Genomic DNA, 57,218 nt, shown 5'->3' with positions numbered 1-57,218 from the left:
AGCCTGGTTTTAGAGGGGTTTTGGCCATTTCCAGGCTGGTTTCTAGCCATTTCAAGCCTGGTCTTAGCTGGTCAGGCTGGAAAATGACCAGCTAAATCCAGCTAAAACCAGCCTGGTTTAAGTTGGACATAGCTGGTTTTGGCTGGGCTCCCAGTCTGGCTAGGCTGGTCAAGCTGGTTTTAGGTGGTCATCACCCGGCCTGACCAGCTAAGGCCAGGCTGGAAATGGCTGGAAACCAGCCTGTAAATAGCCAAAACCCCTCTAAAACCAGGCTGGTCGACCATCTAAAACCAGCCAACCAGCCTAGGCTGGTTTAAGCTGTTTGTTCAGTAGGGAACTTACAATTTAAATCTAAAATTATACTACAATTAATCGGTTCAGTATTGTTAATACAGTATGCTGCATTATTTACAAAAGGTTATGCACATATAATATAATTTACTGAAAAAACATGATCATAAATGGCTAAACATTATTTTATTAGCTTGTTTATCCAAATGTCTACATTACCAGATGCTTCTAAAACCAGATGCTTCAGGAATAGAAAACTTAATCTGTCCCATATGTTTCTTTGCGACCCTATACCGATTTACGACAAAACAAGAAATCAATTAACGTCCTATTCTGACGGTATGGCTGTCTGTTTAGTTTTATCTGTGACCCGTTTGAAGAGTTGTCGATTTTAAGTGAAAGTACACATATTGAAGGCATTTCGCGTTAAGCCATTGTCAACATGCTGCCGCGCCTGAGCGTGGATCCTCCTCCTCCTGCGTGAAATATCTCAATAGTTTCGTTTCTATAGGTGCTTTTGACTGGGTAAAGTCATATTTATTCGTGATTTAGGTGCGGTTTTCTGGAAGAGCGACTGAAAGGACACTCGATAGATTTGACTGTAGTGGCGAGCGGGGCATTTATTTATTTATCCTTTCAGGGTTTGTCGACGCTGCGGGGCTTGAACACTTACAACATGCTTCAGTGTTTCTTGGGACTTTTCTCAGCAGTATCACTGCTTGTGACCGTCAAAGGTTTGTATTGACTATTATTCCCTTTTAATCTACATATGTCTACGTGTAGTAAAAGCAATGTTAGCCTTAATATGCTTTAAGTAATATATTAAAATGTTGTCATTTGAGTTCGAAAGCCAATTCATTACTGTACCCTATATTTAGGCTACTGTCCACGCTTGTAATATGATATATGACTCGTGATATTATTAATAAGTATTCTGCAGTGAATTTGTTCTTTGGATCTGTATGTTAATGCAGTTACATCTATGACAACACTGTGTTTATTGTAAAGATTTTAATGTTGATAGCCTATCTCTACAAATGTGTTTCAATGTGTTTATGATCTTTAACAGTTATAGGCACATAGAAAGTCATTATATGTGTAACTATATAGTTTATTATTAATATTATTACATCTAATGATGAGATTGGACATTTAAATGACATCATAAGCCTGTTGCACAAAGCTGGTTTGGGTTTATCCAGGCAAGTTTGTGCTTAGTTTGGCAAACTTTTAACTTTTAAGTTTAAGTTTTGCCACTTTAAATTTTTTTTACTTTTTGCATTATTCGTTCATCATTTAAGATAATGTTAAATGTAGTTACAGTAACATGGCCTGTGCTTGAGCATCACTTGGGGTCTGTCTGTAGCTGTGACTGCCATTCAGATTTTTGTCAAAATGTGGTGGTACAAAATTTGATGGAGGTGGCCACCTTGTAGTTCTCTATACAGGAAAGCCCTGGTAATATCTTATTAAAATAGAAGTTATCTTTTAAATAATTACATGTGAGTTTGCTTTATCTGGATTGATTTTCACAGATATAAAAATATTTTCTTTTATGCGCCTTCTTAAACTTTACTGCATCTGCAGCGTTTATTTCAATATTAAAGAAGCATATTTCTGATAGTGATACCTGTTACTTTTCAACAGAGAATTTAATCACTGAATGACTTGTGAGAAATGAATCAAATAGACCCTCTCCTGTGTCTTGTGATTGGCTGTTTGCTGCATGTATCACACTTTCAGCAGTCCAGAGAAAGTTCATATAAAGCTTTGTGAAACTTCTTAACCTGATGTTAACTAGGTCAGGTTTGTATTTGTCCTTAAACAAAGGACAAATACAACAGACTTAAAACTCTCATGTTATTAAAAGCCAAAAAATAAAAAGGGTGTTTAAGACTAGATTTAAAAACAGACCAGGTTGTGGCTGCCTAACATGGAGAGGCAAATTATTCCAGAGTTTAGTGGCAACCACTGCAAAGGCATGGTCCCCCCTGGTTTTTAACCTTGTGTGTGGAACAGCTAAAAGTAGCTGATCGGCACATCAAATTGCCCTTGATGGAGTGTACAATAAATTAAAGCTGACAGGTATCTTGGTGCTAGTCCATTTAGGCATTTAAACATTCATTCATTTTCTTTTCAGCTTAGTCCCTTTATTAATCAGGGGTCACCACAGCGGAATGAACCGCCAACTTATCCAGCATACATTTTACGCAGCGGATGCCATTCCAGCTGCAACCCATCTCTGGGAAACATCCATACACACTCATTCACACTCATACACTATGGACCCAATTCACCTAAACCACGTCTTTGGACTGTAGGGGAAACTGGAGCACCTGGAGGAAACCCACGCAAATGCGGGGAGAACATGCAAACGCCACACAGAAACACTAACTGACTCAGCCGAGGCTTGAACCAGCGACCTTCTTGCTGTGAGGCGACAGCACTATCTACTGCACCACCACGTCGCCCCATGGCATTTCAACACCAAAACTAAGTTCTTAAAATGTATCCTAAACTGAACAGGAGGCTAGTGAAGAGAAACCAGTATGGGTGTAATGTGTTCTCGTTTGCGTGTCCCTGTCCGCAAACGAGCAGCAGCATTCTGCTCTATCTGCTGATGAGTAAGGGAGGTGAGGCTAATACCCACATAGAAGAACTTATTCTATAACTCAGAGTTTAGTTTGTTCAACCTGTTTTGTGCAACAGGTGTCATGTTTTCAAAAATATATATGTTTATATTCAGTAACAACATACCTTAAACAGAAATAAATTGGAATCATGGGCTGGGACTGTAGTAAAGTACAAAAGTGCAAATTAATTATGTGAGGATAATAACTGGATAAGGTATAAAACAAAAATATGTGTACTGTATTGTTTTTCTATAAGGCTTTCAAATGTGTTAATTAGGAAAACGCTTTAAAAGGGTAGTCCAGAGTGTATTTTTAAGGCTTGGTTGTGTTTATAAGATGCAAAGCAATGTGTGCTCATGCTTCATTTGTAGAAAATCAAGTTGTTTTTCCAAATATCTTACTTGATTTTAAACAGCTACTCGGCTAACATGAAACCTACTTCCTTCGAAAGCCCACCCTCAAGAGGCTCTGATTGGTCAGTTAACATCATGTGCTGTAATTCGCGGATCGGCTCCACGTCACCAGGAAATGCGTTATGCCCCTACAAGCACGTGCTTTTTCACTGTGTAAACACTGTCTGTCAGTCAGAGTAGTTGTTAGCCGTATCAGTTTAAGACTGAATCAGACAGAAAATGACACAGAGGACACAGCTGAACCTCATGCCTGCTCTCTAAATAAAATAAATAAAATCTGACAAGTGTCTTTCACATATATTCGGAATAAGCATGTGTAAGTAATATGAAACGCTTTCATTTCTTTTGCGAGTTTGGTATTTGAGATGTAGAACTCACGGAAATCGGCCGCATAAAGAGACACTGCAGTGCTGGTGAAGATTGTGGGTTCTTACAGTGATTTGACGGATGAATATGAATTAGCTAAATTGTTAGCAGTGCCAAACAGCATTTCCTGTTGTACCATTAATTCTAGACGCTATGCATGTAATAGATCAATTTTAGCAAATAAAAATGCTTACAGGTTGTGTGTCACAATCCACAGCTTCTTCTATCATGGTTGGTGCTGCTTTTTCTTTGAGGAGTTTTTAGCTGAATCCAGCACTGAACTGAAAGAGATTCTGGAAGCTGTCCTTCGTCAAATGCTAAAACTATTTATTTTTATAATTCTCTGGAAAGGCGACGCAGTGGGGCAGTAGGTAGTGCTGTCACGTCACAGCAAGAAGGTCGCTGGTTTGAGCATTGGCTGGGTCAAGTGGCGTTTCTGTGTGGAGTTTGCATGTTCTACCTGCGTTCGCGTGGGTTTCCTCCGGGTGCTCCGGTTTCCCCCACAAGTCCAAAGACATGCGGTACAGGTGAATTAGGTAGGCTAACTTGTCTGTTGTGTATGAGTGTGGATGAGTGTGTATGGATGTTTTCCAGAGATGGGTTGCAGCTGGAAGGCCATAAGCTGCGTAAAATATGTGCTGGATAAGTTGGCGGTTCATTCCGCTGTGGCGACCCCGGATTAATAAAAATTAAACTGTAAGCACTTCTCTCTTTGTGTCGTGTCCTTTGGAAGCCCAAATGCAGAAACAGAAGAAGCTCTGTGGAAATAGCAGCGTTGGACACCATTTTAGCTTTCTCTGCTATATTACAGCACCTCTGGCCACGGCCCTTTGCTGTGCAGGGTGTGTGCACGTGGTGAATGCACGTAACCTGACACATTTATGATCTCACTAACCCAGATTTTTTTTTTTGTAGTTTCCGAACTTCGTTCGCTGTAGGTTTGCTAAGCTAACTCTGTAAAAGCCAATGTCTACCTTTGCATTGAACTTATTACATTCAGAGATCAACTAAAGTTTCAAATATTATAGTGTTGTGGACCACCCATTTAATGATGAATGTGAATTGATAAGATTTTTGTTATTAAACACACAAAAACTACTATAGACTCAGTCTTCTACAAAATCCAAAAATGTTTTATCTTGTATGCAGTTGGTCAGTAAACTCAGTTTCTGATCAAGAATACAGATCAAACATTTTTTCAACAATCCAGACAAGTCCTAACATGAAACTGCATTATCTTTTTTTCAGAATGTCAGGTAAAGGATCCAGTATGACATTAATCTGTGTTCTGAAATGTGTTTAACAGGTACAAATGCTGTATGTCCTCTTAAGATCAACCCATTAAAACTTGTTGTGAGGTTTAATAGTTCAGCTTCAGCTGACTGCAGCACTTCTGTCACACATCAGGGGATGGGATGGGAATCCACGATGGGAGCAGTGCCCCTGTCCACAGCCAGTCTGATTACATGGAGAGTGTCACAGCTGATAGACTGGGAGATACAGCCACCATTCTGCTACATAAACTATGACGAAAATCAGTGTACAGTAGATCTCCCAGTCACTATTTACAGTGAGTTACTCTGTTATGATTATCTGTACTTTTTCATACTGATAAATCTCTAATAAATGTAGGTTGATGACTGCAGGTATCAGAGTGTGTGAATCTTCCTCCGCAGAGACTCCAGACAGTGTTTCCATCAGCACTGTGAATCAAGTAATGATGGAGGGAAACCAGTATGAGCTCCAGTGTGACATTCACAATGTGGCTCCTGCTCAGAATCTCACTGTCAACTGGTACAAAGGAGAAACTCTGGTGAATCAAACCAACTTTACAGACACCATCAAAAGGCCAGTCAGTAAAACATCTAAACTCCTGATCCATCCAGACAGAACTGATGATGGAGCTCAGTACAGATGTGAAACAGAGCTGAAACTGGGAGAAGCAGGACCTCAACCTCCTCCTAAAAACACATCAAAACCTCTCATCATTGAAGTTCACTGTAAGCTTGTTTACTGCTAAACTTGCAAGTTTGATTCAGGTCCGATATGAGTTCAACATATTAACAATCAACAATTTGATTATATAGTACACTATGATTTAAAAATGATCAGTTACACAGTAATTTCACTGATGTATTATTAGCGGCTGCTCATCATGTCTTTGCTGTAGTGCTGAGAAATGTTCCTCTGTTCTCCTCAGATAAACCAAAACACTCCATATCAACAGAGAAGATCAGTCAGAGCGATGCTGTCTATCTAAACTGTACAGTGAAGGCAAACCCGGCTGCTGTGTACACATGGCACTCAGAGCATCTGACAGAGAAGATCAGCTCCTCAGTGATCCAGTCCTCCACACTCAGTCCAGGAAACTACACCTGCACCGCCACAAACAATCTGGGAGCAGAAAGCAAAGTGTTCATCGTCAGTTCTGCAGGTCAGTTTTGATTGAATTAACACTAATCTGATTCTTCACCCTCAGGCAATGTTTACCTCAGCTTGAAGCACATTTACTGATTTTTACAGTCAATAGATCAATAAAGCACTGCAACTATGACAGGTTTGTTGACCAGTTCAAAAGTCAAACATATATTTAAAAAAATCCATTGGCTTTTTAAGAAAACAAGCTTAGTAACCAAATCTTCAAAATCTAAAAAAGGATTACAAATTTTTTGAATGTGAAGATGTATTTGTCCAATTTTTTCACCCAAAAGGAAAATTTATTTTTATCAAAGGTGCAGGTGAAAATGCTAAAATGCTAACCGATTAGCATAATATCCTTGAAAACACAATCTCTCCACTGCTGTCCAAAGCCACGCCTCCTGAAATTACGAACGCGCACCTTAAAGATGACAGTAGACAACACACTAGATCATGTCATTCACCAGTTAGAAAACTTTATAGTACTTTATAATACTACAATTTCAAATAAAAAACTGTATTATATCTAGCACGTTTTCAGTTGGGTAGCAATATTTCATGCATGCAAGAATCGCTGGTCTCATTCTCTCACACGCTGTCCTAAAGCAACTACTGTATGCTTAGTGGTTGGCTGGCGGCGTGCAGGAATTACACTTATTACTAAGCCATACTTACATGCTATTTCTGACTGAATATTCAGAGTAGCATGGTAAACAGAATATGGAGTTCAGGCTGTCATTGTTAAAATATGAACCGATGTGAATATAAAACCAACTTCATCTCAGTAAAGCAGGCTAGGCAGAATTGACTGATTTACGGATGTTTTGTTAAACTAAATAAAAATCTACATTATCGATGCTGTAAAATGTTGCTTATGAAACTGCAAATAGTCACATCAATCTTTCGCCGGAAGATTTCAGTGGCTGAACAACACTTCTGTGCATATAACCCATTCGCAACAACACAATCTACATCAGCTCTGTGTGACTAAAATAGTTTTAAAGCAGAAAATTACCTGTCTAAGAGAAATACTTCAGCCATGGTGTCGTCCTTTCTCCAGTGTGCAAAACTAGCTCCAATATTAATTCAGGATTTTAAAAAGTTTTGATTCGGCATTTGTTTTTACCCCTGTGACTCTACTTTTCATGTACTTTAATCATTACCATTGGAATGTGAAGAGACTTTCAATCAGCACAACAAAAAATATTTCTGAAGACAAATCACCTACTGCACCTTTAGTTAACCTCATGTTGTTCCAAACCCCTAAGACCTTTGTTAATTTAAGAGCTCTGTTCCTTCATATACAGCAAAGGTCATAGTGTCCAGAAAAGGAACCAAAAACTTTGTCAAATCTCTAGTATTGCCTGTAGTAAACATGCAACTTGACGATGTGAAAGATAAAACAGTCGCATTTACTTTTTTTGTTGTACAAATGTGTTCTTGGAGCTTTATATGATTAGAGTTGAATCACTGAAGTCACATGACTGACAATGTTTTTAGTTTCTTTTCTGGACTTTAAACGTCTCTGAACTGTCGCTGTTGTCTATTGAAGGTCTGAGAGATCTCTAATTCAACTCAAATACATGTGTTTCAAACTTGAACAAGGGTCTCAGAGGTTTGAAATGGCATGAGGGTGAGTAATTAATAACAGAATGTTTATTTTTAGGTCAACTAATCCTTTTAAACTATGGCCATAGGTTAAATGTAGGCCATAATTGAACTACACCACAGTCACATCACTTGAAGATCACCATCATCAAGCTTATGATATTATTTCTGTCTTCATTTTCATGAATCATCCCTTAAATTTTGATCTAGACTAGATTGCAAAAGCACAATCATAAATACACTGAGACGGTGGACGAGTGAGTAGATGCAAGCATTGTGTTATGGTTTTTACATTAACGCTTCCAGTGTGTGCCAGTTATAAAATACTCTGCTGGGCCTTTTGAGCCATCAAGCAGACAGCCCTCTCTGTTGGTCATTCAATAGGTATGGCTGCCAAGGAGTAGATAAATCTGTCTTAAATAAAAGAGCCTTTGGCTTCCTTCAGCTGTCCAATTGACTCTCTCTAGTGAAGGGGGGCGGAGAATTGGTGTTACTGTCCAAATCCTCCTACGCTATTAATCATCTGTGAAGCCCTGTTTTCAGTTCATGGTCCTCTGCACAAAGAAAAAGTTTCCCTTCCTTAAGAGAGCCTGTTATTTAGTAGTTATTTTATAGTTGGCAAGAAGGATGCAGGTTATGTCCATTCTTGGATTTACCCTAACCATACTGAATATTATACGTTCAAACACATTGTCCCAGTCAAGAGGTGGTTCTGCCACAATAGGCCTAAATTATTGTATTCACATATTTAGTTTCCTCTGGGTTTGCTTTTGAAGGTGAAGCACACTAGCATTGTACTCTTTCTGTTGGCCTAGCCTTGTCCCCTTGCACCTTTTCAAAGTTTGTGCATGCCATCCTGGCCCCATGTGACAACAGGACATCTGTCTTTTAAACTATCCACTGACAACGGGGTGATATGAGGTCAGTCTAATTAGCAGTTCAACATTGAGATTCACAAAGTATGCCTTCCTCAGAGGCAGGGGCATGACCTTAGACAGCCGTCCATACCTGGGAAAGCCCCTACTGTATCTCACATGGTACATCAGTTGTCTGAAGTTAAAAGCTGTACCTCAACCACTAAAAAACTTTTATATGAGGGGCTGCTACAGTATCTGTTGGTCTGTTGGGACAACAGTAGCTGTCCCAACAGCAGTTGTAGTCACTCGGGATGCATTCATGACCCCATTTGGGGTGGTGTGGCAGAGTTCGCTATAGACAGAACGCAAGCTTTTAAATTTAGGAGCAGAAATCCCAGGAGTCAGGGGCTGAGGCCTGGAAAAAGATAGTTTTGAAAAGGCTAAAGATCCTATTTTAGTTTTGGAAACACTGATCTATTTCAGTGTAGATGGACTGAAGTGCATACTCTTGAAAATGAAAGCATAACTGAACACAAATGTACTAGTGTAGACGGCACCAGTCTGTTTTATTAACTCTTACACCTCCAGAACTGTTAGAGGTGAATTCTTTGGTACATACTGTATGCTGCCAAGGCTGCCTCTGTATGCTTTCAAGGAGTTTTGTCATAGTTTCTAAAAATATTGGTGAAAGTTCCTTCGTTTTTGGCATGTATGTACCTCAGGAACTAATGTTTTTAGTTAAAGGAGCTCTTTTGAGTCTCCTACTTTAGTGTGAGGTCTAATTACAATAAATATAAAAACAAATTTTAGCAACAATTACCAGTCAAATTTCCTTGTAAGTGTTTATGATATGTTACAAAAGTGTTTATGATATGTTACATAGTAAGTTGGGGTAAGCAATTGAGTCTCTTGGTCTCTTAAAAAGTCTTAACTCATACATCCTCTATTATCATCACAAAACCCAGAACAAAAGCACAGCATGGATTACGGTGTCCTCAATCCACAAGTTGTTAATTTTGGTGAGTTTTGTGAGTGTTACGAGTGTCATCCAATCAGGAAAATGGCCAGAGAGGAAAATAGTTCTCAGGGGACCAGATTGGTGGAGAGTTCCTATAACCACCCCCTTAGAAAGCACATCTACAGATAGCACTCCATAGGAGGTTCCCATCTGGAAAGATCTTAGATCTCAAGCTTGATTCACCACCACAACTTGAGATTTGGAAACTGTGGTTTGGCTCCTGAGAGGTACATACACCTACGCTATTGTGAGCGCATTCAGGATGCTAAAACTCCCACCATGTGGAAAGTGTTTGCCCTGAAATGACAGCTTTGTGCATTGTGGTGTGTACAGCGACATCTGGAGACAGTCCACTGACTATTTTTGTGTCAGTCCTAAAGCTTCTGCAAACAGGATTGGCTCCTGTTATGCAAAGCTTATATGGCAGCTATTTTAAGTAGCTTTGCACCTAGTATTGAGCCTCTGTATGGGAGCTTTGCATATACAGTGCCAAACAGTTGAGGACATTTTTCAAACCAAACGTTCCTTCCCAGAGCCTTGCTACTGAGAGGATTTTCAGCAAATCTGCACCACAGTCTTGAGGTGCTATAATTTGTCACCTGATTTCTCTGTTAGTCACTAGATTTGCAGTGATTTCACACATGCTTCAGACGCTGGCACAAGCTGAAAGTTTCCTATTGCATCAACACAACGACACCAAATCTCATAATCTTCTCAGGGTTACGGGATGATATTATTTGTAACTTGTAGGCCCTTGGCATCATTATGTCTAATGTAACAGAATGACATCTTCGATCCCATTTAGACAATTTGTAGCAGCTGACTTTCTCAAAGTAAATTCAGGCTTTTTACTAAGGGTGCTTTCACACCTGTGGATCGATTGTTTTGTTCCAAAACAGGGATCAAAATTGTTACAATGTTGCTTTTCATTCTTGGTGTGGTTCGTTTTCACACAGCAAAGTTAAAAAGGACCAAGATAGTTAAAACAAGACACGTGCGAATAAACTCTCCTCACACTGGTCAGAGTTCCACGATTTATTTTCAACATAGTCTCATTCTGAAAACGTAGCTCTATATACATTTCTGGAGATCGCGAAATATGTAGCCAGAAGTACGTATGACTGTAATTCATTTTTAAAATAAACGATATGGGGCGGTACAACGCCATTGCTTTTTGCACTTACCAGCTGACCCCTTACCTTCGTGTGGATGGCTTTCTCGCTGTTACCAGTTTGTTAAGTAGCTCGCCATGTACTTAAGATGCGGACTTAAGATGCAGAGAGCCGTTGACCACGACGATAGAGTTTTGGTCAGGTGAAGAACGATTTCAGAAAGACAAAAAACATTAACAACAAGCCAAAAAAGTATAATAAACCAGTAAATAACAGGGTGAGAATGTGATAAAATCTGAAAACGTGGTAAAAATCAGACGTGGATTGTTTTTGAAAATTGTTGGTTTGGTTTAGGGCAGTGGGTGGGCAGCTCAATCAATACAGTTGGTTGTGTGTATAGAAGGAGGATTGTGGGTCAGTAGATCGGTCAGTCAGTCAGTGACAGCGGCCTCTGGTGGGTTTACGCAAGAACAGCAGGCACGAATGGCACTCACAAGAGATATCTGAGATCTCAAAAACGCATACACAGCAGTCTCTGCTGGATCTGCGAAAACAAAAACTGCAAAAAAAAAAAACATAGCTCCTGGGACCTATTTGAAGCTCTCCAGAAATGTATATAGAGGTACGTTTTCAGAATGAGCCTGGGTTGTTTATTTTCCAGGATTCTGCTCAGCTGTCATACTTCATTATTTTAATTGATGAGCAATTCACGAGTTCACACTTGCAATAGTTTCAGAATAAAGCGTATTTGGCGTGCTGTCCGGGGAGAGGGCTCTGAGCTCGGGGAAGACACCCAAACTCGAGTTATTCCTCTTATCAGGAAACAAAGAGGAATAGGGATTGGAGCGAAGTATCTAGCCCGGCCCCAGAACGCTCCCCCCGGGATTGTAATGCTTAAGAGGTGAGGTGACGGGGTGGTGGAGGGTTGCTAAAGTCGTAAGATGCTGCAGGTAAGACAGCTTTGGTATATATAGGGGTTTGGTCAAGAACTGATTGGATAATAGAATAATTGTCAATGACGTATTTGATACTGAAACTTCTGCGCGTGCTCCTCCAGAAATTTGTTATAAAACATCACTAAGTCATTATAATGGAAAAGGTGCACTTTAATTTTGAATGTGACACCCACAGACATCGTCATCAAATATAAATCAGAGATAAGACTTTCTCATACATAGCCTCATTTCAGTTTTTTACGTTTGTAAAATGTATCCAATAATCTATCAATCTATTGCAGTTTGTTTGTAACATAATATTTGTTATTTTAAAATAATAATAAGACATTTAATTACTTTTGTTTTCATTAATAATGATGAGCTTAAAAACGTTGGCTAGATTTATGCAATACAGGTTTTACATTTTAGAGAAATAACAGATGAACCGAGACTGAGTCACATCATGAAGCAGATCTGTGTTGATCTTTTTTTCGAGGTGTCAGTGCAGAAATGAACAAAACAATCCCAGCAGGCACACAACATCATAAGACATTAATATTAGGTTAGATTTTGGTCATGACGTCAATGACTAGCCAGCATCTAAGGACATTATTTTGACGTCCAATAACGACATCAATTAACGTTGATATTTGGTTGTTTTTTTTTGTGTTGGAAAGTGACTAAAATCCAATGTCTGATAGATGTCATAGTGGTAACGTCCACACAACGTCAATGTGTAACATGATTAGACGTTGATATTTGGTTGGACGTTGGAAATTTACTTCAGCCTGACATTGAGTTCTGATGTCAACCCGATTTTCATTTCCAAACACAATCCAGCGTCCCCACGACGTTGGGGTACAACGTCAATATGACATAAGTTGACTCCCTGTGCCTGCAGGAATAGGCATAATACTAAATATTATAAGATTAAAATATGCAAAGAATAGCTGATGGTAAATTTGGTCAATTTTCCTAATGGATAAACAGCAATCGGTAATATTTCACTTTCGTAATTGACACGAAATGCACATTTACCGGTACGAATGACATCCCGCCCTACTCATAATTCTCTCTGCATATAACCATATAGACCTAGTACATAACCATAATACACTGTGAAGTAGACTGGTTGGTTAGTTTGTTGGATTGCAATGCTTTCTCACTATAGTCGATACGCTACAGAGTTCGATTCATCAGATCCTAGACTAAACAATTGCTTTGGTGAAGATCCAAGCGCAGTTGCAGTGTTCACATATGTCCAAACAGACCAAGCTAAGGGGCAAATTCACCAGGTTTCGAAACTAAAGTCTAGGTGTGAGAGCACCCTTAAAACCCATTTTATAGGTTGGCCTGTAAAATGTTATCCCTAAAACTCTACATTTAAATTTGAACTCTTCTTACAAATGTGGACCAAGGCTTGTATTCATTTTGGAACAAAACATTTGAACAAAAACACTGAAAATGAGGATGCAAACAAGCATGTGTTATGATGTATGATTTAGCTTGTTTATACAAGTTGATTATCTTTAAATCTTAGTTTTGCTTTATCATAAAGTTCATTCTTTATCTACAGGTTGTTTTTGCTGTTTTGAAAAAGCTTCACATTCACATTCGATCATTTATCAAGCACTTTAGTCAAATGCAAATAAGGACCAGTTCAACAATAGTCTCTTGTAATTACCCGTCCAGTGGTGTTGTGTTCCTGCCAGGCTGTTCCAGGATAACCGCTGCTGTTTGTTTGCAATAAATCAAGCCGAGTCATACTTTTGTTGAGGAAGCTGTCGATGCATTCATCTGATGGTAAAACCATTAATGTCATTTCTCCCACAGGAAGGACCACATTCTGGGCCATTGTTATAGCTGGCGTCGTGTTGGCAGTCCTGTTAATCGTCTCTTATGTAATAATCAAGATTAAAAGTCCTCCAAACACTGTCATTTAACAAACTTGCAAGAGATGACCTCAAATCAGGAACGTCTCCTCAGGGAGATCATGAAAAACTTGACTATTCTTGGTTTGTTTTTAAATAACAGATGTGATTGTGCATGGCTTGAGGTGCTGCGAGTAGAAAGCAGCTCTCTTTTTTGCTTTAAATTAGGCTATTTTATGTGTTCAATGAATGTTATTGTGCTGACAGCACAAAATATGACTTCAAACTATTATTGAGCATGTGCACTGAACGAAAAAGTTAGCTTAAAATTGTAAGGCAACTCGCTGCAGAGCTTTTTTAGTTGACTCAACTTAAATCGATTGAAGTGCAGTACTTGTGTTAAAAGTTTAGTCAACTCAAAAAAGCTGTGCAGCAAGTTGCTTAACATGTTTAAGTTGAGTCCACTTTTTTTACAGTGTGGAAATAGCATTACTGCATGACACTACGTTAATTAATTGTGCCTCTACATAAATCAGGGTCTATACAACAGTGGTTTAAATGGGTGAATTTAACTTCAAATTTGTAGAACTAGAAAATCCTCAAAAACAACCATAGTTAGAAAAAAGTACATTCCCACTAACAAGTGATCACATAATGAGGCTTGGTCAGGAACCCGCGGTGTCACTTTTAAACACACAGGACACCTTAAGCATTGTTTTTTCCGCATGCAGGTTTCCTGTAATTGCTTTAATTGAGAAACCTCTGGCATCAACATGCAGACATGGGAATTTCATTACGTCAGCTAATGCTGAGATTGCACTAGCTGGCATGTCTTTCGTCTCCAGTTGTGAAATGCAGGTCTACTTTATGAATGAAAAAAGGAGTGAGATCATTGACAGCACTTCGCTTCACTCTATTCTTTACATAACCATATCATGTGGCTTCAGGAGACTTGGAATACAAAGCAAGTTGTCTATTTATACTGTCATAGTTTTGGTGTTGACACAAAGGTTTCTTTTTGGGTCACCAATGGAGTACTCTGTAGATCATTTTAATAATGCTTAAGGGGCATTAAAAAATGGCACTACGCCTAGTGGTCCTGTCCAAGTGTTAATATGTGAGGAGTGAGAATGTGTTGATTCTGACAGATTTATAATGTGTTTCTACCCAAGTAGGTACTGTAGCAGACAATCCGGAGACCTCCAATTGGGGGAAATTTTACTGCAAGTAGGCTGGGTGACCTCCAAGTGGACTTATGCTGTAAGTGAGCTGGGTTTAGGGTTGGTGTAGGTGTAGTAGACATTAATAAAACACAACAGGTTACTATGAGGTTGGGTTTAACGTTGGGGTAGATGTAGACGTTAATAAAACACAATATTGGCTCTCTCAGCAAGGATTTTGTGTTTTTAAAAGATGTCTAATAGACGTCTAAACCAGGGATTCTCAACCAGTGTGCCTCCGTGATCCTGCAGGTGGGCCGCGAGATAGCTTAAAATCAACTTAATTATTGTACTATAATTATTTGATTTCAATATTAAATATATTGTATATAAAATGATTGGTGTAATAGCAGTTCCCGTTTTCTATTATTGATTACTTCGGACTGCAAAAAAGAGTCTCACTGTAAAATACAGACTTAAACATGGCTGCACTTTCAACCACTGCACGTCTACTAGGACTACATGCTAATATGTATAAAGCAAACCATCACACAAATGTAAAGATAACGATGATTAGTGGTAACTGTCACGGATTGGTCAGGCTCTCACGATCCCCACTCACGAAGATCACCATCACCTGACTTCTAATGAGCACACAGCTGCATCACATTCACGAGCACCAGATAAAAGCACAGCACTCCAGTCGCTCATTGTCCGGGCTCGTCTCGACGAAAGCGGACAACTGAGCGACCACTCAGCGTAGTCATCCTCAGCTAAAACAAACGCTTTACTTACCTGTTCTCTTTGTATTCCTCCTAGTCTTCCTGGTCCACCCGAATCGTCCTGTCTTCCAGTCCTTCCAAGTCTGTGTCATCCTCTGTCAGCTGTATCTGGTGTGTGCTGTCCATCCTCGTGTATTCCTGTTACCCAGCCACGGAGGAAAAGACCCCAACATCATTCCTGATCCTCCTGGCTATCCTTCATGTGCTCCTTGTTGTCATTTAATAAACACCCTAACGTTTCCTTACCTCTGTCTCCTGTCCGCTTCATAACAGAAGCCCGGACCAATAACGACGACAACATGAGCACCCCCGATCACTTTCAAGAGCTGGTGGACCAGTTGAAGCGGATTCTACAGCCACCAGCTCCACTTTCCAATCGCCTGAGTCAACAGCCTCTCCAGAACCAGAACCCATGATAATAGAGTCTGGAAGACTGACATCAGCGGAACGACAGAGGAGGCTGACCCGGGGTCTGTGTCTATACTGCGGTGTCAGTGGACACACCCGTATGGAGTGTCCCCTTCGTCCCATTCGGACTTCAGTGAGTGTATTCAGTACGAATATTGAACAATGTAAACCACTTACTACCACCGTACAAATAACTACTGCCTCTATTTCTCTCCTTGTCACAGCCCTCATCGACTCCGGGTCAGCAGGGAACTTCATCTCCCAATCCCTCTGTCGTCAACTCCACCTACGTACTGAGGCGTCCTCGCATATATACCAGATACAACCGATAACCCAGTGCACTCGATCTTCGACCCGTATCCATCGACAATGCGAAGACATCCTTCTTCAAGTGGGGTTGTTACATCAAGAGAGGATTCAATTTCTGGTTCTGGAGGGTGCAAATATGGACATCATTCTAGGGCGCCCGTGGCTGGTGAAGCACGATCCCATCATCTCTTGGGGCACAGGAGAGATAAAGAAATGGGGATCTGGATGTACACCTACCTGTTTTCCAAATCTCCCTCTTCAAGGTCGGAACCCCATTTCTTTGTTTACAACATCGGTCGAGAGTCCTCCTGAGAAACAGTCTATCCACATTCCTAAGGAGTACAGCTCCTTTCATGATGTCTTCTGCCCCAAGAGAGCTTCCCAGCTACCGCCGCATCGGCCATGGGACTGCGCGATCGACCTAGTTCCAGATGCCCAGTTGCCAAGAGGTAGGATCTACCCGCTCTCGCTTCCAGAGAATCAGGCAATGGAAGATTACATAAGGGAGGCTCTGAGTCAGGGGTACATACGTCACTCAAAATCACCAGCCGCCTCAAGCTTCTTCTTTGTGGCCAAGAAGGACGGAGGGCTGCGTCCATGCATCGACTACAGGGTCCTAAATAACGGTACAGTAAAATACCGATATCCCCTTCCTCTGGTACCAGCCGCTTTGGAACAGCTCCGAGAAGCTAAAGTCTTCACTAAATTGGACCTCCGCAGCGCGTATAATCTGATAAGAATACGTGAGGGGGACCAATGGAAGACAGCATTCGTGACCCCTACTGGCCACTATGAATATGAGGTCATGCCTTACGGTCTGGTCAACGCCCCCTCCGTATTCCAAAACTTCATTCATGAAGTCCTCCGGGAGTTTCTTCACCACTTTGTAATAGTGTACATAGATGACATCCTCATTTACTCCCGGAGTGAGGCCGAACATCGCCAACACGTTGCGGAGGTCCTACACACATTGAGAGAACATCACCTCTACCTCAAAGCGGAGAAATGCTCATTCCACCAGAAGTCGATTCATTTCTTGGGATACATCATTGACCAAACCGGTATACGTATGGATGGGAAGAAAATTGAGGCTGTTCTATCCTGGTCAGAACCCACTTCCATTAAGGAGCTCCAGAGGTTTCTTGGGTTTGCTAACTTCTATAGACGGTTTATCAAGGACTACAGCAGGATTACATCACCTCTCACTAATCTCCTCAAGGGTAAACCCAAAGGACTGGAGTGGACCAAAGAAGCAGCCGCAGCCTTCCGCCTTCTTAAGAAGGAGTTCACAAGGGCCCCACTCCTGACTCATCCTGACCCAAATCTTCCTTTCGTGGTGGAAGTGGACGCATCCACCACCGGCGTCGGGGCAGTATTATCCCAACATCATGATACACCGCCCCGACTGCATCCCTGTGCCTATTTCTCTCGGAAGTTGAGCCCGGCGGAGCAGAATTACAGCATAGGAGACAGGGAGCTTCTAGCAATCAAGCTAGCCTTGGAGGAGTGGCGTCACTGGTTGGAGGGAGCCAAACATCCGTTCCAGGTGATCACAGATCACAAAAACCTCCAATATATCAAAGAGGCCAAGAGACTATGTCCACGTCAAGCCAGATGGTCACTTTTCTTCTCACGTTTTGATTTCTCCATTTCCTATCGTCCAGGACCCAAGAATCTAAGAGCAGACGCTCTCTCTCGTTTACACGAGCATCACGATCATGAAGAACTCCCAACGAAGATTCTTCCCGAACACATCTCCATTTGTCCGATCACCTGGAACGCTCCTCCAGTCGTTGCCACTCCGGAAGCCCCTGCTCCGCCGGGATGCCCTCCTCATCGGCAGTTCATACCACCTGAACACCGGGTAGATCTGATCCACTCCTTACATACCTCGCTAGGCACTGGACATCCAGGGATCAACAATACTCTCTCGCTAGTATCCCAACGATTCTGGTGGCCAAACATGGCAAGGGATGTGAGGCAATATGTTCAGGGCTGTAAGGACTGTGCCCAATCCAAGAGCCCACGTCATCTACCCGCTGGAAAGCTCCATCCCTTGCCGATTCCGAACCGTCCCTGGTCACACCTAGGAGTGGACTTTATCACTGACCTCCCCTCGTCAGAAGGTAATACCTGTATTCTAGTCATCGTAGATAGATTCTCAAAGTTTGTCAAACTAATCCCTCTGAAAGGTCTTCCCACAGCCTTTGAAACAGCCGACAATATCTTTAATCAAGTCTTCAGGTCATTTGGTATTCCAGAAGATATTGTGTCGGACAGAGGTCCACAGTTCATCTCACGTCTATGGAAAGCCTTCTTCAAGCTCCTAGGTGTGGCCGTCAGCCTCTCTTCTGGATATCATCCCCAAACCAACGGGCAGACAGAGAGGAAGATTCAGGAGGTGGGACGGTTCCTGAGGACCTTCTGCAGTGGTCACCAGAGCTCCTGGAGCCAGTATTTGGGCTGGGCAGAATATGCCCAAAATTCACTGCGGCAACCCTCCACCGGACTCACGCCATTCCAGTGCGTCCTGGGCTTCCAACCACCGCTCTTTCCCTGGGATGGCGAACCATCTGATGTCCCCGCAGTGGATCACTGGTTCCGGGAGAGCGAGAGAGTCTGGGACGAGGCTCATCAACATCTGCAGAGGGCAGTCCGTCGAAGCAAGGTAACCGCCGATAGAAGAAGGTCTGAAGAACCCAGATACACACCCGGACAAAAGGTGTGGCTATCCACCCGGGACATACGCATGCGACTGCCCTCTCGCAAGTTAAGTCCCCGATTTGTTGGTCCCTTCACCATCGTGGAACAGGTTAACCCCGTCACCTACAAACTACAATTACCCTCTCACTACCGTATTCACCCTACATTCCACGTATCACTCCTGAAACCCTATCACGATCCTGTTCTTCCCTCCACAGAGCCTGACCACGAAGAGGAACCCCCTCCTCCACTGCTCCTAGAAGAAGGAGCCGTCTACGCAGTGAAGGAGATCTTGCGTTCCCGACGTCGTGGTGGCCAGTTGGAGTACCTGGTGGACTGGGAAGGGTACGGCCCCGAAGAAAGGACATGGGTTCCCAGAGCTGATATTCTCGATCCTAGTCTCATGGTGGAGTTTCATGAGAGCCACCCTGAGTTCCCAGCGCCTAGAGGCAGAGGGAGACCACCACGGCGTCGGAGGTGTCGGCCCTCAGGAGCGGGCCCTGGGGAGGGGGGTACTGTCACGGATTGGTCAGGCTCTCACGATCCCCACTCACGAAGATCACCATCACCTGACTTCTAATGAGCACACAGCTGCATCACATTCACGAGCACCAGATAAAAGCACAGCACTCCAGTCGCTCATTGTCCGGGCTCGTCTCGACGAAAGCGGACAACTGAGCGACCACTCAGCGTAGTCATCCTCAGCTAAAACAAACGCTTTACTTACCTGTTCTCTTTGTATTCCTCCTAGTCTTCCTGGTCCACCCGAATCGTCCTGTCTTCCAGTCCTTCCAAGTCTGTGTCATCCTCTGTCAGCTGTATCTGGTGTGTGCTGTCCATCCTCGTGTATTCCTGTTACCCAGCCACGGAGGAAAAGACCCCAACATCATTCCTGATCCTCCTGGCTATCCTTCATGTGCTCCTTGTTGTCATTTAATAAACACCCTAACGTTTCCTTACCTCTGTCTCCTGTCCGCTTCATAACAGTAACCAGTTCATGCGTGTCTCATGTCTGTGACTCATGTCAGAGTCACACATCTCTATTGATTTACAAACTATGCGTGCTCTATTTGTTTGAACTCTTACAGAAAGATCTAGCGGTGGTGTTTTAGTAAACAGTTGATCGCTACTGTCAGCGAACTCCAATAATATCCTAAAAACCCTAATATCCTTTTCTTTAATGGATAAGATCAATAGATGAATAGTAGTTAGTCCAATTAAAAAAAAGTTGTCATCTATTGTCCTGTACAGGTTCATTTATTAAGGAAAAGGCATTTTTTAAATATAAAATGCTGTAGAAAATTAAGGTATTATAAATTAATCTATTAATAGTATAAGCAAAAGAAATGTTTTTGTAAATAAAGGTTTAAAATAAGCTTTTTTTCTAGACGATCAGTTTAAGAAAAAATGTCAGACATAGGCCTTCAAAAAATTTTCGGAAAAGGAGGTGGGTCCCGAAGTGAACAAGTTTGAGAACCCCTGGTCTAAACATAGCCGTCTTGGCTAAAACAAGGCTAAACTGTCAGTGAGAATCTTATAGATGTCTAAGAATAGGCCAAAACTAGACTAGTCATCAAATAAATAGAAATGAATGACTGCACATATAAAGTCTGTCTAATCTGTTTGATGAATAGTCTAGTTTTGGCCTATTCTTAGACATCTATTAGATTTTCACTCCATATTTACCCTTGTTTTAGCCAAGCTGTCTATGTTTAGATGTCTATTAGACGTCTATTAAACACAAAATTGTTTGCTGGCCTGTGCCATGTACAAGACATTAAACAAAAATAAAAACTCCAGGTGTGAACAGCCCACTTGAAACTCAAGTCCCACCTGCTTGGAGATGGCTCCGACCTCTGTTTATAGACTTCTCGATCTACCAAACAATCTGAAAGAGAATCACAAAGCATGAGCATAACTTTTTGAAGTTATCACATTGTCGCTGCAGTATAAAAAATATGAGCAAAAAGGACTGAGGTCTAACCCTTGTAGTATCACACCATCCAATGAATCTCACAAAATCACTGCAAATGAAATTTGAAATAATTGCAAGTTTTTTTGTGATAAAACACAATTCTTTTCTCTCAGAATTAACGCTATAGGTCATCCACTTTATAGTGAATAATAACCTTTTAAATGTATTTTAATTATAATTTATTTTAGTCCTTAAAATTAACAAAAAGTGCTTAAAACTTCGTTAAAAGTCCTGGAATTTAACTGCGATGCATGTATAAATCCTGATATATTGTGATATTTTAATTTTTAAAAGCAATTAAATAGTCACATTTTTCTATTATTGTCTGTGTTAATTAGGTACTTTTTAGGTCATTTACATTAATGGATGACCTACACTGTAAAAAAAATCTGTTAATTAACAATATCCAAGTATTTTTCTGTTTATTTACAGTTGTGAATTGCATTATGAGACCTTGATCTCTGCTCTGATGACTTTTGATGTTGAAAAACCAACTCTACAGTTTAACAAAGTGACGTTTATTGATATTTTTTAGTTTGAAATAATAATATAATGTATTAGAAATAATAAATAGTCTGTAAAAAAACAGAAAATGTGCAGGCACAGCTTATTACAAGGTTTTTGTACCGTATATACAACACCAACCCAGACAATATATCACTTTAAACTATTGAAAATGTCGATAAAAGTCACTTTTTCAAACTTTTCAAGGTTAAAAGTTGTTGAAAGAAAGGTCAACGTCCCATAGTGCAATTTAAAAGCATTAATAAACAAGGAAAATGGGAGAAAAATAACATGATACACAAAATATGGTAAATTAACTGATATTTTTTTACTCATGGTACACAATAGGGCTGCACGATATTGGGAAAAAACTGACTTTGCCATATTTAGTTTTTTAGCAGTATATATTGCAATATGAATATGATTTCACATTGAGTAACCATATTTGGAAAGAATTCCCTATATTACATTGACAGATGATTTTGTAGGGAAGTGGATCTGCATAAAATGATATAAAAATATGCAAAATAAAATTAAGCACTGATGAAAACAATAGAACAAAGCTAAAAAAAAACAGTACTTCATGGCTTTCTGTGAATTCTAACAGCATAGAGGTGCAGAAACGCAATAATCAAATGTAAAGTAACACCGTATGAGCTTTTTAAAAAATAAATAAACAATAAACATTTGTCAAAGTAGCAAACTTTACATTCACAAAACATTTTTTGTGCCCAAATAGTTTAAATTAGCTTGAAATCTTACTGTAACAAGCCTGAAAATCACATAAAAATTCCTGTAGATCCTGCGATGTGACTATTGCAGATTCACACACTGCGATATCGATGTAGAAACGATATATTGTGCAACCCTAGTTCACAAGTAATAAGTAATAATAATAATAATAATAGTCTGTTCTACAAAATTAATACCATGACATCAATTTTCACTCATGGACTGTTTCGTCCATCCACTGTTTTATCGCTAAAGTGAACTTGTTACATCAATAGCGCTGTTACTATTGCAAATGTATGTCTTTTTTTTCTATGTATTTGTTTTTTGAACAAAAGGAATGGTGCAACATTTTCATCTTGGGATGCATTAGTGATCAAGAGCATGCTATGATTACTTGAAAATTGCAACTAACACTAACTGTAACATTAACAATCTGAAAACTGCTAGCAAACTTAATTGCTGGCTAATGACTAAGCAAAACATTGTGAATCTGGTTCTTGTTAACCAAGGATTACAAAGATATAATGTGAACTAACAACATTGGTCTAATATGAACTGCATTTTACAGTTTATAAGGCTTCATTTATAAAATGTTGCTTAGAAGCAGCCTATATTTGATCATTTCTCAAATGTGTGTGCGTATAGTTGAGAGAAATGAACAGAATGACCCAATTTCCAAATACTTTGAATCTACCACAAGGAAAAGTGTGTACATTTGTCAGAACTTGACATGGTGCTGAGCACTTTTCCCATCAGAACCAAATGTTTTTATGATCTGAACGCTGGTGTCGATTTTGCCGTACGCACATTCAGATCAGTGTGAACTCGCTTTTTTGTAAACAAGGCTCCACGTATGCAGAAAGTTGTGTTCGGTTTTTTTTCTGTTTAATGCGTGGAGTTTAATGGAAGAATAATGTTAATAGGGTTATATAATTGCATGTGATATGCACAGATTGCTCTGATCAGCTGAATTCTTCTCATTATGATTGGCTGATCCTGAGCATTCAAGCTTTATCTAAGTGTAAACTCTCTGTCAAATGGTACTTTTTCAGATAAAGTAAGACCACAGGTTGCTTTTATGTTATTTACTGTAACTTTTCAATACAAAATTGCATCCAATATTCGACTGACGACAAAAGAAAACAGCATTTTTATTTTCAAATCATTTAATAATGTAAATACTTTAATAATCTAAAAACTTAAGCTAGGAAATGAATTTCTTACACAGTTTCAGTGTTTAGAAGTGACTCGTTTAGATTAGTGGTGACTAATAATCCCTCTGATTGGCTGCTGCATTCATAAGCTCAACAGAATTGTCTGTGATTGGTTAGATTGGTTCTCAGTGCTGCAAAGAATTGTGTTAAAAACAATAAATCTGATGGCAACCTAAATGTAATGGCCATGAACTGACACTTCAGTCATTCTCACATTCAGCTTCAGGTGTTGAGAGCTATAATCATTAGCTGCACTTATTTCTGATACTAAATAGTAAAGGGATTATTTTTTTATCACACTTCTCAGCCTTATTTTACAACATGTGAAGCTGTTTTACAAATTGTGAAAAGGTGGCTAATTAATACTAATTCATATGTTTTAATTTGTATAATTTTTACAAATATTTTTTATAAAAAGAAGATTTATAAACAGAGGCATGCCTCCGAACCCCATCTCTAATCCCAAGCGTCATTGGAAGATGAGCAAATCATACTAAGATGTATGAATGAGAGCCGGGGCGCCGCTGGCAAGTACAGGCCTTATGACAACATTTCGATGGTGTCCCGGACTAAAATGAAGAGCCAGTACGGGGGGGAGTTGATGGGGTTGGTGTTATCGTGGGCGAAAATGACGAGTAGGGCGGTGGGGCGGGGGGATGGGGGGGGTAATGGCCTGTTTCCATTGAGTGGTACAGTATGGGTCGGTACGGGTCACCTTTATCAGACTTGCATTTCCACTGCCAAAAGGGTACCAATGGTGGGCGTGGTGTACGACAGAAAGTTTCAGTCGATGTCATTCTCGCTCAAGGAAATGTCGACAGTAAAGCTGTACGGGTCGTTCACATAATATATATGTGAAGCACTTACACGAAACAGATGCTTTATACACATTTGATTATAAATGCAGATCAATGACAGTGCGAAATAGCCTACTGCAACGTCTGCAATTATATAAAATAAATAAATAAATGCAACATATATCAACACATACAGATGCTAACAATCTCTGATATGTTACCAATTATAGAACTACACACAGCACAGATTTAGTCTTTATTAAAGTTCAAAAACAACATAGCATATAGCCCAGTCAGTGCAAACCTCTCATCTGTATCTTTAATCTTCAGCAGCACATGTAGCCTCTGTTAGAGAGTATTTCCGTCATTCCGAGTTCATAATAGTCCAAAAGATGATGATAACAGTTAAACAGGGCAGTTTGTTCGTGTTTTACTGTGCTGAAAGATTCATTTGCTCCTTTATTTTTTCACACTTCACTCTGGCGTTTGTTCGTTTCTTAAAGGATCGGATGTCAGAAGCACTTCAATAATCACGCGCACATTATTATCATCAGCTCAAAAAGTTTGTTATTTCAAATATAGACACACATGCTTTAAACTCTCATGCTTATACAGCCTTGTAAACAACTATGGGGCACAGAGTAGATTCTGCTGTTCTTCTTGGCTTTGTGGCTGTTCATTAAGATGACGATAAGGTTTGTTTGAGCTCGGGTTGACCATGGCTTGTTATTATATGTATATATTATTACGATGTAATGTCTCGGCTGTGCATTTAAAAAATTTCCTGTGTTTTCATTGTTCGGCTTGTCCACAAGCGAGTGACGTATCTCTGTAAACCAATAGTGTTCAGCTGCACGTCTTGCTCCACCTTTTGGTACCCTTTGGTTGTGCTAGGTACCCTTTTGAAAGGGTACCCAAAAAGTGGTACAGTACGGTTCACTTTTAGGTACCTTTTGACAGTGGAAACGGCCATAAAAACGTACTGAACCATACTGTACCACTTAGTGGAAATGGGCCATAATAGTAACTTTGGGGGCCCCAATGAATCGTCTCTTAGAATCGTCCTAATTTTCCTCCTATGAATGAGAGGGTAAATTCATACGAATTAGCCACCAAATCAAAAAAAATTTAAATCTTTCTCAGAATTGTAAGACAAAGTCAGAAATCTCTTCCCACTCAGAACTGGACTTTATGATTATATCTTCTATATCTTTAAAGTATATAAATAAATAAATACTTAAATAAATATAGTCGATGAACAATAAAAAAGGTATTATTGGTAATAATAAAAGGTGACTGTTGACTTTTTTGCTCTCATGATATAAACCGCCAATTGTGAGAATAAAAATTGTGAAAATGGGGTTCGCTTAAAGCAGGGGTCTCCATACTCGGTCCTGGAGTGCCGGGGTCCTGCATAGTTTAGTTCCAACCCCAATTAGACATGCCCGAACCAGCTAATGAAGCACTTTCTAGGTATACTAGAAACTTCCAGGCAGCTTATGTTGAAGGAAGTTGGACCAACTAAGCAGGACACCATCCCTCCACGACCGAGTTTAGACACTCCTGGCTTAAAGGGATAGTTCACCCAAGAAACATTCTATCATCATTTATTTACCCTTCTGTTTTAACGCAAAAGAAGACATTATGAAGTACATTGAAAAACATGTAACCATTGACATCCATAATATTTGTTTTTCAACTGGATGTTAATGCTTGAAGGTTTCCAACATTTTTCCATATATTTTCACCTCACAGCAAGGAGGTTGCTGGTTCGTGTCCCAGTTGGACCAGTTGGCATTTCTGTGTGGAGTTTGCATGTTCTCCCCGTGTTAGCATGGGTTTCCTCTGGGGGCTCCGGTTTCCCCCACAGTCCAAAGACATGCACTATAGGTGAATTGAATAAACTAAATTGGCCGTAGTGTATGATTGTGTGTGAATATGAGAGTGTATGGGTGTTTCCCAGTACTGGGTTTGCAGCTGGAAGGGCATCCACTGCGTAAAATATATGCTGTAATAGTTGGCAGTTCATTCGCTGCAGCTCCTCTGATAAATGAGGTACTAATCCAAAGGAAAACAAATAAAAATCTCAAACTAGTTTTGAACAAGCAAAGAGAGGCAGAATTCACATTTCTGGGTGAATTATCCCTTTAACTGTGCAGGAGCATTTCTGACACCTTATCGTTAATTTAGCTGGCATTTCTGTTCATCATGGTGGCATCTATTTCTCAAGAGCATTAACTTTTGAACCGTTAACATTGTGAGGTTGGTCATTTTTAGTGACATTTTTGAGCCAAAAAATGATCAGTTATCAGCTAATTGATCGGAGCATTGCTTTTATAGATAAACCAAAGGTTTCTGAACTACACAGTGTTGGTACACTTAACTGTGGGTTGAGTTAATAAGAGACAAAGACTTAACTGTAATGTGCTATCAATGTATTTTGTACTCTGACTACTTTATCATGTCTGATTGTGTTTTATTAAATGTTTTCAATGTCTGTGGCTTCCTCTGAATATATTGCCTTGTCATGTTTGTTGTGACTCTTTGTTGTGCTATTTCATTAAAACATTTATTTTTTACTTAATTCCTGCCTCAAATGTCTCTCTTTTTTGGGTTTGTTTTTGTATCTATGACTGTTTATAACTTTGACAATTACAGTTACCTTTCTGAAATGAGTAACAGACTAATACTGTTCTACTAGCAGACCACAAGACACGACTTGCTCATCAAAATTCTTTTGTCTGGATACAGTATTAGCTCTGTTAGTCATTTCCGTTCAGAGTCAATACCGCTTGCTCAATTTCCACTAAATGAGATCATCTGCATTGCCCAAATGATATTATTCACTCACTGGGGTCTATGTTGTTGTAAATTACTGAGACTTCTTCTGAGAAACACAAAGAAGTGATGTGTGTGTTTTGTGTAGGCAACAGTGGCTGCACTGCCTTGTGTAGGCAACATGGCTGCACTGCCAAAAATGTGTGCAGTGCAGTGTTGCCATAGTGACTGCTCTACAGGGAAGAGCTCTAATGCGGCTCGCCAGGACACTCAAGCAAATAAACATATGAAAGAAACACACAGGTTTAAGTACAACTCCAAATAAGAAAAAACTGGAACAGTATGGAAAACGCTAATAAATAAGTAATGATTTCCAGCTTTTAACTTATATTTCATTGCAGACAACACAACAAACATTATTTAATGTGTTCCTCGTGATTTTTTATGTTTTGTTTTGGGGTTTTTTTGACAAACGCTGAATAAATAGCTGACCAAATAAACATGGGTTCTAATTTCTTCTTCTTGCAACACATTTCAAAAAAAGTTATAACAGTAAAGCATTTAAGGACTGAAGACACCAAGTGATGAAGTGTTTCAGGTGTGATTTTGTCTCATTCATCCTGCAAACAAGTCTTAAGGTGGGCAACAGTAAGGAGTCATTGTTGTTGCATTTTGCTCTTCAAAATGTGCAACACATTCTCTATTGGAGACAGGTCAGGACTGCAGACAGACCAGCCAGGTACCTTCTGTATATCCTCTTCCTCTACAGCCATGACTTTGTAATATGTGCAGAATGTGGTTTTGCATTATTTTGTTGAAATATGCATTTGTAAGCATGGAAAGGCAGCATACTGTGCTCCAAAATCTCTACTTTTCAGCATTAATGGTGACATCACAGAAGTGCATGTTACTTTTGCCAAGGGCACTGACACAACCCCATACCATGACAGACACTGGCTTTTGGACTTGTTGCTGGAAACAGTCTGAATGATCTATTTCTTCTTTGGTTTAGAGCACACAGCGTCCATTTCTCCCAAAAATACCTGAAAAACTGATTCATCTGACCGCAGTACACATTTTCACTGTGTGATGGGCCATCCCAGATACCTTTAAGCCCAGAAGTTGATGCCGCTTCTGGACACTGTTAACATAGGGCTTCCTTTTGGCACAGTACAGTTTTCACTGGCATTAGTGGATGTAACTATGTATTGTGGTACTTGACAAAGGTTTGCCAAAGTAGTCCTTAGCCCATGTGGTGATATGGCTTATAGATGAATGACGACTCTCGATGCAGTGCCACCTGAGAGATCGGAGATCAAGGTTGTTCAGCTTAGGCTTGCACCCTTGTGCTTTATACACTGACATTTCCCCAGATTCCTTGAATCTTTTAATTATGTTAAAGGTGAAATATCTAAATGTCTTCCGATCTTTCTTTGAGGAACATTGTTTTTAAACATTTCAATAATTTTCTCATGTATTTGTTGGCAAACTGGCGATCCTCGGCCCATCTTTGCTCCTAAAGGACTAGACCTTTCTTGGATGCTGCTTTTGTACCAAATCATAATTACAATCACCTGTTGTCATCACCTGTTTCAAATCAGATCATTAGTTAACCAATTCACCTGATTACTCGCCCTAAACTGCTTCTGTCTCAACTTTTTTGGAATGTGTTGCAGATCTGAATTACAGGAAAGGATGTATATTAACAAATAAAAATGAAGTTGACCAGACAAACCATGAAATATTTGGTGTTTATATTGTCCACAATGAAATACAAGTCATAGTAATTTTAGAAACCATTACTTTCTTTTTTATTTGCGTTTTCTATACTGTCCCAACTTTTTCTGATTTGGGGTTGTACTTGCCAGAGTAAACAATTAGACAAAAAGCATTGATCTGAGCTGTAATAATTTACTAATTTGCTAAATGTAAAGCTTGCGGAAAGAAAAACATCTGGATGCAATAAGTTATTATTCTAATCTCTATTCTTCCTCATCTCAGCTTTCTGTAAACATTTCTACAATATAAAAAATAATAGTCAAGAAGCTAAAATGTTTATTAAATCTCCAATTTCCACTAATGAGATAAAAAAAAGCAATTGAACACTTGAAACTTAATAAGTCACCAAGTAATGATGGTATCACCTCTAAATTTCACACACATTTTTCTGTCTTGACTCAGTTTCTTTTTGAAGTTTAATGTGATAGCTTCAGGGTTTCTGCAGGTTTCACCAAGTCAAATTTAGACTCTTTAAGACTCTTACCTTTTTAAGACAATGGAGAATGAAATTTCAGACTTATATAGGACTAGACGCTAAGGATTTTTTAATGGCCCAGCAGAAAAAAAAAACTAATTGGTCAACTCTAAGCCACATATTTTAAATAATGTGTCAAAACAAGCAGATCTTGTATACATACATTTTTTTTAACATAACTTTAAAAAAAAGACCTCTTTAAAAACTAAATGTTTGCCCAACAGACTACAGTTATAATATTAGTTTTGATTATTTTTGCTAAAAGTTTTATTGAGATGTGTTGTTGGTGATTGGATGTTTTGGATCGATCGCGTAGCTTTACATAAACAAAGGAAAATTAAGACCCGTTTAAAATGATTTAAGACCTACAAGACAATATTTCAGTGAATTTAAGACTTTTTAAGGCCTAAAATTGTGTTTTTGAATTGTAAAATCTTTAAGACCCCGCTGACACCCTGTAGCTTAACTCGGTCTAAACTACCTCCAACTTTGAGTCAAGGAGTAATTTGTTTAATCCCTAAACCTAAGAAAGATTAATTTCTTTTAGATAATTGGAGACCTATTAGTTTGTTTATTGAACAATGACTACAAGATCTTTGCCCTGATTTTTGGCCGAAGATTCAAATCAGTGTTTGATTCAGTAATAAATGAAAATCAATCTGGTTTTATGAGCAAGAGACTCATATTTAACAATACTAGACTAGTCTTTGACCTAATTTATTACAATAAACTCTTTAAAGATGATGGTTTTATTTTGTTTTTAGATTTTTTTTAGAGCCTTTGATGTTGTCGAGCATCCTTTTATACATATACTATTTATATATAAATAGTTTTGGGTTTGGTAAAGGTTTGTAATGCAATAAAAAGATGCTGATGGAAATTATTCAGTGAAATTAAGTCAAGGCTTTACTTAAAAAATGAGTTTAAATAGAGGCATGAGGCAAGGTTGCCCAGTGTCAACTTACCTTTTTCTTAATGTTGCTCAAACATTTTGCCATTTCATTTCAAGGTGAGATCTTTAGAAGGTATACAGATAGATGCTTGGTAATCACTCAACTAGCTGATGACACTGCCCTTTTTGAAGAGCAGCCGCCAGATTCAATCAGTAATTTATCTAAATGGTTTTCTAGTCCCTTTATTAATCAGGAATCGCCACAGTGGAATGAACCGCCAGCTTATCCAGCATATGTTTTTACTCAGCGGATGCCCTTCCAGCTGCAACTGATCACTAAGAAACATCAATACACACTCATTCACGCACATACACTACGGACAATTTAGCTTGCCCAATTCACCTATACCACATGTCTTTGTACTAGGGGAAACCAGAGCACCCGGAGGAAACCCACACCAACACAGGAAGAACATGCAAACTCCACACTGAAATGCAGATTGTGCTACCCAGGGCCAGATTAACCAATGGGCATTATGGGCACAGGCCCAGGGGCCCATGCGAACTTGGGCCCCCTGCGAGGTGGAAAAATGCAGATTTTGGAGTGTCTATAGGCTAAGTGCAAATTGTGCACCTTGTTGGAATAAGCTAGTTGAGTGATTCTTGCTCGTCACTGTTTGGTCGACAGAGACAACATAACTAAAGAGCGCAACCAACAGCAGCGTGAGTGCCGTAGCTCGTAAAGCGCATGGCAACATCTTTTGACACGATCGAACATATCAGATTTTGCTTACCCTTCATCACGAGGAAGAAAAGTAGGAATCATTAAAAAGTGTGTGTATTATAGAAGACTCAGATTCATAGAACTGGATTGGAGAGGTGTTATATCCAAATCATATGGATTATAAGTTTGTATAAGTTATACATTAAAAATACCTTTAAATATAGATTTTAGTAATGCTTCTGTGAACTTGAACAAGTACTGTATATTAAAATCCATTAATTTTCACTAGTTGTATTAGTATTTTTTTTCAAAGTATGCTTTAAAAATAAGTTAAATATTTGTAGACTTGAAATATATGTACTGTATATCATTTATTTTAAAAATGTGGGCAATACATTATAGATAAATTTTATTTAAAAAATATTATATTATTCTTATTTTTTTTATTTTTTATTTTTTTAATTCAACTATAGGGATGCGGCCAGGTAGGGGGCCTACAAAACATTGTGCCCAGGGGCTTCTGAATTCTTAATCCATGCCTGGTGCTACCCACTGCGCCACCGTGACGCAATTAAAATGTAATAAAAATCATTTTTATAAGTCATTAAGTAAATTTGAGGATTCAATACCTGCCCCACCAGAGCCACCGAGACACCCCTATTTGTAACTTAGTAATAATTAAAAGGTAGTACAGATATCAAATTAAAACTACCTAGTAGTTGGACAGCATCTTAATTCTTCCAAATGAAGAAACTAAACAAAACTTTAATGGATCAGTAAATGCTAAATTATGGAAATGATTGCATTTATGGACGACGTGCCACCTAATATAAGAAGATTTAATAAAGCATTTTACTCTTAAAATTTACATATAACAGATAATATAAATGTATATTCTTGGCAGCATCCAAATCAAAATAAATCTTTTTCCTCTTATTGAGAAAATAAACTGGATTAATAAGTGAAAAGGTTTCAAACATGAAGAGTTCAGATGCAAAAACCTCAAAGTGCCATCTGAAATTTTCTTCTCAAATTACAATTTTTCTGAGATTTCTTTATTTATGTTCACTTATTTCAGATTAAAGGCAAAGAAAATAACGTATAAATTGACATAAAAGGGAAATTACTTCGAAAATTTCAGATGGCACTCAGGGGCGCAACTGCACATTTACTGAGGGGTATGCGGGATCAAGTTTTGCGCCCCCACCCCCTAAGAGTTTACGTATAACAAAATTTGTGAGGATGCAGGGCTAACCAAGACCACACATCTAAACACACACAATACAAACAAAAATAAAAGAAGTCCATAGATAAGTGTTCTGGCTGTGTAATTTTTTACACAGGTTCTACCCCTGCAATATATGTATTAAAATTTTAAAGACAAATGTTCTTTTTGTAACACTGAGCCTGAAAGTCTTTTACATCTATTTTGTACTTGTACATTTTCTGATGATTTTTGTAAACAGGTTTCAGGGTTGCTTTTTAATTCATTTTACAAAATAACGAATGCATGTTTCTTTTTTTAACTGTAAAACTGGCTATAATACACTCAATATTGCTCTGAAGTTGATAATTGTTCTTGGGAAATTTCACATACAGGTTAAAGTAATGTCTATAACTTCCTCCTTTATTTTTTTCTGTAAAGATTTTTAAATATTTTATAATTATTTGACCTCAATTACAAGATACAAGAAGGCCATAAAACCTTTCTAATAATAATAATAAAAATAATAATCTGTACAATCTAATTATTTAAATATGATGGATCTCCCCATATGTAATGTATTTTTTATTGATTGATTTTTATGACTTTTACATATAACCCAGTATGCTTGTCAGTTATATGCTTCACAAAAAAAAGTTATTTGCGACTATCAAACGTCTACCGTAAAGTCACATGGACTTACGCCAGGTATATGTATTTAGCCCATCGAATTATACTGTTTTTACATACTTTAGTGGATGGAAGTATGCGATTTCGGACGCAGCCACGGTGTGATCGTGCATCATTGTCCCCCTGCCTGGACAAAACCACCTCCTCTGCTCTTACGTTTGGTAAAAGCAGGAACGGCGCGTCTATAGAGGCGACCTACAGTATTGACCTTATTCTACAATGCCTTCTGCATTGCGCGCGTTTTTGCGATTGTTTTAGAACTTCCGATTCAGCCGCCTATGGGAGAAATGACTAGGAATAATAAACGGCAGAAAACGGTCAAACTACTTACTCCACAAACAAGTGTTTGCATGACAATACAGACAAAGTAGAATAATATAATAAGAAAACATCAGTTTGCAGCATCAAGCAGCAAAACGAGCTGTTTTTAACGTTTAAAAATGAATGGAAGTGAATGAGAGCGGAAGTTTCGAGCCAAAATGATTCAAATGGCTGCGCCCGCTCGTACCCGGAGAATAAGGTGAATAGGCGGCGTCAGCGAACACCCCGGTCCTCGCGAACCGGTAACTTTCTTTTTCACTTAACATTACGGGTTGAGGGCGGCGTGATCGCCGTTCGCCTAAAGCGCCAGTTCAGCTCGCTCCGGCCCTGGGTAAAGCCCAGGCTAGGTGGCGGTTATGATTTATGAACTATTTCCCAAAAACAGAAGGTGAATAATAGTATGTTAATAATAGTATAAGCTTACCAATCTCTGATTATCCAATTTGACATAGCAGATTTCATTTTAAGGCATTGTTTTACATGTTCTTTTTTTCGTTTTCTATTTTGGGCACCACTCCTCTTCATTCTTCTCTCCATTTTAAACAAGTGACTGTAACTGAATAACGGATTAATCAACTGGTCTACGGAGGGGGAGGGGTGGTATTATATTATTTTTATTTAATAAAATACAATATTAAACTCGTATAAAATGCCAAATAAACTTTTTTTTTACCAAATATATTTATTTATTCAATATTATTTGAAACTTTTAAAAAGGCTCATTTCAAAAATAGTTTTGGCACAATGGCGCCCCCCCATGTGCGGCGCCCCTATGCACTGCATATACTGCATACCCCATTTTTGCGCCTCTGATGGCACTTAAAGGTTTTAGCATCTGAACTCATCATATGCTGTGTTTTTCATATACTTTCCTTGATAATCTGCTTATTTCTGTTACTGTTGCTGTTTTATTTCAAAAAAGTTGCTACAATACAAAACTAATGAGATTAAACACCACCAGAGAGAATTTGGACAACACAACAGTGGTTTTAGGGAATTAAAAGAGAGTACAAGAATTTGGTGACCGTTAAAATAAAACACCTATTATATTTGCCTGCTGTATTTACGTCAAAATATTTTCTACAATATGAAGCTATAATGTATAATATGCTAATATATAAAATGTGTATTATAGCTTTATAATATAAACATGAAATATATAAATGTATTAATAAATATTATATTAAATTGATATACCGACAGAAAAATAAGTTCCAACTAAAAACCTTAACACGGACTGATACCTTTGATGTAGAGCTACATGTAAACAACACGTGGTACGTATTAATATTAATACAGAATACATAAATGGCTATACAGAGAGAAATTAACGTTTCATAACGTGTACGGTTCTCGCACGTACTGTAGCCTATGATTGACGCACATATGTAAACAACACATATATTCTGAGCGAGCAAGCATTTATGATCTGAATACGACTAACGCAGCAGAATGATAACCACGCCCTCGCTGCGCTTGTCAACGTGTACTGTAGGCTGCCGCATCTGTAACACTTTATCCAGCGTGAAATGCCCAAATAATTATCCTACTGTAGGTGCTTCTGACTGAAGAAAACCCATATGGGAAACGAAATAGAATCATTTTACCGTGATTTGTGTGCGGTTTTGTGGAGCAGCGACTAAACGGTCACTCGATACATTTGACTGTAGTGTTTATTTCCTTTTAGGTTCTTGAACACTTACAACATGCTTCAGTGTTTCTTGGGACTTTTCTCAGCGGTATCACTGCTTGTGACAGTCAAAGGTTTGTATTGACTTTTATTCTACATATAGGCTACGTGTAGTGAAAGCATTGTTAGCCTTAATATGCTTTAAGTAATATATTAAAATGCTGTCATTTGAGTTCGAAAACTATTTCATTACTGTACCCTATATTTAGGCTACTGTAACCTCACGCGTGTGATATGATTCGTGGTATTACTAACAAGTATTCTGCAGTGCATTTGTTCGTTGGATCTGTATGAATGCAGTTACAGCTGTGACAACACTGTGTGTTTAATGTAAACATTTTGATATTGATATTTCTACAAATGTGTTCCAATGTGTTTATTCTTGCCCTTTGAGAGTTCAGATAACTAAAGACACACAGGATAGGCCTGTAGTCAGCCCGGTGAAAGGGGTGGTTCTTTAAAAAAAATTGACCTTTTTGCAGTTATAGACCTCATTTAGGCTTCTATTTAATTATTAGGTTTAAATACTGTATTTTAGTGACTTTTTAAGCACTATTTTAGCTGGAATAGATTGTTAGATGGTCATCATAACAAAAAAGTACATTTTAAAATTCATGGATAACAGCATTAGTCAAAATACTATTCAAATTAATTTTAATATGGGTAGCTTTTGGTGCTTCACACCTTTTCATTGGTCATGTTGTCTTTCAAGAATAAGGTCCAAGATTTAAAAATAAAAGTTACTTGTGAAATGTTTAAAAACAACACAGTAGCGAAAGATGACTTTACTTGCGACAGATTGTATGTTTTCTTGCACAGCTGGATGTTGGACTCATGAAAAATAATAGTATTAGCCAAAACTGATTAAGTCACACCACAGCAACAGCCAACAGAGGATTCCACTTGGTCTTAAAACCTTTTTCGATAGATTATTTTTACTATTTATGATGGCACAGCAGTCAAAATAGTACAAATGAGCTCATGCATGGCACAAATTCTGGACCTTTGTCTGTGAGGGGTGCGTCTTTCCCCCTGGCTCGGGGCTTGACTTATAGAGAGGCAATATATATGAGACTAAATAATTTTTTATATATTAATATCTTTATCAGAAATGTACAGATTAAATGATATAATAAGCCTGTTGCACAAAACAAGTTTGGGTTTTTACCCAGGTAAGTTTGTGTTTAGTTTGAGCAAACCTCGAATTTTTCAACGCTATGTCACGGCAATTTGTAACTTTTTGATTTAGTGGCTAATTCATATGAATTTGTATATTTTAATTCGTACAATTTAGTAAAATTTGCCAATGACAGTTGGGTTTAGGGGCGGGGTTGGGTGCCACGCCTCCTTTTTAAAATCGTACATTTTCGTATGACTGAACTCATACGAATTCATACAAACTAGCCACTAAACTTACAAAACCGTGAGATCAGTCTGAATTTTTGGGCTGTTTTGAGTCAAAATGCTCCTTTGCTGCTAATAATACATATCGCTGCTATTATTATTATTATTATATATATATATAGGTGATGGTATCCCAATCATGGCATTTTTGCTACTTGAAACAAAACCATTTTGCATTATTCTTTAATCTTATAAAGATAATATTAAATGTAATACGAGGCAGTTCATTCCACTGTGGCGATCCCTGGTTAATAAAGGGACTAAGCCAAAAAGAAACTGAATGAATGAATTAAATACAATAACATGGCTTGTGCTTGAGCATTACTGGGGTCTGTCGGTAGCTGTGACTGCAAGTTATCTTTTAAATAATCACATGTACATTTCCTTTAACAAATAAAGCTTGATTGATTTGCACAGATATACTAATATTTTCTTAAACTTTACTGCATCTGCAGTGTTTATTTCAGTATTAAATTGATTATTTCTGATAGTGATACCTGTTACTTTTCAACAGAGAATTTAATCACTGAATCTCTTGGGAGATATGAATTAAAAAGACCCTCTTCTGTGTCTTGTGATTGGCTGTTTGCTGCATGTGTCACACTTTCAGTGGTGCAGAGTTAACATAGAAAGTTCATATAAAGCTTTGTGAATCTTCTTAACCTGATCTTAACCAGGTCAGGTTTGTTTAGTTTTGTCAACCCAAGGCTTACCCTGAAACACAGAATATGCTCAACTGGTTTTGTGCGACAGGTCTCATGTCTTTAAATATATGTATATAATGTTTAGTTTCAGTAACAACATACCTTAAATAAACAGTAACAAGTTGGAAACATGGGCTGAGACTGTAGTATAATACAAAAGTGCAAATTAATTGAGTGAGAATAACTGAATAATGCATTTAAAATGTAAATGTATTCTGTATTGTTTTTAAAAAGGCTTTCAAATGTGTTCATGAGGAACATGCTTTAAGTTGAATGAGAATAGATAAGACGTCTTTTGTTATTAAAGACACAAACTACTAAAGCCAAAAACATTTTATCTTACCTGCAGTTGGTCAGGATTCAAGAATACAGATAATTTTTTTTAACAATCCAGACAAGTCCTAACATCAAATTGCATTATCTTTTTTCAGTGTGTCAGGTAAAGGATCCAGTATGACATTAATCTGTGTTCTGAAATGTGTTTAACAGGTATAAATGCTGAATGTCCTCTTAAGATCAGCCCATCAAGACTTGTTGTGAGGTTTAATAGTTCAGCTTCAGCTGACTGCAGCACTTCTGTCACACATCAGGGGATGGGATGGGAATCCACTGTGGGAGCAGTGCCCCTGTCCAAAGCCAGTCTGGTCACATTGAGAGTGTCACAGATGACAGACTGGGAGATACAGCCACCACAATGCTACATAAACTATGATAAACCGCAGTGTACAGTAGATCTCCCAGTCACTATTTACAGTGAGTTTCTCTGTTATGATTATCTGTACTTTTTCATACTGATAAATCTCTAATAAATGTAGGTTGATGACTGCAGGTATCAGAGTGTGTGAATCTTCCTCCGCAGAGACTCCAGACAGTGTTTCCATCAGCACTGTGAATCAAGTAATGATGGAGGGAAACCAGTATGAGCTCCAGTGTGACATTCACAATGTGGCTCCTGCTCAGAATCTCACTGTCAACTGGTACAAAGGAGAAACTCTGGTGAATCAAACCAGCTTTACAGACACCATCAAAAGGCCAGTCAGTAAAACATCTAAACTCCTGATCCATCCAGACAGAACTGATGATGGAGCTCAGTACAGATGTGAAACAGAGCTGAAACTGGGAGAAGCAGGACCTCAACCTCCTCCCAAAAACACATCAAAACCTCTCATCATTGAAGTTCACTGTAAGCTTGTTTACTGCTAAACTTGTAAATTTCATTCAGGTCCATTGAGTTATTGAGTATGAGTAACACATTAACAATCAACAATTTGATTATATAGTACACTATGAATTAAAAAAGATCAGTTACACAGTGATGTATTAATAGCGGCTGCTCAACATGTCTGCTGTAGTGCTGAGAAATGTTCCTCTGTCCTCCTCAGATAAACCAAAACACTCCATATCAACAGAGAAGATCAGTCAGAGTGATGCTGTCTATCTAAACTGTACAGTGAAGGCAAACCCGGCTGCTGTGTACACATGGCACTCAGAGCATCTGACAGAGAAGATCAGCTCCTCAGTGATCCAGTCCTCCACACTCAGTCCAGGAAACTACACCTGCACCGCCACAAACAATCTGGGAGCAGACAGCAAAGTGTTCATCGTCAGTCCTGCAGGTCAGTTTTGATTACATTAACACTAATCTGATTCTTCACCCTCAGGCAATGTTTACCTCAGCTTGAAGCACATTTACTGATTTTTACAGTCAATAGATATACATAAAGAATTACATATTAAACTTTTGTTTTTTAATGCATTTTCCATTAGGTTTTGGGCTAAGAAAATAATCTCTGTGACTAAATCTTCATAAACAATAAAAAATGAATACAACTTTATTAATACAACAAATTTATGATGACTTAAAGGGTTAGTTCATCCAAAAATGAACATTCTGTTATTAATTACTTGCCCAAACGTTGTTCAGAAGCCCTGAGACCTTCATTCATTTTCAGAACACAAGTTAAGCTATTTTAGTTGAAATTGGAGAGCTCTATCTGTTTTTCCCTAGACAGTGAAGGTCATAAGGCAGGGCTATTCAATTAGTTTGTCATAGAGCCAGTTCATGAAAAGCATCCCAAATGAGGGGCCAGAGAGATATGACTTGTAATATGAGTGATGACACAACTGCATCTAATATTGTATTTTTCCTCCTTAAGACACCCATGTTTGCTTTTTCTACATTTTTCTACATGTCCCGCCGCCGTGCCTGTCAATCATTCTCCATTTATTCACAATTCAAACTGCATGTGGCGATCATGACAACACGGAAAAACTTTCTCCAAGATTATTTGTTCCTGTCAATATAAATAATCAGTGGAGAAATGGATTTAGTTTTGCATTAAATGGGTTCATTTTGACCTGCAGCAAGGTTTTCATTACCGTTTCTAAATCATGTTGCGCTGCGATCTACTGATCTAACAGACACATTCGCAAACACTAGAGTAGAGAGGGTTATTACCTGCTCTTCATACACAAAGTAGACCTACCTAAACATTTTAATTAGAAAAGGCTCAATCCGCTTGTTAAGTGTAACGTCATGCTCCCGGGTCCAAACGCTCTATCAAACTGTATGGGGAGACTCAACAAATGGTTATAATAAATGTTAACAAAGCGCTGTAATACTTTCATGATCGCAATATTAATATCAATGCTTAATATCCGATGGCCAGAAAGCGATGAGTTTTTTCACGGCGCGTTGCTAATTTGAGAAACTTTAATAGACTGTTCCATAGACCAGAACAAAGCCAGTCTAAAGTCCAGCGCAGAGCGCGTTAGTTATGCGCCTCGCTTACACATTACTTAATACAAACAGGATGTACAACAATAAGCAAATATCTTTACATATGAAAAATAATTTAAATATTAAGGATATATATATATATAGGATATAAATATAAAGGATTAAAATATTACAAAACATTATTTTCTGGCCTACATAAATATAAAAACCATACTTTCATGCCTTCTTCAACAATTTGCTTTTGTATAATGTTATTGTTAGCAGTATTATTTATTATATGCATATTTATATTTGTTTTATTAAAAACAAGCTTAGATTTGCCCACCTGTCAGGTTTTAGACCATATGGGGCACAGCATGTGTATTAGGATATAACTCACTTCGTTATATATAAACACTTCGTTATTATTGTTCATTTATTCATTTGCTGGAAATTAGAACTGAATTTAGAAATAGTTTTGAAACAAATCTTTGCGCTTAACAAACGAAATTAATTATGTATAGGCTAATAGATGTCTGCGTACAAGATGTTTCCCTATCCACGAGAGTGAAAGTGAAAGTAAATAATGAGGAGGCTCATCTCTCATTCTCGCGCTGTAAATGCTCTATTTAACTGTTTTCTCTCTAGTGAAGGGTTCAGTTTTTACACTTACAAAGCCTGCCATGTAAATAGCAAATGCGCTATGGCGCGACACAACTGACTCTGAAAGGGAATGGGAGATGAGACTCTGATTGGTTTATTCTCAAAACACACCTATAACTCATTAAGAGAATAAGCTCAACCCTGTTAGACCATGCACCACGGCGCAAAGCGGATTTTTCTGTCCTTAAAATAGCAAAAGTGTATTCTGACATGCCCTTTATGGATTTGCGCTCTGCGCTTTGCACTTTGCACATGGATCATCAAAATAGAGCCCTAAGGTGTGATAGCACTACAAAGTGGCCATAAATAAATATTTTCTCAATTCAAATGAGTAGCGGCTTGGACCCCGAAACAGTATTTCATACGTCACTGATACGTCACGACTTAACAAGTGGATAATACATTTGACAGATTCTCAACGCGCTGATTTCGTCCCTTTGTGCTGCTCAGTTTTGAAAGTGTCCACAGATACCTGAGGGATGCGTACTGCATCACAGTAATGCATCATTTACGCACCGGCTGCACAGACGCGATGTGCGCCGCTCTGTAGAATTATTCTCACAATGAATTTCTGTTCTCTCATCCTTCCGACTGAGTTTATTCTTCCGAGAGGAATACTTTCAGTGCTGTGAATAGTTAGTACAGCCTGGCTCATTGTGGTCAAAGTATTTTAATAAATTAATAAAAGTGAAACGGGCACAAGATGGATTGTTAATAACAGAATGCTTATTAAGTAAAACTGGCCTCAGACAGTTTAGTTTAGTTTGCGTCAAACCTGCAGGAAAATATCAGGCTTTGATAAAAGGCTGATTATTTTACCAACGATTAGTGTCAATAGTGGAAGCCTATTATAGATTTCAAAGAAAAATCTTAATATTAAAAAAGGAAACATAAGCCGGACTACAACAGATCAATGTCATAGCTAATAATGTAGCCTAGTTTACAGCAAGCATCATGTTTTATTTAGATTGTGTGATCTGTTAGATTGTGGATATCTGTTATATTAATGTACAAAATAAACCTGATTTAACGTCCACAAACCGGGATTGAAGCGTCTTCCTCTATATTTGTTCTGTGCTGATGAAGTAAAAGCTAAATCGCTGTAATTCATTACACACATGCTCTGTTTTAAAACATTTTAAACTTGTGAAACTTACTCTTGATCACATTTGATGATGATTGATGATCCTAGCGAACTGAACAGACCTTTTATTCTCATTTGCTTTGCGCACGTCTGGTTTTGTTTATATGATTATACACGTGACTACCGGGACATGTTAATACACGCAGCTGTCAATCAATTCGGTGGGCGGGGGGACCGCACTCCTACGTAAAGTTCGATCTGAAATCCGCTCCAATTGGTCCACCGTTTTTATGTTGTTAAATTGAAAAAAAAGGACTGGGTGTGTTTATATCACCCCAATATGTCGGTCTATACACCATACATGCACATATGTCTGTCCAAACAGCTTGAAAAGTAAATTTTTACCATAGGTGCCCTTTAAAACTGCACAGTATCGGGATCGGTTCTGTATCGGTCGATACTCAGAATTTTGGTATTGGGACCAGATCAGTTCAAAAAAACTGCTATCGTGCATCCCTAACAAAAACCCTGAAAATGAGGATGCAAACAAGCATGTGTTTGTACTATTTTAGCATGTTTATACAAGTTGATTATCTTTAAATCTTAGTTTTGCTTTATCATAAAGTTCATTCTTTATCTACAGGTTGTTTTTGCTGTTTTGAAAAAACTTCACATTCACATTCAATCATTTATCAAGCACTTTAGTCAAATGCAAATAAGAACCAGTTCAACAATAGTCTCTTGTAATTACCCGTCCAGTGATGTTGTGTTCCTGCCAGGCTGTTCCAGGATGACTGCTGCTGTTTGTTTGCAATAAATCAAATCGAGTCATGTTTTTGTTGAGGAAGCTGTTGATGCATTCATCTGATGGTAAAACCATTAATGTCATTTCTCCCACAGGCTGGACCACAATATGGGCTATTGTTATAGCTGGCGTCGTGTTGGCAGTCCTGTTGGCAGTCATCTGTTATGTAATATACAAGATTAAAAGTCGTCAAAACTCTGTTGTTTAATGAATTTGCAAGAGATAACCTCAAAGCAGGAACGTCTCTTCAGGGAGCTCCTGAAAAACTTGACTGTTCTTTGTAGGGTACGGAATCTGATGAATGGTTGAAGGTTAACTGTGTGTAAGACTTTTCTTCTGAAAATAATTTTCTTATTTATGAGAATTAATTAATTAATTAATTAATTAATTAATTTATTTATTTATTTATTTATTTATTTATTTATTTATTTATTTATTTATTTATTTATTTATTTATTTATTTATTAAATTTATTTATTAATTAATTAATAAATTTATTTATTTATTTATTTGTTTCCAGCTGCAAATGTAATCTGACTCCAAATTTAAACGATGATTAAATTTAGACTGTTTTTAATTAATAAGGAATCACATTCATGAAAAGTTAATCCATTTGTATATTTGGTTATTTTTTTAATACACTATACTCTCAGTTATTCGATAATTGCTGACCATTTGTTGTATTGAGTCCATGCGTGGCCAATTCACATGTCTGTACTGCTTGGGCTTGTCAGCTTGATTGTTCTAGTCAGAAGTTTGCAGGCAACTGGCACCTTTTCGGCCGCTTACCGCTTGCTCTTTGACAGAAAAAGTAGTCTACCCAGTCTTTGACTATGCAACGTGCCAGATCAAAAATGATCAGTAATCAAAAGGCCTAAAATGAAGTGCTCATTGCTCCATCACTTGTGATCCAAATTGTTAAAATCAACAAAAAGTGCTCAAAGGGGGGGGTCCACAGTATATTTGAATGCTTGGTTGTGTTTATAAGATGCAAAGCAATGCGTGCTCATACTTCTTGTTGAAAATCATGTTATTTTTTTATATATCTTACTTTGAATATATAGTTCCTATAGTTTCTCTGAAAGGCCTGCCCTCAGGAGGCTCTGATTGGTCAGCTAACATAATGTCCTGTGATTCGTGGATTGGCTCCACATCACCACATTACGCCCCTACAAGCACAAGCTTTTGCGCTGTGTAAACAGTCCAGTCAGAGTAGCTGTTAGCAGCATGAATCAGACAGAAAAATGAAAAGCACACCAGGCACACCGCCTGCTCTCTAAAATAAAATCTGTAATGTGTCTTTCACATATATTCGGAATAAGCATGTGTAAATAATATTAAACGTTCACATGTCTTTTGCGAGTTTGTTATTTGAGATGTAAAACGCAGGGAAAGTGGCCACTTGGAGGGACACTGCAGCGCTGGTGAAGATTGTGGCTGTTTACAGCGGTTTAATATGAATTTGTAGCTAAAATTCTAACGGTGCCAAACAGCATTTTCTGTTGTTTACATCCTTGTTTATATCCTCACTACAACATACCATAAACACTAGAAAATGTGCATGTAGTTGGTAAATTTTAACAAATAAAAATACTTACAGGTTGTGGCTCAAAATCCACTTCTTCGTCAGTTGAAGGAGTTTTTAGCCGAATCCTGAACTGGGAGAGATTCTGGAAGCTCTCCTTAGTCAAATGCTAGCTATATATTTTTTATAATTCTCTGGAACATAATTAAAATTAAACTGTAAGTACTTCTCTCTTTCTCGTGTCCTTTGGAAGCCCCAAAACAGAAACCATTTTAGCTTTCTCTGCTATAACATTACACACCTCTGGCAGTGCAGGGTGTGTGCGCATGGTGAATGCACGTAACTGGAAACCCTTGTGATCTCACTACCACAGATGTATTTTTTGTAGTCCCCAAACTTCGAACGCTGTAGGCTTTGCTAAGCTAACTCTGTAAAAGCCAATGTCTCCTTTTGCATTGAGCTTTGAGCGTTTTACATTAAGAGATGTCGTTTATGTTCATACAGCTACATAACACATCAACTAAAGTTTCAAATATCATATTGTAGTGGACTACCCCTTTAAAGTTATGAAAGGTTCGTAATTTAACTGTACAGTGAATGTATGAACCCTGATATATTGTAATATTTGAATTTTTAAAAGCCATTATGTGGTCACATTTTTATATTATTGTCTGTGTTAATTAGGCAGTATTCTGTAGTAAATGGTCATTTACACTAATGGATGACCTACTCGAGCTACACATTTTTACTCATGGACTGTTTCATCCACTTATAGTAATTTTATAGCTAAAGTCAACTTGTTTATTAAACAACCTCACGTTGTTATTTTTTTAAAACTGGGATTATTAAAATTTCTTAATAGCTAACCAAATTGCTGGCTAATGACAGAAACATTCAAATGAATCTTGTTGAAAATCAAGAAAATGAAATCTGACATTGGTCTAATATGAACTGCATCGTACAATTTCTAAGGCTTCATTTATGAAATGTTGCTTATAAGCAGCCTATATTTGCTCATTTCTCAAATGTGTGAGTATAATTTAGAGAAATAAACAGAATGACCCAATTTCCAAATTCTTTGAGTCTGCCACAAGGAAGTGTACATTACTCAGAGCCTCGCATGGTGCTGAGCACTTGTCACATCAGAAAAAAAGTCTTTACAAGTCTGGATGCTGTAGATTTACCGTATGCACATTCAAATCAGTGTGAACTCGCGTTTTATAAACAAGACTCAGCATATGCAGAAGGTTGTGTTCGCTTGTTTTTCTCTTTAATGACATGGAGTTCAATGGAAAAATAATGCTCATAGGGTCAAATAATTGCACGTGATACTTTGCAGAAGTGGAAAGTAACAAATTACATTTACTTGGGTTACTGTAATTGAGTAATTGAATTTTTTTGAATTTTTTTGAATTTTATAATTTAAAAATTATAAGTATGTAAAAGTAATGCAACGGGGGGAGGTGGGGAGGGGGGTTAAGAAGAAGACGTTAATGCAGTGATTGATAAGCGAGACGCTGTATGCACCAGAGAGAGAAAATACTTCTGCTGGTAAAATAGTGTCTATTTACTGTTGCAGGAGTTTGATTTTCTCGTCGAATTTTAGGTTGATTAGCAAAGTCCCTGTCAAACCCAGCATTGACAAGGTAAAACGAAATGTCTCATTATAAATTAAACCATGCCTGTGCTCTTATAGAGAATGGGAATGTGTCATAACACGCAATGCACTACAAATAAAGAAGAAAATCATATATGGAAAGGTTTTCTTGTGGTTAGCTCATTGATACTGATACAGCTACAGATAAACGCGTTTATTTATTTGATCCGCTTTGGAAAATTCTGTTTTCAAATACTATTTAAGATGGATAGTATGCAAACTGTGATGCAGCAATAGATTCCTGACCTCTACATCTTCATGATGTAGAAAATAAATAAATAAATAAATAAATAAATAAATAAATAGCATGTGGAAAGTTTAGAATGCTAAAGTTTAAGTAAAAGCATCTCCAATTCGTTGTTCAAAGTTTAATTCATTCATGTAATGTTCGTGCTTGTTAGATTAATAAACCTCGTCACACATGGGTACTGCAGTCAGTATAGCCTAAAATGATCATAATCTGCGGTCTGATAGTGTTCTGTAGAAATAATTTTATGCTTGCATAATTCCTACTCTTAGTGGCGCGGATCCTGCAGTATGCCTTGTATGTGGTTGCCATGATAGCTTAAAGGGATACTTCACCCTAGACAGACAATTCTTAAGGTTACCCAGCCTGATCTCATGAGAAAACGTAAGTATTTTACGTTTTGTCAGTTTAGTGGCTAATTCGTATGAATTTGTACGAGTTCAGTCATACGAAATTGTACGATTTTAAAAAGGAGGTGTGGCACCTAACCCCACCCCTAAACCCAACCATCATTGGGGGATGAGCAAATCATACGAAAATGTACGAATTAGATCGTACGAATTTATACGAATTAGCCACTAAATCAAAAAGTTACGAATAGCCGTGAGATTGTGTTGGGTTACCCCATAAAAATAAATACTCGCCAAAACTGTGCTACACTTGTGATGATTTGTGCCTCAAAATTGAACGTTTGTGCTTTTTTTGATGTCTGAGATATTAAGTATTATTTCTGAACTGTGCGTTGTCACTTTCCACCCCATGTTGCTCAAATCGCTCCAAATCAGCACAGTTCATTTGTGCCTGGTTTGTTTTCCTGGTTTGTTTCCACTGTTTTCCTTTAACTAAATAACAAAATTTTTTACATATAACTAAAATATTCTGGAAGCCGTGATGTCACTTCACCCTGCTCAATTGCACAAAAAATTGCACAAAAAGTGCTGTCTATGCTCCATTTGTTCTGCTTTGTGCCATTGAAATAAACATCGAATAGCTACATTTGTGCACGAACATATTATTTTCATTTGTGCTCGTTTTTGCAGCTATTCTATAATGAATAATAAAAATATATATATATATATATATTTGAACTGTAGTAAAGTATATAGTACTATATAGTATATTTATACTAAAGTAACTTAAGTAATACAAAAGTAGTGTAATACATTACATTTCTGGGACATTATTATTGTAATGTAACTACAAAAAATGACAGCACGTAACTCATAGTATTACATTTTGAAAGTAACTTGCCCAATTGTATTTGGGACATTTCTAATGTTAGTTAGCACCAGGATTAGATATTAATGGGGACTTGGAGTAAAATTGTCAATGCTCAGTTTAGCTGACATGACAGATGTTGCATTAGAACTTGGGAACAATAGTTTAACACGGCACACATTTTTGCTACAGAAATAAACAACAAAAAAAATCTGGTAACAAAATAAACTGTTAAGGTCTGAGCAGTACAATTCAATTTATGTTTCTCAACCACGTTCCTGAAGGACCACCAACACTGCATGTTTTGGATGTCTCCTTTGTCTTTGACACCCATTACAGGTCATTCAGTCTCTGCTAATCAGCTGATGATCTGAATCAGGTGTGTTTGGTTAGGGAGACATGGAAAATGTGCAGAGCTGATGGTCCTCCAGGAACGTGGTTGAGAAACACTGCTTTGGACCAAATCGAAAGTTACTCACCTAGCTTACAGTGCTTATACACTTAATTGTGTAGAGTTAACAGGAGAAAAAGACTACTTTAAAGTGTTTTCAATGGGTTTTGTACTCTGACTACTTTATCATGTCTGATTGTGTTGAATGTACATAAACATGAAATGTTTTTAATGTATTGCCTTGTCATGTTTGTTGTGCTATTTCATTAAAGCATGTATTTTCATTTATAATTCCTGCCACAAATGTCTCTCTTTTTGAGTTTGTTTTTGTATCTATGACTGATTATAACTTTGACAATTAGAGTTACAGACCAGCAGACCACAAGACATGACTTGCTTTGTCTGGGCAAAAGTATTAGCTCTGTTAGTCATTTCCGTTCAGAGTCAATACCGCTTGCTCAATTTCCACTAAATGAGATCATCTGTATTGCCCAAATGATATCATTCACTCACTGGGGTCTGTGTTGTTTTTGTTGACTCCTATGTTGACCTGTAGGATCACAATGGCAAAAATGTGTACAGGGAAGAGCTCTAATGCGGCTCGCCAGGACACTCAAGCATATAAACATATGAAAGAAACACACAGGTTTAAGTATTACAAAACATCAATGACCGTGAGGCTAAATACATTAATATTAAAGTAGATTTTTCAAAATAAGGTAAAATGCATGCTGGTGTAGCTGGTCAGCCACCCTGATTCTAGGGGGATTTAGCCATGCAGGCTGGTTATATGCTTTTCCAGGATGGCTAAAACCAGGCTGGTTGACCAACTAAAAGTCAGTAACAAGTCAAAGTTGCTTACAAGTCTTTCTGCCATAACAACCATGTCCTTTATCCTTTAAGAGCCCCCATTATGCATTTAAAAGAGTCATAATTTGGTTTTCAACAACAGGCTGATATGCATGCAAGATCAAAAAACACTTTCATTGTCTTATAATATGCATTTTTTTTACCTAATTATCCCAACAACTCCCATATGACTCGTTCAGCGATACATTTGTTCCCAAACCCTTCCTTATAGTGTGATGCTAATCTGTGGTGATTGGTCAGATGGCCCAGTCTGTTGTGATTGATCGACTGGGTTCAGCAAGAGATGGAGAGAAACGCCCACCACAGCTGTGAAGTAGCACAGAATGTATGTGAGAGCCCAATGCAGGAACCAGATAAACACCAGCATATTACTCTTAAACCTAACCCCATGTAATAACAGTGACAACACATTCAGTATTAATCCACACAGTGGCAAAAATTGAACTATTTTAAAAATTGCTGGTCATAGCAAAGACAAACGGCAGAGGATCGCGAGTTCAGAGACTCATTTAAATCAGGAAGGAAGAAGCACATGTCACATTTTTAACGTGGTTTTGGACACAATATCTGAATAGCCCATGAAGATTTAACCTGAGAGATACCAGCACTGATCTATAATTAATAAGAGATTACAAGCCGTGCGGAGCGATTACAAGTTACAACAAACAATTAAACACATATTTTGCAAACTACACAAAATGAAGCAACAATTTTAATCACACTTACATGTTATGATCCAGAGGAAGAAGAAACTGGTCCATATGAGCTGTAAGAGTTACTGATAAAGTCCCTGTCAAAGTCTGATGAAGTCTCATACATAATAGTCTCTGCTGTTGCTTCTTTTAATACCAAACAGCCGTTGAATCCCGCAGCGTAGGTTATTGGATTAAAAATCTGAAAAATCTGGATCTGAATCTTCATCTGCCATTGATCGTCATGTTTGTGTCATGATCTGCCCTGTGATTCAGAGTCTGAAGGGAAAGATAGTTCATGTTTTACCGGCACTTCATATTTGGTGATGTAATGTATCACTGTTGACACATTCAGGCAAAAAATCCGAACCCAACGCGATTCATTTATTCGACTCTGAGTCGACTATTTTGTTAAAGAATCAAAAGTTTTAAAAACGGTGTACTTTCAGATTTAACCCTCAGCTGGATGTTTTCATTCACTTAGTGCTGTGTTACATACTGCATAGAAGCTCATTTTCAAACACCCATAATAGAGGCTCTTTAGCATAACATACCAAGGAATGCCTTGATGGACCAATCAGAATCAAGTATGCTAGAAGGCTCTGTAATCATTTTATTTAACTGACAAAACATGAACATTTGGGTATATGAAAAAAGCATCCCGAGCAAAGCTGGATCATTTTGTGTTAGTCATGCATGTTAAAGAGTTTTCAATCAAAATAAAAAAAAACAAATGACAAATTTTTATTTAATTTCAAATGAAAAATCACAAACAATTCGAGGTTACCCCCAAAAATATATAATACTGCGAAAAGATTCAGGGAGTCCAGAGAAATTTAAGTGTGTTTAGGACAAAGCAGGAAACCTCAGCTTATGCACGACCCTTGAGTCACTTGGGGTCAGGAATGCTTTGGAAAACTCCTGTCACTAAACATCGTCTGCAACTAACACTTGAATACATGTTACTTAAGGAGAGAGATAAACATCAGGTCTATGCAGTTCTTCAGGCCAGAGCTCATCTCAGACAGTCAATATGTGTCTGATGAGTTCACAATTACTTTTTTTTAAACTAGAAATGGAGGTCGACCTTAAAAGGGACCATCCAGACTTATCAAAACAAACGTACGCCGTGCCGCAGAGCTGCAGCGGAGAGACAATTACTACAATAAAAATGATGTCTGTAGTTATTAGATCAAGTCTCATCCTGCATTAATATGCTACAAAAGTGCGATTTTGGCACCAAGTAATTTGGCGGGCTTGACCGGCTGCAGTCCAGATCTGTCTGCTGCTGAAAATATTTGGCCGTACATCAATAGGAGACTCAGACAACGACGTCTGCAGACTCTTAAACAGAAGCAGTCTGGAATCATCGGATTGGGCAATTGCACTCTAAAATGTTAGGTTGTTTAACCCAATGTTATCACACACCAATACAATTCACCAAACAAGAAATGATCAGAAAAACATAATTATACACAAAATATATAAATAATAAGGTGAAATATCATATACACAAAAACAAACATACATAAATAATATAATAAAAAAACAATAGGATAAAAAGAAATAATGAATAAATAAAAAATATATAACCCAGGACTTTTTTAGTGTATATTCTCAACTCCCAACTAATTAAACACAAGCAAAGTTGATGTGTCACTCTGTTAAAAATGCCTTTACCTCAATATTTTAAATTGTTTTTGGAGAGTTCTGCAGCCATCAAAATTTCATTTAAAATTACATGCTTATTTGCTCAGTGAAAACATTGGAAGAAAACATCTTTTGTTTGTAGGCTACTTTGGTCAATTAACAGTTAAAGAGAAACAAGAAATGACATATTCTTGATTCTATTGCATTTTACAAAACATCTCAACTTTTTCAGAATTGCATTGTTGTGACCAAAGAATTCAACATCTGTTACTGCACATGAAATAATATACATAATACAATAATATATCATATATCAATAATATATAATATATCATAATATAATAATATACCATAATACAATACCTGTGGTATACAGGGAATAACTACTTGCTAAACTTGCAGTATACAACCCAGATAGCCAATATGTCTGGCCTCCCTCTGGGCCATGCCCTTGCTTAAGTTCCGGCCTATTTCTGGCCGGGTCCTCAGTCTAAATCTAGCGTAGACATTGAAAACAGATACAAACAGTAGACTCTGGCACAGTTCTGGCCCACACCCTGTAAAATAACTTTTTGTTGTATGTCCAAAGTCCGGCTCAGACCCTTCAAAGCGTTCTGGTAGCCGGCTTGGTCCCCGGGCCAGAGATGGCCCAGAAACTTCTAAACATGTTTTTGCTTTATGTGGCCCACGTCTGGCCCTGACTCTTCAAAGCAGTTGTGGCTGAGTGTCGCTTTGGTCTCTGGGCCAGAGATGGCCCAGGAACTTCTAAACATACTTCATTTTAGCAAGGAAACACAAGTTCAACCATGTTAATAAAATTTATCTTTTTATTAAAGTAATGAAGAAATAAATATTTATATAAATATTCATGAACAAATGTAGTGTTAAATCAGTTTTTAAAGAACAAAAGTAATGATGTACTACTGTGTCTAAAAGGTTTCAGAAAGGCAAATATTAATTTTCACAAAGTGCTGCTCCCAACTTCAATAAAAAACAAAGGCGGAGAAGGAAGAGGGCTTAGCTGCATCCAGTGTTGAGTCCATCACCACTGTCCCAGAGTCGATCAGGCCCGTTCCTTAAGATATTTTTTGTCAGATATGACTATGGTATTCTCACAAGCATTTAACAAGTGTCAATAATTCAAGCATTTAAGTAGCATTAATTTACAATTGCATCAAGTTCATGCAAAGAGTACTTGCAGTACAGGGCTTTATTAGCTTGATGATTGAGTCCAGTTAAGCCAGGGACTTGAAAATTGAGAAAGGCAGAAACTTGAAACCAGACACTTCACATGTGTCCAGCATTTTGCGTTCATATGCCACACAAAAACACATGTCCCTTTCATTTTCAGTTTGTAAAGTTAGCCTGTATCCCCTTAACTTTTCAAACGAGTCATGGAAAGCACCTAGGATCACGTTCAACAAAACCCTATCATCTGAAATCGAAATAAATGTTTTGTGGGGGTTTTTAAGTTCACGAGGTCACCACTATGCTATGTCTACTTTCTAATGTTCACGAAATGAATTTCTGCCTGACCATGCAGCGACTTAGCAAGCTCTCATGGCTGTGGTATTTGAATGCACCTCCCAAACTTTTGGTTTCAATTAAAAGTAGGCCTCGTTAATTACTTTTCACGTAATTTAATATACTTTAGAAGTCTTCATAGTTGTCCAGAAAGTCTTGAGAAAGGGCGTTTCTTGTGTCATTCTGCGGTAAAATACCAGAAAACACAAATAAACACCTTGTGACCTCTACTGGTCAAGAAGGGAACTTCATCGTCAAAATCTTGCTGCTAAATCCGCTCAAAAGTAATGTTTTACACAGACATCAGTGATGTACAGTAACTAATTATAAATACAAAAATTACTGTAATTGAGTAGTTTATTTTTACAGAAATTGCAATTTACTAAGTAGTTTTATAAATGTGTACTTTTACTTTCCCTTGAGTATATTTTTAGTGCAGTATTGGTACTTTTACTCCACTACTTTATTTTTTCCTGTCTATGGGGATTAGAAAAATCAGTCCTGTGATTCCTGATTTTTATTATAGAAATCAAACTGCACCATACTGAACTACCTCAAGACACGCAGCAAACTGTTTGGAAGCATTAAAAGCAGGGGTGCCCAAACTTTTTCTTATGAAGGGCGAAAATCCAAGCTTGATTGAGGCTGTGGCTCGAAAGCAAATACAGCAAACTGTATTACATTAAAGTTGCAATGGGTAATTTCTCAATTTATTTCCTAATATTTATAAATAAATAGAAATAAATACTTCAACCGTAGGTCGACGCAGTGGCGCAGTAGGTAGTGCTGTCGCCTCACAGCAAGAATGTCGTTGGTTCAAGCCTTGGCTGGGTCAGTTGGCGTTTCTGTGTGTTTGCGTGGGTTTCCTCCGGGTGCTTCGGTTTCCCCCACAAGTCCAAAGACATGCGGTACAGGTGAATTGGGTGGGCTAAATTGTCCATAGTTTATGAGTGTGAATGAGTGTGTGTGGATGTTTCCCAGAGATGGGTTGCAGCTGAAAGGGCATCCTGCGTAAAAACGTGCTGGATAAGTTGGTGGTTCATTCCGCTGTGGCGACCCCGGATTAATAAAGGGACAAAGCCGAAAAGAAAATGAATAAATGAACTTCAACCGTATTTACTAATGCATTCTGTTTTTTTGAAAATTTATATTAATTTTACGAACTTATTACAATAAAACCATAAAAAAATATTTAAAAGATTCAAACAATGGAGTTCAATGTCGAATACACTATAGTCATGCTGAACCTGCCTTTGCCTTGATTTGTATTCGTTAAGTGACAGAATATACATTTTCTTGAAGATCTGATTCATGCACAACATTTAATTTCAGTTTGCTTTTTTGTAGCTCAACAATAAAACCAACAAACAAAAGGTTACATTAAAATAGAAATGACAAATGCCTTTCTGTTAAAGGCATTTCTCAACCCAATCATTTTCCCACTGGGGGCCAAATCAAAGGATACAAAGGGCCAACTTTGGCCCGTGGGCCCTAGTTTAGCCATCTCCGATTAGAAGTGTCCAAGAAGATACTTACACGCAATGACCCAGAGACTGTTTAGACTGAATGTCACTTATGAGAAGATGACAGATTTTTACTGTATGATGACCGAAATGGCTGTAAATAATAACTAAATGCACTACTGAATGTTACGTTAAAACACACACACACGTGCACAAATTACATGTAGACGCATCAACCTTTCCCAGCTTAATACTACTCTTGAGTCCTTTTGAATGGGCTACTTTTTACTTCTACTTTGAGTAACATTTACAACAGATACTTTTACTCTTCTTGCACTACATTTGGTATTTTACTCGATGGTACTTTTGGTACTTTTACTTGAGTATGATTTTCAGTACTCTTTCCACCACTCACAGACATGTTTTACGGAACTATAATGATTCACATGTGACCTCGTTCATGTGTCCTTCATATTGATTTCTCTTCTCCTATTCCCTTCTGCATTTGTTCAAATGTCAGAAGAGATCATTACACTATAAGTCACAGTATCTTCATCTTTGTTCTGAAAGTCATTTTTAGTTTCTGTGTTTATTACTTTTGATTATTTGTGTTTCTGTTGCTTTGATGAACTTCACATCCATTTTAATGAGTTGAACAGTGGAGAGTGAAACATCCCGTATTCTCTCTGGCACACAGAAATCAGACTAGACTCTGCTGTGACAAATTCATCATCTGAATTGTTTACTGTCAAACAGTATAAAGTTTCAAAAGAAAAGAAACAAGTCATTACCAGAGCAAGTGCCAGAAAAAATATACTAAGTGCCAACAAGTTCAAAGAGAAATATCATTAACAAAATTCCAGAACTACTTTGTTTTTGAGCCAACAAGATTAGCTTGAAACAAGCTTATCACAGTTGTCTAAAAAGATAAATTAGACACTCATGAAGTTGGGAATATTTTTATTGTGACTTTTGAATAGTTTTATGAACAATAAAATTATAAATACCTGACTAAAGTCTTGTCGTCTATCCCAGTTGTAAGAGCAACGAATAATAACTTGACTTCTAGTTGATCATTTTGAAAAGTGGCAGAAGTTCGATTTTTCTGCTGAATCATCTGTTCAACTGCATCCTGATCATCACAAATACTGCAGAAGACCTATTGGAGCCCGCATGGACCCAAGATTCTCATAGCCATCAGTCAAGTTTGGTGAAGGAAAAATCATGGTTTGGGGTTACATTCAGTATGGGGGCATGTGAGAAATCTGCAGAGTAGATGGCAACATCAACAGCCTGAGTTGTCATAGCATTTGTGCTGCCCATTACATTACAAACCACAGGAGAGGGCAAATTCTTCAGCAGGTTGAAGCTCCTTCTTATACTTCAGCCTCCACATCAAAGTTCCTGAAAGCAAAGAAGGTAAATGTGCCAGCCCAGTCAACAGATATGAATATTATTGAGCATGTCTGGGGTAAGATGGAGGCATTGAAGATAAATCCAAATAATCCTGATGACCTCTGAAAGTCCTGTATGTGTATATATGTATATATGTATGTGTATATATGTATGTATATATATATATATATATAATATATATATATATATATATATATATATATATATATATATATATATATATATATATATATATATATATATATATATATATATATATATATATACACACACACACACACACACAGTTGAAGTTAGAATTATTAGCCCCCTTTGAATTTTTTTTTCTTTTTTAAATATTTCCTAAGTGATGTTTAACAGAGCAAGGAAATTTTATTTTCACAGCATGTCTGATAATATTTTTTCTTCTGGAGAAAGTCTTATTTGTTTTTTTGTTTTGTTTTTGTTTTTTTTGGCTAGAATAAAAGCAGGTTTTAAGGTCAATATTATTAGCCCCTTTAAACAATAACTTGCCTAGTTACCCTAACCTGCCTAGTTAACCTAATTAACCTAGTTAAGCCTTTAAATTTCACTTTAAGCTGTATAAAAGTATTGAAAAATATCTAGTAAAATATTATTTACTGTCATCATGGCAAAAATAAATCAGTTATTAGAAATGAGTTATTAAAACTATTATGTTTAGAAATATGTTGAAAAATCTTCTCCTTTAAACAGAAATTTACCTATTTGCCCGCTGGACATGTTAACTTATTTAAAGTGAAATATTCACTTCAGGTTTATTTGTATAGCTTTATTACAGTCAAAATCAGAAAAGTTGAGGAGTTGTGTAAAGGGTGGACAGTGTATAAACATAGTTAACCTGCAGTTATGTCCTTTCCAAAAGCGCTGAAGTCTGTGTATGAAATATTTTAAATTTTCATTGTATGATTGTGGATATAGTTTGTCCCTGCCAGGGTAAATACACTGCATAACATCATATGTCAAAAAAGTCATGACAATGAATGTTTTTGTTACTCAAACTTATTTTAACGAGTTAATCAGGGTTTACATTTTTCCAAGTTTTATTTTTTTATAGTTATATAAGGTTACTTATACATATTTTTTGTCAGTTTGACTAATGCAAATCGAGATAACTCAAATTGCAATTCAACTAAATTTAAGGCAGGGATTTTTTACAGGGTAGCTAACTGTTACATTGTTACATTTTTACATTGACATATGTTGCACTAAATAAAGAGAAACAGTAACATAAATAACGCACACACACACACACACACACCACAGAAAGTAAAGTAACAGAAATAACAGCCTCTTCACATCGATGCTGCAGTTGAGATGAAGCAGCTGCTCTCACTTAAGATGCTTCACTTGTAATTCCTCACAGTTGTGTTTATGTGAGCTGCAGAGGAAGACTCTTTCCGTTTAGTCTTGAATGGTCAGCCTTAGATTCACAAAGGTACACTGCAAAAAAGAGAAGCTTTTCTTAGATTTGGTGTCTCATGTCTTGTCAAACTTTCTAATAAATCAAGACGCATTTTCTAGACAAGCAAAACATATTGTTCATTTTCTTTTCTAAATAATCTGCCAGTGAGATAAACAAAATAATCTTATTAAACTAGAATCTTATTAAACTTATTAAACTCCACTGGTTTTAAGAAAAAAAAACTCACTTTTTTTTTGGACATTATTTCATAAAACAAGATTTTCAAGTCGAGTATTATTTTACTTGTCTAGAAAATGCTTCTTGATTTAAAAATGTTTAGATATTTGGACTTGAAGCAAGACAATAATTGCAGTTCATTTATAAACAAATTTTGAGAGGATCATGTGCTTATGACTGATCACAGCTGGTCCTGCATCAGCTTCACATATCGGGCCGAACAGATGAATACCAACTCACTATACATAACCAGTTTTTCACCTCAGTCATCTTCATTTTGAAGAATCCCCCCTGGAGAGCATGAGACTGATTCCTGTGACGCTCCAGTGACAGACGAGTCTTCTCTGAGGTCCAGCTTCCAGCGCCTAGACTGCAGCTCTGCACATGACGTTTGGCCAGTGGAGAAATGGTCGTGTCCAACTGAGCCTGGTTTCTCTCGAGGTTTTTTAATTCTTCACTTTCACCAATTGGTGAAGTTTTTTCCTCGCCGCTGTTGCCACTGGTTGCATAGTTCGGGACTTGTAGAGCTGCGCATCGATGGATTTGCTCTTCAGTGTTTGGACTCTCAGTAGTGAATATTAAACCACACTGACCTGAGCTGAACTGAACTGACACGGTTTCAATTTGCTATCATCTTGTGAAGATCATATGTGAAACTGATCTGACACAATCTACATTGTAAAAGCGCTATAGAATTAAAGGTGAATCGAATTAAATATATCAATGTAAGGAATCAATATTAATTATTATTATCATCTAAAGTGCAGTAGAAGTAAATGTTGACCATAGACAGTGGAAGACTGCAAACCTCCATGATTGAAATAAAGCAAAGAAATAGACAAACCAAAAAACCTAAACTAATTTAGG

General features: G+C 37.7%; 1 protein-coding gene across 3 annotated transcripts; it reads left to right on the top strand.

Moving 5' to 3' along the window:
• The first annotated feature begins 761 nt into the window (after positions 1-761).
• LOC130221547 (intercellular adhesion molecule 1) lies at positions 762-42,374 on the top strand. Of its 3 annotated transcripts, none has more exons than XM_056454075.1 (5): positions 762-1,025; positions 5,010-5,273; positions 5,380-5,703; positions 5,904-6,137; positions 42,134-42,374. In XM_056454075.1, exons 1-5 carry the CDS (start codon positions 968-970, stop codon positions 42,244-42,246), a joined length of 993 nt encoding a protein of 330 aa, XP_056310050.1. In that variant the 5' UTR covers positions 762-967; the 3' UTR covers positions 42,247-42,374. The 3 variants fall into 3 exon arrangements, with proteins under 3 accessions (XP_056310050.1, XP_056310051.1, XP_056310049.1); XM_056454076.1 differs by lacking the exon at positions 42,134-42,374 and adding an exon at positions 13,485-15,260; XM_056454074.1 differs by lacking the exons at positions 762-1,025; positions 5,010-5,273; positions 5,380-5,703; positions 5,904-6,137 and adding exons at positions 34,482-34,733; positions 37,257-37,520; positions 37,627-37,950; positions 38,150-38,383.
• Positions 42,375-57,218: the final 14,844 nt, after the last annotated feature.

This window comes from Danio aesculapii, chromosome 3 (genome assembly GCF_903798145.1).
Source record: "Danio aesculapii chromosome 3, fDanAes4.1, whole genome shotgun sequence".
NCBI classification, from domain to species: Eukaryota; Metazoa; Chordata; class Actinopteri; order Cypriniformes; family Danionidae; genus Danio; species Danio aesculapii.
Note: the sequence above shows the minus strand (reverse complement) of the source record. Positions and strands in the feature narration are given on the sequence as shown.

Coding starts and splice junctions, on each gene's coding strand:
- LOC130221547 (XM_056454075.1), top strand. CDS start 968: ATGCTTCAGTGTTTCTTGGGACTTTTCTCAGCAGTATCACTGCTTGTG. Junction 5,704..5,903: donor TCTCATCATTGAAGTTCACT/GTAAGCTTGTTT, acceptor TGTTCTCCTCAG/ATAAACCAAAACACTCCATA. Junction 6,138..42,133: donor GTTCATCGTCAGTTCTGCAG/GTCAGTTTTGAT, acceptor TTTCTCCCACAG/GCTGGACCACAATATGGGCT.